The sequence below is a fragment of the Akebia trifoliata genome, chromosome 9 (genome assembly GCF_017979445.1).
Source record: "Akebia trifoliata isolate Shusen 1 chromosome 9, ASM1797944v1, whole genome shotgun sequence".
In the NCBI taxonomy this organism is placed as follows: domain Eukaryota; kingdom Viridiplantae; phylum Streptophyta; class Magnoliopsida; order Ranunculales; family Lardizabalaceae; genus Akebia; species Akebia trifoliata.
The window spans coordinates 5,112,381-5,184,469 of NC_141383.1; the positions used below are offsets into that span (position 1 = coordinate 5,112,381).

General features: G+C 36.2%; 2 protein-coding genes and 1 long non-coding RNA gene across 6 annotated transcripts; all 3 read right to left on the bottom strand.

Moving 5' to 3' along the window:
* Positions 1-6,081: 6,081 nt before the first annotated feature.
* LOC147394178 (uncharacterized) lies at positions 6,082-10,701 on the bottom strand. Of its 3 annotated transcripts, XR_015181650.1 has the most exons (4): positions 10,127-10,701; positions 8,410-8,914; positions 7,395-7,453; positions 6,082-6,335 (listed from the first exon to the last, which is right to left on the bottom strand). It is a non-coding gene; the product is annotated as an uncharacterized LOC147394178 (long non-coding RNA). The 3 variants fall into 3 exon arrangements; XR_015181651.1 differs by lacking the exons at positions 6,082-6,335; positions 7,395-7,453 and adding an exon at positions 7,613-7,672; XR_015181649.1 differs by lacking the exons at positions 6,082-6,335; positions 7,395-7,453 and adding an exon at positions 7,613-7,679 and having other exon boundaries at positions 10,127-10,699.
* Positions 10,702-29,714: 19,013 nt separating this feature from the next.
* LOC147394179 (uncharacterized) lies at positions 29,715-30,047 on the bottom strand. The gene has a single exon (XM_086454578.1). The coding sequence runs from the start codon at positions 30,045-30,047 to the stop codon at positions 29,715-29,717; it is 333 nt and encodes a 110-aa protein (XP_086310704.1).
* A 13,580-nt stretch (positions 30,048-43,627) lies between these two features.
* Positions 43,628-48,204, bottom strand: LOC147394180 (myosin-binding protein 3-like). 2 transcript variants are annotated; one of them, XM_086453682.1, is made up of 4 exons: positions 46,606-48,204; positions 46,283-46,498; positions 44,776-46,194; positions 43,628-44,287 (listed from the first exon to the last, which is right to left on the bottom strand). In XM_086453682.1, exons 1-3 carry the CDS (start codon positions 47,927-47,929, stop codon positions 44,804-44,806), a joined length of 2,931 nt encoding a protein of 976 aa, XP_086309808.1. In that variant the 5' UTR covers positions 47,930-48,204; the 3' UTR covers positions 43,628-44,287; positions 44,776-44,803. The 2 variants fall into 2 exon arrangements, with proteins under 2 accessions (XP_086309808.1, XP_086309807.1); XM_086453681.1 differs by having other exon boundaries at positions 43,628-44,293; positions 46,606-48,203.
* Between the last annotated feature and the right edge of the window lie 23,885 nt (positions 48,205-72,089).

The window sequence follows — 72,089 nt, forward strand, 5'->3', positions numbered from 1 at the left end:
AAATGGGGGGGGGGGCAATCCTTTCTAATTGTTAGTGGCATCTTACAAGAGTCTAAGAAAATGGGAGAGATGTATGCCTTAGTAGTGAAAAGTGAAGAAGATAAGGTTCTGGAAGTCCCTGAAAGGATGAGACCTTTGTTGATTGAATTTGAGATGATTGTACTTAAAGACCTTTTAAATGGACTTCTTTTTATGAGAGATGTTTAATACCATATTGATTTGGTTCTTGATGCAAGTTTGTCTCAACTGCCACATTATAGGATGAGCTCAAAATAGTTTGAAATCCTGCAAAATCAAGTTGAAGAGTTGATTTGTAAGGGATTGATCAGGGAAAGTATGAACACATGTGTTGTCCCACCTTTGTTGACTCCAAAGAAAGATGGGAGTTGGAGGATGTGCATAAATAGCAGAGCCATCAATAAAATAATCGTAAAGTACAGGTTTCCTAAACCACGACTATATGATATACTTTATATGATAGAGGGGTCTGTGGTGTTTTCTTAAATAGATCTAAAATGTGGGTACCACCAAATTCACATTAGATCAGGTGGTGGATGAAAAACAACTTTCAAAATCAAAGAGAGTTTGTATGAATGGTTGGTGATGCCATTCGGGTTGTCCAATGCATCAAGTATGTTTATGAGGGAGATGAATCAGGTACTCAAACCCTTTATTGGATAGTTTGTGGTTGATTATTTTGATGATATATCAATTCATAGTCATAATGAAGAAGAACATGTTCAACACTTATGGGATGTGTTCATTGTACTTCAAAAGAATAGCTTGTACATCAATCTCAAGAAGTGCATATTTATGACTGATAGTCTCATATTTCTTGGGTACATGATAAGTGTTTCGGGAATCAAAGTTGATGAAGATAAATGGCTATCTGGGAATGGCCAACACCAAAATCCATGAGTGAGGTACGCAGTTTCCACAGCTTAACAACATTTTATAGGCGTTTTGTGAAGAACTTTAATAGCATTGCAACACCACTCATAGATTGCATGAAAAAAAATAGTTCCTATAGATGAAAAATGCCGAACAGAGTTTTGCATTGATCAAAGAGAAGTTTACTTCTACTCCTATTTTGGCTTTGCCCAATTTTGAGAAATTGTTTGAGGTGGATTGTGATGCCTCATATGGAGGCATTGGAGCTGTCTTTTCTTAGGAAAGTAAACCAATTGCTTTCTATAGTAAGAAGTTGAGTGATGCTAGAAAGAGGTGGTCCACGTATGAGTTAGAGTTGTATGCTATGGTTCAGTCTGTAAGACATTGAAAACATTACTTAGTGTAGAGAGAGTTATATTACATACCGATAATCAAGCCTTAAAATTCATCAATAATTCGACCACTCCAAATCGCATGCATGCTAGGTGGATTGGAACAACCCAAGAGTTCACGTTCATATTGAAGAACAAGTATGTAGAATAGAATAAGATAGCAGATGTTTTAATTCGACGAATGACCTTACTTAAGATAATTAAAAGTAAGGTGATTAGGTTTGATTATTTGAAAGATTTATATGTTGATGATGAAGACTGTAAGGATGAATAGGCCAAATGCATATCAAAACAACCAAATTTATGAGAATACCAAACTCAAGATGATTTTCTGTTTAAAGGAACTTGATTATGTATTCACAAGAGCTCATTGCAAGAACGCTTCATTCGAGAAAAGCATGGTGGAGGAATTGAAGGTCATATGGGACGTGACAAAAGCATAGCTCTAGTTGAAAAGTGATATTTTTGGCTACAATTGAAGAGACATGTGGGACGGTGTGTACAACGATGTTATACTTGCCAAATATCCAAAGGTCAAACATGGAATACAAGTCTTTATACTCCATTGCTGATACCTAATACATCATGGAAAGATTTTTCTATGGACTTCGTGTTGGGTCTTTTGCGAACTCAACAAGGTATGGATTTTATTTTCGTTGCAGTTGATAGGTTTTCAAAGATGGCACATTTCATTTCATGCAAGAAGACATCGGATTTTATCAGCATTGTTAACTTTTATTTAAAGAAGTTGTGTGTTTACATGACTATCACTTCTAATCATTATAGTAAATTCTTAAGTCACTTTAGACTTATTTTGTAAAAACAATTGGATACATCATTGTAGTTTAGTAGCATGTGTCATCCACAGACAAATGTGGTAAACTGAACCTTGGCTATATTTTGCAGAGTTTGTCTAGTGAAAAACCTAAATAATGGGACTTTGCTCTTGCCAAAGCTGAGTTTGCGTACAACAATGTGGTTAATCACTCTATTGGGAAACCACCATTTGAAATTTTGTACGTTCGACTTCCTACACACATATTGGATTTAGTTCCACTACCAAAGTTACCTAGCATGAGCATTATTGTAGATCACATGATTGAAAAGATGACTTTGATTCATGCTAATGTTAATAAGTAGTTGGAGGAAGTAGCAAACAAATATAAAGCTACCACTAACAAACACCGTCAACTACAAGTTTTCAAAGAGGGTGATATGGTTATGGTTCATCTTTGCAAGGAAATATTTACAGTAGGCACGTAAAACAAATTAAAATAGAAGAAAATTAGACCATTCAAGATCTTGCAAAAAATTAATGATAAGGCTTATGTTATTGATCTTCCTAATGACATGGCTATCTTGAGGACTTTCAATGTACAAGATTTGTTTGAGTATTACATACCAAATTCTCATTGATTACCATTAGTTAACTCGTGTATGAATTCTTTTCAAATGGAGGAGACTGTTGTAGGACATCTACAATTCTAGTTAGAGTTTTAATAGGATTTCTATTTCTATTTCTATTTCTAAATCTAATAAGGTTTTAGTTTTATAGTTATTTAGGAGTACAATTCCTTGCTAATTTCTAATTTGTTTTACAATTAATTTTTATTACTTAGATTCTAATTAGAAGTGCTTAAAAGTATCCAAATTGAATTGCAATAGGATTAAAAAATTGCTATTATGTTATACATAGGTTAGAAATGTAATTTTTAGTATTTTAGTAGGATTCTAAGTTGTTATAATGAAGTTATTTATATAAGGAGTTCCAAATCCCAAAAATTGATAATAATAAATAAATAAATTTTAATTAAAAAAAAAAAAAGATTTCAGACCTTTTCCTCATGTGGATTTAGTAATCCTACCGGTTGAAGACAGTGATCTTCTTCTTTGTTGATAATTATGATTTACTTCATGCTCTGCTATGTCACTCACTTAGAGTGTGTATTGCACGTTCTTGAGACTAGTCCTTGGATAAGAGCATGGTTTATAGACTAGGCAAAGCCCAAATACAGGCCCAGTCCACTATTTACAGTGAAACTCGTTTATCCAAAAAAAATATGAATGTGTACATAATGAGTAAAATATTTAGTTAAATCCCAACCCAGATTTAGTCGTACTATGATCATTTAATGAGTGACTTAAAATTCAAAACAACATACCCTTCAGAAGAAAAAATGAAAATCTTGACATAATATGATGACAGAGAGACTTCTTTTAAAAGCTTGTTTAGTAATGATTGCAACCTTATTTAAATATTTAAATGCAATCTAGGGAGGCTTAAACCCAATGGAAAAATAGTCAAGATTGAAATAAAGTTTAGTTGCAAATAATCACACTTATGGGTATCTCAAAAGTTCAGAAAAGTCTTTTCTTTCACATATAGTTTGAGAGTGATCCCATTCCAAGCTACTCATTGAAAGGAATAATTTTTTTTTAAAGTAACTACAATAAAAATAACTACAAGGAATAAATGTACTTACTAATGAAAATATGACCTTGTTTGAGGAACTCTAGATGTTGTTAGAGGATATTTTGTTTTTTGCTTTGGCGGGCCACACATACCAACCACTCTAACACGTGTTCAACAGTTAAATATACTCATTTTTATGTAAAGGGGTATATAGAGATTCAAAGGTGTGACCTGGTGAGCAAACCTAGTCACCTTACCATCTCAGCTAACCCCTTATGGTAGCTCAGAGGATATATATATACAAATGGTCCAATGGAAAAAAGAACCATTTTCAAGTATTGTTTGATCAATTAGGTAGATGTTTTAAACACCCATAAAGAACAATAACATAAATAAAAATTCTACAAAAAAAAGTATATTAAAATCTTCATCCTAGTTATGTTTATGATCACCCAAATATTCTCATATATTGAACAAAACATGGAGGGGTTCAAAACCTCAAGGGAGTTCAACTATGTTTTGATATTTGAGCAGTGCAAGTGCAATTGCATTTGGCCTCTATACCAATGGCAACATTCCTAGTGGAGTGAAAATAGGCTAAAGGCCTAAAATAAATCCAAATTGCTAGTCCCACAGCCGACTCTCTCTTTGTAAAATCATAATCTAAAATAACTTACTCTCTTGTTGTAAAATGAAATTTAGTTATTGCCAATTTTATCAATCATGTCATGCCTTCTTCACCAATTTCTCTAATATATAATGATATTTGATGGCTAGGTGCTTTGTTTTCTTATGATAAACTGGTTTCATAGCCAAACAAGTACACTTACGTAAAATATTCTACTCGTTTGGAAATCTCTCTCTTGAATTAAAGAGAGTGATTTCTGATTTGTATTTATAGACAAGAGTTTAGAAAATTAAAAATATTATAGAAGAGAATTTTAGTACAAGGAAATATAATCCGATGAAAATACAATTAGAAGTAAAATGCAATTATAATTCTACAACCAATTCTTGCAACGTGAACCAGATGCCGTGTAAACAAAATCTTAACTAGCCGTGTTGCCCAAGTAACTTTAACACTCCCCCTCAAGGTGGAGCATGTATGGAACTAACGCCTAGCTTTGAAATCAAGTTTTCAAAAACAGCCTAGCCCAAGGGTTTTGTAAGTAAATAGGCTAATTGATTAGATGAGGTAACAAAACGTGGTTGGATAAGCTTGGATTGAATCTTTTCACAGATGAAATGATAATCAATTTCGATGTGTTTTGTATGTTCATGAAAAACTGGATTGTGGGCAATGTGTAGAGTCGCTTGGTTATCACAATGAACCGCAATCAGAGAAGGATCAATAAGACCAAGATCATTAAATAGATAGTGTAACCATTGTGATTTCGATGTTAAAATAGCCATAACTTTGTATTTGGATTCAATAGAAGACCTAGAAAAGTGTTTTGTTTCTTAGTCTTCCTAGATATGAGGTTTGGGCCAACGAAGATGTAATGACCAATTGTAAGGATGACATCTTTCCCCAAAAATAAGATGATTTTTTAACAACCAACATTATAGTGTAATGCTAAATATGTCGGATTTTATTTGAAATTGTCATCTTTTATATACAAAAGATGACAATTTTTAATTAAACCATCATCGATTTAAATATATACCATGACAGTTTTTGTAAAAAATGTCATCAAATCTATAAAAGATGACAAGATTTTAGATTATACAAAAGACCATTGTATAAACAATGACATTTTTTTTAAAGAAACCATCACATAATAATGAACATTTTAAAAACTATCAAAATCATGATTTATGTTGATCTTTAGATGACAATTTTTTCAATAAACCATCATCTTTTGGTGACAAAGTTTCTAAAATCGTCATCCAATATTTTAAAATGTGTTTTATACTTAAGATGATGGTGCTTTTAAAAAACTGTCATCTTATCTTTTTTTTTTTTTTTTTAAATCTTTCTGAATGTTATTCGCCACCATGAAACGTGCTTTTTATCACCCCTTCATACCAAATAAGCTTGTTGTGCCACCAACAATATATAATAATGTTATAATATTTAAATTAGAGGGAGTTTATTACTATCCCAACTTTTACTTATACACATTAACTAAATGCAATATCAGCTAAAATTTACATACATATTTAGGTGATCTAAGTAAATTTTGGAGTACCAACTGAAATTGATAACATAAAATATTATGAGTGATATTTATGTTTAATATTTAAAGAAATGCAGCAAACTTTACTTTGTTTTAGGACATTTGAAAATTTTTAATACCTGGTAAGAAATACTAAATATGTTCATTCTACCAAATCCCAAGATATAATTAATTACATTCACAATCTCATACTAAGTCTATCACCTCATCTCAAATCAAAACTTCAAATAATATATAAAAAAATCAAATAATTTATATTAATTTAGACATTTAATTGAACTCTTCAAATGTAAAGTGTAAATATAAAGATAATACGAGTTTCTAACCATAATACTTATACAAACGCTCTCCTTGACATTACATTAATGTAAATTTTCACAAAGTCTCATTGAAGATTTTAATCCACTCAACTCTAATGGCGTCGAGTTCGTCTTGAATATATGAGACTTTCCCAATGAACTGCAAGATATCATATGTAGAAAAAAAAATATGATGGATAAAACATTGATCCTACATCATATTCAAAATATCTTCAATCCTTAGACATTCAAGATTTATCCATTTGGAAGTAAATTTTATAGGTTTCCTGAAATACATCAGTGGTAGAAGAAGGATTATACACAAATCTTTATGTTTGTCTAAAAAAGTAGATAACTAATATTACTTTTCCTACACAGTTGGACATTTAATTTCTTAAGGTTTGTTAATTTTTGACAAATTGTGCACTCTGTCGTAAACAATGTCAATAATTACTTTTAGTATACTTTTATAAATACCCTTATAAATTTTTGATATACTTCTAAAGGCATCCCCAAAAGCACTACACTTATCGAAACCATAAACTGGGCCTGATGAGATAATTAAGTAATTAATTAGAATATAATTAAGTATGAAACTTCATTTTTTTAACGTAATTCTCAATAGAAATCCTATTAAGGCTAAAGTAATCATCAACCACTTTGATCAATGTAAGCATTTCATCAACATGTATTATGTAGGAACGCATGTAGCGCACTCTCTTTCTCTGTGTTAAACTTAGGCATCCAAGAAAAAGAAGGTTTTCTTTCACTCTATGTTTATGTTACTACTCTATTTCATGATTAGGGTTTTCAAGGTTTTCATGATTGCATATGGTAACCAACAAAAGACAGAACCAAGTTCGAGGGTTAGGTGAAATTTGGTCTTTGGTGTGCCTACAAAGCTAAAGCCACTGTCAAAAAAAGAAGAAGAGGAAGCAGGCATATTAGCAAATTTGATTTAAAAAGTCAAACACAGGTGGACTTAACTTCTCATTCTCTATATACTCTGCTTTGACAATTTTCAATATTTTACCTTTCATCAAGGTGATATTGCCGCTTGAAACTTATAGTCATAAAAAGAAAAATAGAAAAAAAGAAAGTGAACACCAAAATAAATTAGTTAGCATGGCATACATGGTCTTTTTCTAAGACACTGGCAACTCATATGAATAGCCATAACAAATGGAAAAAAAATGCCATTTAAAGCTGAGAGACTTACATCCAATAATATTTAAAGTCTTCACTCTTGACAATAGTCAATCAATATACAAGTTCAGCCTGCAAATCATAAGAGCACACAATACTTTAGATGGGTTGGAGAATATATAAAAACTCTATTAGAAGCAAGGTCTTACATTGTTAGGCCTATGTTTAGCATTACATAGTTTAATTCTAAACAGAGAGAGAGAGCAATAAGATACAGTTGGAAGCATAGAGTGTAGCAATATAGTTTGGTTGCCCAAGTATCAGCATGAACACCAGACTACAAACTCTGTCCTGTACTCTATATATAAAGAGTTGGATTAGAGACTTGATTCACAAGTTATATATCACAAAGAAACAAAAGCTTGGATGCACATAGAATAATATGAAAAATAGGAAAGGGATTGGGATTGGGATGGCAAACTATTTCATGCAATAACTAATCAACTAAAAAGTATTACAAGAGGGCTCTAAATATTGCAACATTCTATCGATTATGTGTCCTTTTTAGTAAAGAACAGACTTCCAACTTCATTTTAATATGGAAATAAGTTTTTCTCAAAGAGAATCGACCCCAAAATATAACTTCTAGAAACTATTCTTCCTTTGCTTTTCCCCCCTTTCTGGTGGGAATGGAGATTCGAACTATTGCATGCAATTCGTTCTTAATGGTATCTACCACTCGCAAGAACAATTTCAAGTACCTTAATAAGCATTGTGGAGCCACAAACTTGAATGACTTCCTTTAGTCTTCTTTTTAAAAACAAGCAAATTCAAACACTAAGAAGTTTATGTTCACAGACTTAAAAATCCACTAAACATCCCCATGTAACCTAAGGTATGCATCTGATTTACCTTTGAATAGACCAAGAGGTGAAAAGATAGCGTTATCAACATTCATCTAGTTTCAAAGAACGTGGTATTAACATAAAAATTTATGTCAGATTTTGATACACATATGACATAACCATCATGATGAAACCTCACAAGAGCATTCTTGTTAATAAAATGATACGTTCAAGAGAGTTTACCTCTTTATTCTCTTCCATTAACTCTTTTCCCAGCTTCTTCATCATCAAAACAGGCTTCGGTGGTGATTTCCAAAGGAGCATCTTTTATTGGGTCCTCTCTAATAGTTGTATTACAATTTTGGCCTTCTCTTATGGTTGTTCCATATGTTAAAAATAGGAACTCCGAAGGGAAAAGCAAAACTATCAAGAAGAATAATCTCACGTATGTATACCAAGAGAAATGCAACACATACATAGCACACAAACAATGGTACCAAGATATGGAATTAAACTTGGGTACAAGATTTAAGAAGGTTTGACATTATCTCAACTCTAGAAAAAAAATTTAACTTAGCTGTTTTGTATGAACCTAGTGATTTGGGTATCAAAATTTCTCAAGTTTATAAGCATATATTTATTGATAAAAGACCATGAAATACATAGGTTCAAAATTCAAATGCCTACCATTCCCCATTTGAAAGAAAAAGGTCATCTGGTGCGATAAAAGTTGCTGTTCCTCCAATCACTGCAAACAAAAAAATATTGTAAAATTCATAGTTTTATTTTCATATAATATCTCATTCATTTATTGTTGAGAATAAGTTTTGAACTCAAGACCTTTTGAGTGTTTTATTGTAAAAAGTAGTACTTTCCTTTTTTGGTGAAACATAAAAGAACTCTTTTCTTTTTCCTTTTTTGTTTTACTTTACTTTATTGGTTTTGAAGTTGTAAAAACATCACTACTTTCTTTAGTCCCACATCGGGTAAATACAAGGAAAATTCTCAACTTATTTATGATCCCTCTCTCTTTAATGCTTGAGTGTGAGAGAGATAGAGACTGGGCCTCGCGCGCACATGGGGGCCCAAGGCTCTGTGGGACTGCAGCCCATTGAGTTTGGGGCCAACCCGTCGGAAAACCTTAGTGCGCGTGTGCGCATATGATGCGCGCGCAGGGGGGGTGCAGATTTCGGGATTTAAGCCTCACGTGGGTGCGCGTGATAGGCCCATTTGTGAACAGTTGGGTCTGTTGTGAACCGATGGCTTGCTGTTTATAAAATTAGTTTTTACCCTTTTATTTAATAACAGAATACGAAATACTTTCTGATCTCTCTTACGAAATACTTTCTGATCTCTCTTCTTCTCTGATTTCAAATCTTGCTGCTTGTGAAAAGTTCGATCTAATCGAGTTCGCCGTGGATCTGCTATTTCCGAGTGCACGGTTAGCAGACAGTGACTGTTGAATCTTGGAAACCAAACGCCAGAACCGACTGCACTGAGGATTCAATCCTAAGGAGGTGAAATTGGTTTTAAGGACAGTGGCTTCTCCGTGCCTCAGTCACCAATAAGTTCTTCCAATTTCATCGATTACATATTGCTTATAATTCATTGTTTCAATAAATCAGATTCATGTTTACTTCCAACAAAAAATTCATCTATCACATTGATAAATCGATTTAGATTCTCCTTCTTAAACTAGAAATGTATCAATGCTTTAAGTTTCATCAATAGCTAGGGTTTCCAAAGATTCAAGGGTTTAGTATACATCAATTAGGGTAATTGTTTGATCTGTGAAGATTAAGGTTTCGAATATATCAACCTTGAAGGTTGAGTAGATATCAGTAAGAAAAGTGTAAAGAAACTCATGGAAAAATAAATAGGAAAATTAGAACAATAGTTTTATTCAAGCATTTTTACAAACATATAATAGGCAAAAAAGAAAAAAAAAAAAAAAGCTAACCTTCGTATTTTTCTTCTTCCCTCAATCTCGCAGTCTTCACAACCTTTCCCTACACATTCAAAGACAGTGTTCCTTTGAACAAAAACAAGTGAAAATTTGGATAAGAAATTCTCTCAAAACCACATATACACAATCGGCTTCTCCTCAAGTGCTTTGACTCCACAAAATCAGTCGATCCCTTGATTCTCGAAGGAGAATAACAGAGAAAAAGATGAGATCAAGAAATACATCAAATCGAGAGGGAGATGAGATCGAGAAGGGAGAGAAGAGATCGAAATAGGGAAAGAAGAGATCGAGAGAGCTAGGGTTCTGAACTTCTTGGCCAAACCCTTCTCCTTCATGAAACCGCACGTATTATATTCTATTGAAGAATAAATCGTACCAAAAAAAAAAAAAAGCTTCAAACAAAAATGACGGTTTTTAAAAAATTCGTCATCTAACATACATTATAACAGATGAGGAAATTATCCAAAACCCGATATCTAAGTTTAAATTTTTAATTCATGCGGTAAACATAAAGTGACGACTTTTAATGGCAGGTTTTTCTAAAGCTCTCATCTTAAGTTTTAAAAAAATTTAGAAAAGAATTTTATAAGAGATTTTATATTAAACTTTTCCTAAAAATTAAGGATTTTAGATAACATTCTTTTAAACAATGTCATCTACTTTGTAGTATCTAGATGATGGTTTTTTGTTAAAATGTCATCTTATTTAACCAATATTAGGTGATGATTTTTATAAAACAGTCATCATATTTATATTAATTATCAAATTAGATGACCTTTTTTTTTTTTTCCTTTTTTTTTTTTTTTTTTTTAAAAAAAAAAAAAAATTTAAAATGCCATCTTCTTTATATCACATTAGTTGACGGTTTTTATAAAATTGTCATTGTGTTTGTATTAGTTATTGGAGTCAAATCTTGGCACCAAGATTGGATACAATTGATGACAGTTTCTTGTTAAACTACTATCTTATTTTTTGATTATAAGATGATGGCTTGTATGAAAAATGTCATCAATAGCCTTCTACTAGGACTTTAGATGACGAACTTTATGAGAATTGACAATAAAGGTTTAGAGCATGTTTAAATTAACTTCTCTAAGTGCTTCTGACTCTAACGGGGAGTCAGAAATACTTACTCTATCGTTTGGATATTCAATGCTTTGAAAGAGCAATTTTTGAAAAGAGTCAAAATAGTATTTTTATAAGAAGTATCGAAATTGGTACTTCTCAATTTCGTTTTGAAGAATAGTTTTTTCGTCAAATATTTTCGTGTGATTCCAATTTTACCCTCAATTTTTATCATTTTTTTTTACCCTAACCATACGAAACAGAAATAGATCGAAGAGCCTCCATACGAAACGCAAAACATAATACAACAACTCTGTTCCAACATAGAGAGAAAAAAAGAGATAGATTCTCTTCTCTTCTGAGCTCTCCGGACTTTAAAATTCTAACTAAATCTCGTTAATTAAATTCAGCAACTTTTGAAGATGAAAATTGTCTTCTAAAGTTTTCCATAAATTTTACCTCCAAATAACGAGAGTTTATATGTTGATTTTTTAAAAAATCTTTCATCTATTTCTTGTTTGCAAGAGACATTAAAGGTCATTTTTGTAGTAGTTAAAGTGCAGTAGAAGTAGAATAAAAACGGCCTTTGCTGACAGAACCCTTAAAATAATGTACCAAATAGTGAGTAGTATAGGGAGCACTCATAAATTGGCTAAATACATGGACCATATAATTAATTTCCAGTTGAGTAACAATAAGATAAATGAGGTGATGAACAAGCCGTCAATAAGGGATAGGATCTAGTAATAGAGTGCCCATCTTCTGGAGATAGATGAAGATGTTGCTCCATAGGAAATGGAGAAATACGACCACCAAGGAAACCAATGTCATGAAGTATATCAAGGATATATTTTTGTTGAGAAAGAAAAATACCCTTTGAGGAACGAGCAACTTCAATGCCTAAAAAATATTTGAGTTTGATCATTGATAAAATAAATTTGTCTCTAAGAAGCGCTTGACACGCTTAATTTTAGACTTATCATTACCAGAAATGATAGTATCATCGACATAAATGAGAACAAAAGTAGTGGCAATATTCATAAAGAATAAATGAGGAGTAATCTACCTAGATTATGGTAATCCAACTTCTAAAAGAATTAAAGATAATTTAGCAAACCATTGATGAGAGGCTTGTTTCAAGCCATAAATGAACTTGTGTAATTAACATAAGCGTTTCTCCCCATGTGGAGGAAAGCCGGGAGGTAATTCCATATGAACTTCTATATCAAAATCACTTTGCAAAAAAGCATTATTGACATCCATTTGGTGGAGAAACCATTCATGAACGGAAGTGAGAGATAGGAGAGTGTAGACACCCCATTTTTGCATTCCCCTAATTAATCAACTTGTCAACCCGATCGCAACGATTCCCAATGATGAATGTTTATTCCATTACTTTATTTTGTTACCAGATGTGTTTCAAAAATCCGGATGAGGTATCTCGAACTGACAAAACTGTAGAAATCACGCTACGCTAGGAAAACACGACCCTAGAAACATAGAAATCATCATCTTGCAGACGAAAAGAAGCTTTACGATAAAAATCACTAAAAAATGATCAAATTACCAAAATACCCCTAACCTTAAAACATCCCTAGAACCTACGTTACGCTTAGGAAAATTCATTCAAACTCATAAAACAACAAATCGAAACTAAATTAATCATTTCGCCAATTTTCATAAAATTCGACAAAATTATGAAAATACTCCTCATAAAGTTTACGACCATTCCATACAAAAAATTTCATAAATGACACAAACCAATATTTTCATTGAATTCCTTACGAAAAATAGATTCTAAAACATCCTAGAACATTGAAAAACGACTTAAAATGCAAAAAAGTCCTCTCCGAGGGTAAAACAGTAATTTTACAATTTTAATAATTAAAAATTTTGAAATTAATAAATAAAATATTAAATAATGTAAAGTGAAACATTAATAAAATTAATTTAAAATTTTAAATAAAAAAATCGATTAATAAGGCTTTCAGGCAAAATTGTTGATGGTTGCCAGAATATTTATTTAAGGATCCCTCTATCTGGGGGCCCAAAGAATTAAAGATATAATAAAAGGGGGTTCTCCAAAAATTAAAGTCAATCAAGTAAGACTAAAGTCAATCTTAAAGTCAATTAAGTAAGACTAAAAGTCAATCAAGAAAGACTAAAGTCAATCTCATACAACTAAAGTCAAAACCATAATCTAAACTAATCAAGTTAATCTCATAAGACTAAAGTCAAAACCCTAATCTAAACTAATCAAGTCAATCTCATAAGATTAAAGTCAAAATCCTATTTAAAACCCTAATCAAACCCTAATTCTTCTTAAAAACTTTATAAATAGGAGCCTCCACACCCTATTTTCGTATCAAATAATAAACCCTAAGAGAAGTAGGTCAAAAAGCTTTCCTAACCTCCCATAAATCCTAATTTTGAAGCCCTAACTCCTTACCTAACACCCATACTTCGATTTTAGCTTGAAAAACACTTAGAAATCCTTCAAAAACACCCCAAAATCTATAACAAATTCGAAGAATCCAGATCTAAGAAAGAGATAACTTGCCTCAGAGCTCAGAGATTAGATCCGGAGACAAAACAAAACAATGAATACTATACGGGGAGCTATTCTATCATATCTGAGGGGATAAAATCGTTGCGTTCAAAAAATGTCAGTATTTTTATTTTTTTTATTATTATTTAGGTCTTGTTAACAATGTAGTTTTATTTGAGAATTAGTAAAGACCGGCGTTTGTCGGGCGAGGTTGGTGCCTAACACCTTCCAACCCTGTAACGTGATCTCCGGACCCGTATTTTTCTATCGTAGATTAGTTTATTTATCTTTTAAAGTTAAAATTCGATTCCTAGATCGTAATAACTAGGTGGCGACTCTCAAACCTCAAAGGTCAGAAGTGGATCCGCGCACCCTACGGATCGAGGGCGCTTTCAGTGGCGACTCCACTGAGGACCATTGAGGATCAGACTTGAAAAACCCCAAGTATGGGAACATTGCCAATAACCTAGTTTTCTTTGTTTTAGTTTATTTTATTTAATTTTTAGTTAGTTTCCTTTTATTGTTTGTTTATTGTTTTTATTCTTGTTGATACATCATTAATTGTTTGATTCTACTTGGAGCACTTTGATTTAACATATCAGTCTCTATGGTTTAATCAAGGGCCATTCGGAATGATCCTAAATAGTGCGATATTTCAAGATGGATGGTTTTGTTGAGGATGGGATATTGATGGTTGGACATGAATGTTTTTTTTTAGATACGTATGTAGATTTGTTTTAAAAAGGAAAATTTTTTAAGTGTGTACAATCTGTCTTTCGACAATATATTTTTCTAAATTTTTTTTCTTTTAGGTGTGCCGATTTGCCCTTTAGGCAGTGTTATTTTTCTTTTTCAAATTTTCATTTTTTTACTTATGTTTTCTTTTAGTTTATTAGGTATCGATCTATCTTTTAATAGATTTCTTTAGGAGTGTCAAATTGTCCATTGACGGTAGTCATTTTTTAAAATTTTTTACTTTATTATTTTGGGTGTGTGACAACAAGTAATTAAAAAAAAAGTGTGTGTGATTAGTCTATTTTTTTTTTTTTAATAATTTCTTAGGCAAGTCGTGCTGGCAGTAAGGAGGAAAGAAAAAAAAAATAAAAAAAATGACTTTTAGGTTCTGTTAGCAAGCATCATCATTTTCATGGGTTTTAGGGGTGGTGTGCCCTAGTGAAATTCGATTTTGATCGTTAAACATTTAATGAGTTTAAAGGTAGGGTGGTGTGCCATTAGTGAGAAGAGGAAATTCTTTTTCTTATCTTCTTCTCCCACAGAAAGAACAACAAAAAGAAGAAGGAACGCCTCTCCTTCTGATCTCTCTCTCTCTCTCTCTCCCCTATCAGTCGATCGCAATATTGATGGATGTAGATCCATTGAATTTTTTTTATCTCTTTTTATTTTTGAGAGGAGTTGTGCTCCTTCTCCAGATCGAGGTCAAAATTTTCTCTGTTCATCTCTTTGTTGCAATTTTTGCTCTTCAAATCATTGGTCTACATCAATTCGTGGGATGAATTCATGCAGAGATCTGTGCAGTTATTTCGTGTGGACCACCAATCAACACGGTATATGATGATATATAGACATTGTGATAGGAAATTGGTTCTCAAAGTATCTGAAGTAAGAGATGATTGATCATAATAACGGCATCGTTGGATCGACAACGGGATTGAATCACTTTGTGAGGATTCTCAGTACTGTTAATATGATGATATATACACGGTAAATTCTTTTGTAGATGTTTTGCCTCCTGAGGTGGACTCAAGTATGTCGTTTTTCAGCCAATCAATGAAGTTGGCAAAAGCTGCTGCTTTAGGAATAGTTTTAAACACTGGGAGGTGAGGTGTGTTTCAAACAATTTGACTTCCTGGGCAATGGATTTTATTCTGTTTTCAATGGTTTAGGGACAAAGAGAAGAAAAATTGAATGAAGGATTTGAGTTGATGTTGCTGGTAGCAACAAATATTGGAAAAGAAAAAAAGATTTTTTTTGTTGTGAGTAGTGCATTGGTGTTGTGTGTGCTGGCAGTCATATAGTAAAAAAATAAAAAAGGAAAGTTGAGGTGTTGGTATTGGCAGCCTGTTTGCTAACAACAATCAAAGAAAATTTTGTTTTTTTTAAATAATAAAATGAATATGTGAATGTTGCTGCCAGCAACATGAATATTTTTATTTTATAATTTTTTGTTTGAAAAAAAAATGTTTGTGCTAGTGTTACTAGCTTAGTAAGGTTTCTTCCTTACTAAGGGTCATTGACCTCTCCACGTGACATCCAAGAGTAATCCGATACCACTACGCGTGGCAGGTGAAATTTTGAGAATCCTTTTTATAATTTTTTTTAATTTCATTTTGAATTTTTGATTTTAAATTGGATTTCGTAATCGCTCATGTTTCAAAAACATTGGATCAAAGCTATAAAAAAAAAATTAAAGTGAATTTTATTTTCGGATCCAAATTTTCCATCAAAATCTTGAAGGTTGTGACATTGGATTGTCGACATGATGAACCATGTGGCCTAATGACCCTTAGTAAAATTTGAAACCCTATGAGTTGGTCATGTTAGCCTATGTTCTCAAAAGATTTGCCAAGCATGTTTTTCAAAAAAAAAAAAAAAAATTTCGATTACTCCTTACCTCAACAACTATCACTCTATTTTCGATTCAATATTCATCGAAGTGTCAATTTATTTTGGATCACCCACAATAACCCTTGATTGGACCATATAAAGAAATATTTTTGGAATTGTATGCTTGCTTCAACTATCGAACCCGTTTATTGATTTTTGTGTTAATTGCTTATCTAACATTGCCATGATCTTGATTGAGATGTATGATGTATTTGTTTTGATTTTAATTGCGATCTAATAGACTTTGAATATCTTGATTAATATTCATGTGGTATCAATATATGATGATATGATTAGGCCCATGGGCCCACTTGTTTGAAAAAGTCCCAGGCACACCCCATCCTGTATTGCACACACCACAAGCACGTTTATTGTTTTGCACGCTTGTATGTCCTAATATAGTCAACGTGGTACTAGTGCGTGGCCCGATCTCTTCGGAGAAGCGGCATCATTCATGAAAATCATAACTCCAGTCACGTACCTTAGGATATATTAAACTGGGGCATCAGTACCGTCTGATCAGGTGACTCTGAAAGGTATATCGATGCACCCAGGCTGGAGCGACCTGAACCTTTGACCTATTATAAGCCGTATAGTTACATGTCCTGTTTGCCAACATAGTACTAGTACATGGTCGGTCCCCTCGTGGGATGACAAACTATTTATGAAAACTACAACTCTTGACTCGTACCCATAGGTATATCAAAGATAATCCAAGTATATCAATTGCACTTCTTGGTCAAAATCGATGCCTAAGCGAGATCCTGCCCCGTTGTATCCTACTATACGAGGGGGATAGACTACGTCTATTCTAGACGAGAGGTATTTAAGTTAGCCCTTGCTCAGCATCGTGCGCCACCTCTCAACTGGGGATCAAACTGATTATTTTTGGCTTCAGAGAAATGAGTTGAGGTTTTAGATTATCACCTATATGGTATATCAAACCAAGTCACCACGTATCGAGAGGTATATAGGTATGCTTGGGCAAGGGTGGTCAGATAAACATGCATTGCACGTAGTAAGCTTAGAGTCTAGAAACCTTCCCTGTAGGTTACGACTCGAACTTATCGTAGGTGTTCCCAGGTTGTTTATTGAATGTGACCTTGTGAATGGTGAATGCATGTGAATTATGAAATCAAGAATGTGCGGATTTGTCCTCAAGGATAAATTTTTTGTTATTTAACTTGATTTGAAATTACAGTATCACTGGGTACACCAACCCAATAAAAAATCCATTTTAAACTTGACCCAGTCCATCTCGATCCAATGATCATTATGGGCCGAGTCATTTGAATCAAATTTTTTTCTAATTTGAATTTTTAACCTATTTTAAAAGAAGAAAAATATTTTTCAGAAGAGAAATGCTTTCCAAAAGTAAAATATTTTCTAGAAGAATAAGATTTTCCAAAGGAAAATGCTTTCCCAAAAAAGTTTTCTAAAAGAAAATGTTTTCCAAAAAAAAGAAAAGGAAGACAAATATTTTTTAAAGAAAAAATGATTGAAATATGTTTGTGAAAATTATTATTCTAGAGTGCAATAAAATTATTTTCCTTTTATGGATGGATTATTTAATGGATTGGTGTACATAATTCAATAAAATCTCAAGGTTCATTTAAATTATTATCAAGGGGGTAACACTGGAATTGATAATCCATATTTGATGGGGTTACTAGGTTATCATTGTATCTAAGCTCAATCGTCCATCGTCTAGCTAGGGTTGTAAATCAGGTCAGTTAGAGTAAACGTCAATATCAAGTCAACAGTTAAAAATGACCTCAAAATTTCTCAACATCGCCCAGTTGTTCTTTGAAGATCACAGTACCTCAATCATGTCGATTATAAGCAATGTCTCACTCCTCAGTCCTAATCAAGCCTGTTGTGGGTAGTCTTGAGTTTTCATGAGTCATTTGGGTTAGTTCGAGTCCTTTTTTTTCAGCAAGGTCATATCTTCTTTTCAAGTCGACTCTTTTTTCTGTTGAGTCGAGTTAGTTTGTCCAGTCATAGAGGTATTTGTCGCCCCCATCTGAATTTGATTGGATAAAGGAAATTTCTGAATACCTCGAGCGCATTAACTACTAATCTGACTTCAAGGATAGATTTCTTTCCTGAGCAAGAAGATAAGAGTCAGGCTTAACATTTAATCGAGAAAATAAGGGTCATTGACCTCGGAACAGAAATTAATTCCTAAAGAGATTCAAATAGAAATCATCATATCCCTAGAGGAATATAAGGGGATAATGAATTTTCTTAGAAATTTCAAAAATCTTATTCGCATGGGCTTATGAGGATATGTTAGATGCAAGCTTGGGTGTTGTCTGACACAGATTAGATATTGACTTGATAAAATGAGATCAAGGAAGATGTTACAAAATGTATCAGTGCTAGACTTCTCAACATGGTAGCACTCCTAGAATAGATTACATTCTCAGATTAATGAAATGGTTGAAAAGAAATTGATATCTGATCTATGTTCAAAGTTCAAGATTTGGTATCATCTCCCTATCGTCCTCAGATTAATAGAGCAGTTGAAGCAAGCAACTAATAAAAGTCTTAAAATAACCATTGTGAAAATGTGTCAATCGCACCAGGATTAGTCAAAAAAGCTACCATTCATACTATGGGGGTACAGAAACAGTTTTACCAGTTGAAAGGGAATCCTGTATCTCAAGGTCTTGATAGAAAGTCAATTGCTAGAAACAGACTAGACTCGCCATTGGGTACGAAGAGCTAAACTTGATTGAAGAAAAACAACTTAGGGTACAAATTTATCAAAGAAAAATTACTCGTATGTTTGACAAGAAGGTTAAAGTTCGTTACTTACAAGTCAAGGATTTAACCATCAGACTTCAAAGAAAACTAAGTACTCCTCCTCGACCATAGGAGGAAGTCTGAACTTAATTGGAGAAATTCATCTATCAGCAAGAAAATACTACTTTGAAAAATCATCAGATTTCAAAGAGAATTGAGTACTTATTTTTGACCCTAGAGGGAAGTTCAAACCTAATTGGGGAGGTCCGTTCATCATAAAAGAAATATTACCCAAAAAAACTGTCAGACTTCAAGATCATGATGGAATCGAATTACTAGAACCAACCAACCTTGACCAGATCAAACGGTACTACATTTAAGGATGCCATCTTTGACCGAATCAATTTCCTGTTACCTAGTTCAAAAGTACAATATCTCATTTCTCAGCCTTTTGCAGCATTTTTTCAAAAAAATAAAGTAAAAAAAAAAACTTTTTATTCCTCAGCCCGATCACCTAACCCAAGGGAGAGAAAAATTCGAACTACGTTTTGGTCTGATCCTAAAATTTGGAGGTACGTAGGCAACCTGAGAAGTTACTTTAGGCCTGACCACATCAAAATAAAAAATAGATTCCCCGACAAAGAAAAAATCTAAAAGGAAAAAAAAATATATCATCCAAAATGGGGAAGAAAATTCAAGGAAAAAAGAAAATAATTTAAAAAGAAATGCCACACAAGGGGCATTCGGGTTTTGAACCTCAAAATTCCTTTATTTTTATACCCAATCCTAAGCCTACCTATAAAAGTCCTCCTGAGTGCTGTGCGAAAAAGTCAAGGAAGATAACAAGGCATGATCAGACAGTAACTCTAAAAGTTCAAAATGGAAGAAAAAAAAAATAAAGCCTGCTAGATTGAAAATCCAAAAGGGCAACTTAGGCAAAAATTAAGACAAGCTCGCAAGGTTGAAAATCTGAAATGACGATTTTGGCAACAATCAGAGTAAAGAAAAAAGAAAAAATTGTAAACTCGCTAGATCAAAAATCTAAAAAGGCGATCTAGGCAAAAGCTAGAGCATGCTCGCTAGATTGAAAACCTGAAAAGGCAATCTAGGCAAAACTTAGAACAACCAAAAAAATAAAAGAAAATCTTCGTTGAGTTGAGAGTTGAAAAGGCAGTTTGAACCGAAACATCAGAAGTTCGAATGATCATGTTTTAATACCCAGTTTGAATAAAATATAGACTCAGTGGATACAAGTATCTCGTCTATGATTAATCTAAAGAGTTTCATATCCCTAAGCAAACCGACAGGGAGAAAGAACAAATTCTATGATGAATTTCAGAAAGAAATATTTTGTTCAAATTTCTTTGAGTTTGACTCAAAATCTTCAATATAATTAATCAAAATTAAAAGTTGGATCTTTATTGCGCTTGTGGTAATCAAATATTTTAAACCTTCATACAAGAGGCGTTTTCTTTTTCCTCTAAATATGTAGTTTCCCCCTTATACTAGGGGCATTTTTTTAATTGTTTACATGATGTATTTAATTATCTCCAATGCCATGTTTATTGTCAAACTAGGGACATTTTGTTTTTGAGCAAGGTTAATCCTAAAAGATAATGGGAACTCCAAACTTAAGGTTACCCTCTTGATAACAGTTTTTCGAAAAATTCTTGAGGTTCAAAAGAAATAAAAACTCAGGTTTTAAATTCATAAAATTTTTGAAAAAAAAAAACCCTTAAGGGTCAAACAAAAGTGTTCTTGATCTCATATTTTGGTTATCAGATTCATTAATCCTTTTCCAGATCTATTCATTCCTAAATTCGATCATTCTCTTCTAGATTCATTATCTTCCAGACTTATTCATTCATTCTTTGATTCAATTATTATTATCTAGATTCATTTTCAATCTCATCCAGATTCATTTTAATCATTCTTCTCTAGATTCATTCATTTTTTCTTAAAATTCATTCATTCCTCTACCAGTTTAGCTCAATTGACACCAAGGGTTATCTTGGATTTTGCTCAGTTGCTGCCAAGGGTTAACTTGGATTTTACTCAGATGTCGCCAAGGGTTATCTTGGATTTTACTCAGTTGCCACTAAGGGTTATCTTGGATTTTGCTCAGTTGCCGCCAAGGGTTATCTTGGATTTTACTTTGCTCAGTTGCCGCCAAGGGTTAACTTGGATTTTGCTCAGTTGCCGCCAAGGGTTATCTTGAATTTTGCTTAGTTGCCACCAAGGGTTATCTTGGATTTTGCTCAGATGCCGCCAAGGATTATCTTGGATTTTGCTAAGTTGCCTCCAAGGGTTAATTGGGATTTTGCTCAGTTGCCGCCAAGGGTTATCTTGGATTTTGCTTAGTTGCTGTCAAGGGTTAACTTGGATTTCGCTCAGTTGCCGCCAAGGGTTAACTTGGATTATGCTCAGCCAGTTGCCACCGAGGACTTTATCGGATTATGCTCAGCCAGATACCACCTGTTTTGCTCAGATTTTACTTAGATAGTTCTTTACTCTTTTACCTCGAGTAAGTAGAGTAGGACTTCCAGAAAAATAGTTCATTACTCTTTCACTCTGAGTAGGTAGAGTAGAACTTCCAAAAAAAAAAAATTTCATTACTCTTTCAACCTTGGCAGGTAGAGTAGGACTCCCAAAAAGCTTAGTTCATTACTCTTTCACTCCGAGTAGGTAGAGTAGAACTTCCCTAAAAAAATTAGTTTATTGCTCTTTCACCCTGGGCAAGTAGAGTAAGACTCCTAAAAAATTAGTTCATTACTCTTTCACTCCGAGTAGGTAGAATAAAACTTTCCAAAAAAAAATTAGTTTATTACTCTTTCACCTTAGATAGGTAGAGTAGGACTCCCAAAAAGCTTAGTTCATTACTCTTTCACCCCGAGTAGGTAGAATAGGACTCCCTAAAAAAAAATTTGTTCATTACTCTTTCACCCAGGGTAGGTAAAGTAAGACATTCAACTTTTTTATGCTCAGATTTTGCTCAAACCCTCTCAAATTTCAAGTGTATACACTTGCACATATTAGTCAAGGAGAATTTTTTTAAATTCAAGAATATGACACTGTCAGTGAGAATTCTCGCTCGATGACCTGACAACGTTTTAGTTTGGGGAGAGTTTTATGCTTAAGGATCTGAACATCCCAATGAATTGCTAAATCAGGCTGCAAAATGAATTGTCACTTGCTTTGGCATTCGGATATCGCACCATCTACCAAAATATATTTGCTATCTTGTATGCTTCAACCCTCTGCCAAAGAAGGGCATCTGTAGACACCCCATTTTTGCATTCGCCTGATTAATCATCTAGTCAACCCAATCGCAACGATTCCCAATGATGGATGTTTATTACATTACTTTATTTTATTATCAGATGTATTTCAAAAATTCAGATGAGGTATCTCGAACTGACAAAACTGTAGAAATCATGCTATGCTAGGAAAACACGACCCTAGAAACATAGAAATCATCATCTTGTAGACAAAAAGAAACTTTACGATAAAAATCACTAAAAATGACCAAATTACCAAAATACCCCTAACCTTAAAATATCCTTAGAGCCTACGTTACACTTAGGAAAATACATTCAAACACGTAAAATAACAAATCGAAACTAAATAAATCATTTCGTCAATTTTCATAAAATTCGATAAAATTTTGAAAATGTGCCTCATAAAGTTCACGATCATTCCATACAAAAAAATTTCATAAATGACACAAACCAATATTTTCATTGAATTCCTTACAAAAAATAGATTCTAAAACATCGTGAAACGTTGAAAAATGACTTAAAACACAAAAAGTCCTCTCCGAGGGCAAAACCGTAATTTTATAATTTTAATAATTAAAAATTTTGAAATTAATAAATAAAATATTAAATAATATAAAGTGAAACATTAATAAAATTAATTTAAAATTTTAAACAAAAATTTGATTAATCAGGCTTTCAAGTAAAATTGTTGATGGTTGCTAGGATATTTATTCAAGGACCCCTCCATCTGGGGGACCAAAGAATTAAAGATATAATAAAAGGGGGCTCTCCAAAAATTAAAGTCAATCAAGTAAGACTAAAAGTCAATCAAGAAAAACTAAAGTCAAAGTATTAAAGTCAATCTCATACGACTAAAGTCAAAACCCTAATCTAAACTAATCAAGTCAATCTCATAAGACTAAAGTCAAAACCCTAATTAAAACCCTAAAAGAAACCCTAATCAAATCCTAATTCTTCTAAAAAACTTTATAAATATGAGCCTCCACACCTTATTTTCGTATCAAATTATAAACCCTAAGAGAAGTAGGTCAAAAAGCTTCCCTAGCCTCCCATAAACCCTAATTTTAAATCCCCAACTCCTTACCTAACACCCATACTTCGATTTTAGCTTGAAAAAACACTTAGAAATCCTTCAAAAACACCTCAAAATCCATAATAAATTCAAAGAATCCAGATCTAAGAAAGAGATATCTTGCCTCGGAGCTCAGAGATTAGATCCGGAGACAGAACAAAACGAAGAATACTATACGAGGAGCTATGCTATCAGATCTGAGGGGATAAAATCGCTGCGCTCGGAAAATGTCATTATTTTTATTTTTTTATTATTATTTAGGTCTTGTTAGCAATGTAGTTTTATTTGGGAATTAGTAAAGACCAGCGTTTGTCGAGCGAGGTTAGTGCCTAACACCTTCCAACCCTGTAACGTGATCTCCGGACCCGTATTTTTCTATCGTAGATTAGTTTATTTACCTTTTAAAGTCAAAATTCGGTTCCTAGACCGTAATAACTAGGTGGCGACTCTCAGACCTTAAAGGTCAAAAGTGAATCCGCGCACCCTATGAATCGAGGGTGCTTTTAGAGAGTTCGAATAGTTACAAGCTTTATAATTGGGGCGAATGTATCATGATAATCAAGTCCTTCAATTTGACAAAAGTCCTTAGCAACCAATTGCACCTTACGATGCTCCACTATACCATCCGAATGAAATTATGTTTTGTAAACCCATTTGCAACCAATGGGGTTTTTGCGTAACGAAAAGGGCACAAGACTCCATGTATTATTGTTTTCAAGAGCAACAAGTTCGGTTGCCATGGCATCCTGTCAATGTGGAAATTTGACAGCTTGAGAAAATGTGCAAGGTTCATCTGTAAAAACAATAGTAGAAAGAAAACCTCTATGTGCAAAAGAATAATTAGAAGTGTTAATGTAATCATGATGATGGTAGGGCAGTCACTTCAGAATGCGATGGCGAAGGTGAGGAACCATGAGTAATAACTGAATATAATCGTTCAAGTAGGCTAGACGTTGATGTTGATGTTTTCAAGGTGGTGAAGGAATAGAGGTTGAATCGTTAACAGGGACATGGGACATTAGGGGAGGATAATGGAGGGATGTGAGCGTTAGACGGATTGGGTTGCGAAGCATCAGTGATGGGAAATGAATATGAAGGGGCATCGTGTGTGCTCAGTGGAAAGGTAAAGGTCCCTGTATCTTCAATGAGTAGGGGAATAATAAGGGGGTGGAATAGAATGTGTTGGTATACTAAAAAAAGGAAAAATGCCTTCATGAAAAATAACATCACGAGAAGTATAGATAGAATGGGATCAATATTAAAAATGCGATACCCTTTTCGACCATATGGGTATCCAACAAAAATGCCAGGATTGGCACGTAGATCAAATTATGTTTAATGTTGGCATTATGGGCATAACTTAAACATCCAAATATGCGGAGGTGGTCATAAGTAGGTGGTGATGAGATTTTCCCAAAAGCAAAAGGGAAGGCATTTTATTTATGAGGTAAGCCTCGGTTAAAACACATTCAACCCAAAAATTTAATGGTAGATGTGCTTGAAAAAGGAGATCACGAGTTATTTCAAGAAGATGGTGGTGTTTTGTTTTGAAGACACCATTTTGTTGAGGAGTTCCAACATATCTCCTATGATGAATGAAAATATTTTCAGAAAAGAAAACTTGCCTTTTTTTGGATGCGAATTCAGAACTATTGTCCATTTGAACTCTTTGAATAAAAAAAATCAGCATTACCGAATGAAAGAGTATGCATTTGAGAATTAAATTGAGTTTTGACCATAGGAAAAAATAATTTCAATATGCTTTGAGTTTGAGATTTAATGGGCATAAGATAAATCCAAGTGCATTGAGTGAAATCATCAACAATGGTTAAAAATAATAATGAGAACCATCAAAAGAATTTTACACAAAAGGTCTCAAAAAATGATTTATTAGAAGTACTAGATTGAAAAGGCAAGGGCCCTTGTTTAGCTTTGGGACAAATGTCACAAAAGTCATTTTTGGAGCATTAAATAGAAGCAAACTTATCTAATAAAGGTGCTAATGAACGAAAAGAAATATGTCCTAAATGACAATGCCAAAGGTCTGTGGTGGGAAGTGTAGTAACTGTCAACTCCGTGGGGGATGATTGATAGTAATAAAAGCCCTCATAGATGCCCCCCTGTTCAATCATCTTCTTTGTTGATTGGTCCTGAAAAACACATGAATCTGCAAAAATGTTAGGGAATACAAAAACTTGTTGTCTAAATTTACGCACGCAAGTATACGTATCGAAACAAGTAATAAAGTGATAAGAAAATATCGTTCCCACGGAGACTAAATACCAATATATTACTAATTACCAATTTATCTCACTTTAATTTTATCCAAACAAAAGTAAAAATAGAAATTAAAAATAAATAAGGAAAATAACGCAGATAATAAATTTGTAGATTTAAAATCAATGAGTGATGAAACCTAGGTTTATAATTTCTCCTAAACAATCATTTGATTAAATTCTCCTTCCCTCTATGATAAATTAATCTACTATGATTTTCATCCAAGAGTATTAAGTTCTCTACAAGCCTCTGTCGATGGTCATGTAAAAATACCTTCCTAGATTAACTCCATATATGTCTATAAGAATTAAATCAAGAAGAATTCATGAAAACTAGACTCTCATAATGGATGCACATGTAACGTGAGTATATGTCTATATTAAATTAGCGTATATTATTCTATCTAGGCCATGAACACAAAACAACTCCGTCGATATTATTAAGGTTCACTGATTCAATTCAATCAATGGCCAATTAATTAGATCGCATTAAACATCGGATAGAATAAACAATCACATGTAGAAATAATCATAGAAGAAAGATAAAAAATTAATCAAGCATCATGAATGGGTTCCATTATAATCCTAGAATGAAAATTCGTTTATCATTGAAAATAAAACACAATCACAAAAGTATTCAACCATTATTAGAGATTACAAAGATTAAGAGAAGAGATAAAGTTCAGGAACATAAAACTCAAAAGTCGAATCTCCAGCTCTTGTCCTCCTTCTCGATGTTGCGCCTCTAAGAAAAACTCAGAACTTCTGTCTCCCTAAAAAGACTTAATCTTTTCTATTTATAGCTATGGAGTCATTAGGGTTTAAAAATCCCATAATTCGCCTCTAATTCGGTCCCAAAAAATTAACGAGTAATGCTGGAAAAGTAAGTGGGCCATAGCCTCAAAACATGTCATGCAACGGCTTGTATTTTTATATTTCTGTTGTGCAATTCTTGAATTCCCACTACGGCCTTGTTTTCTATCAAGTTACGGCTTGAAGACTTTTTAACTTGTATGCTTAGCTTCATTCTTCCGAGAGTGAACCAATTTGGAGCTAGAATTTTCTCCTAAATGTTGACAAATATCCTAATGTTCCATATTGTTCCTAAACTGAAAAATAAGAATAAAAATCAAATAAAAACATAGAATCACACAAAAAGTATAAAACAAATTAAACTTAAATAAGAATAACTAAAAGACTCTAAAATTAATAAAATATTATATTTAAAAGTGGTTAATTCGCAGGTATAAAATCCATTCATCAAACATCCCCAAACTTAACATTTTGCTAGTCCTTGAGCAAAATAAAAATAAAGAAAAACCTAACTAAAAGAAAGAAATCTAAAATACAAATAAAACACAAGTCATGATACTAGCCTGATTCTCCATACTTGCCTCAAAGAGTCTAGAATTTCAACCCAAATGTCATTCAACCTTACCTTGAACCCTCCACATATGTGTAAACAACACCTTATCACTTAATTAGTTTTCAACCCAAATCTGTTCATGCAATCAAGAGTAAACACAAGTGATCTCTAGATATTGACATTAATGAACTCCATAGGCCTATTTTCATGTTATTCTCCACTAATGTAAGTCGTCACTCAATCAAGAATCAATAGGACTTTTATTCAACTTGTAATGTGTGGCTGGGTTAAAGGTAGGATAAAAAAAATTTGTGGCTCAGATCACCCCTTAAACACATCAATCTCTTAGGATTCTCACAAAGTGCAAACTTACATTTCAATATCAACTCACTCCGCATTCTTAATCTCGTTTCACTTCATTCTTTTCACAACCCTTTATTCACTATTTTTTTCATCATTTTTTTTGTACTTTTTTTTTCTCTTTTCAAAATAGCCCATTGCACCCCCAAACTTATCTGATTCAATGCATTCTTTAACATGAAGGGATGTAGTAATAAGCCAAAAAAAAAATTTCAACATAAGTATTTTTCGAAACCTCAACTGAATATTCTCGAAACTTCACCTTCAACCCTTATTTACATAGTTCAAAATTATCCAGTAGCAATCAATATGCTTAAGAGGTGATGGGTTAAATTTTAGAAAAATTAGACAAAAAGGCTTAGTTAGTACTGTGGGTGCCAAAGAAAATGGGAAACAAGGCTCAATGGGGAAGACTAGTGATAAAATCAACATAGGTAAACTTAAAAGGCTCAATCGATCCAATTATGGCCTAAATCATATCCCTAATCAAGTGCAACCTAGAGTTCATTGAGATCATGGATAACACTTAAAGGCATAAACATTCTCCAAGTATATCAAACAACCAAGTGCATCAAGATTATAAGCTCAATGTAAAAGAGTTCAAAACATGATTGAATTTCATCAGGGTCAAGCACACAAACAAGTTCAACCTCAATCATTTTCCAAGAACCATGTATATATTCAATCAAAATCATTATCATTGGCTATAGATTATTAGGTAAAAATCATCACAAAACACAAATTTTTTTATTTATTTTTAAACACTAACTTAAACACACCAAAACCTAAGCTTAAACACATTAAAGCAAACATAAAAATAAAAAAAAAGTTTTCAGAAAAATATTACTCCCACCCCAAACTTAGTTATTGCATTGTCCTCAATGTAATCAATTAGAACCAAAGGTAGGTAAAAGAACTTCCTTGAAATTTTTATTGGCGGCCAGGAGTCATTAGCATCATCCGCGCCATCTTCAGTGCTATTGTCATTCAGTCCTGGCGATAGTGATGAAATGGTGATGCTCGTGTTTTGTTACTTTTCACAACCAGTAACCAAATATCAAGACTCCACAACAAGTAATCGTAACCTAATCACTAACAGTCGAAATGACAAGTATAGCAATTGCACTCAATTATATCTAGCAAACACCATGTATATCCAACAGCCCCCAAAATTTACAGCAAATTGACCTTCTCAGCCTCTTTCATTGTCATTGAACTTTTCACAAACACCTGGTATGCACAAAAAAATAATGATATCCCAAAATCAAGTAATACCAGTCACTTTCACAAAAGTTCGTACATGTCACAGTACATAGTACTCCACCAATCAAATAATCCAAACGCCCATTCCAACATCAATCAATCCACTCAATCACTCAGCATCAATCACCAATGAAATCCATCAAACACTTCCAAATAGTCATAATTGCAATCAAAGGTCAAATTTCCCAATCCAAATAGTCAATTTTTTTTGTTATCAATATGCAATATAGGCTAATTGAATGTAACACTTACGAACAAAACCTGATGGTACCCTAATTGATTTGGTGAAATCGACAAAGAAAATACTCGGAAGATCCGTTGAAATTTGGTGAAATTGTGTTCACGAATTTGATCTCGCTTTAACCACCTTTGAATATTGAGAGGGAGATATAGGAATAATGCTAGAGAAGAGGGAGAAGGGTGAAAAATTTTATGTCATTGAGACACGAAGAGAAGATTAGTTGTGAAATTGTGTAACATTAGAAATATTAGGGTAAATGTAACCCTTTTCTATTTGGGTATAATTTTGGGTTGAGGCCTGGTAGAATATTATGCCATGGCCCAAATTTTTATATTTCTGATCAGTTTTGTCACGAACTAGTGCTTTGACCTGAGAAAAGTTAAGTCACGACCTCTTTGCACTGTGAGATCAGGACCTGTTGTCTGTTCTAGATGCCACGGCTATAAATGAGTAGAGGCCACAACTTCTTCAACCTGTACTTCCACAGTCTTGTGTCTGTTACCAATGCTTTTGATTTACTTAGATACTCCCAACATATTTCAACAAAACATAATTAAATAGAATTAAGAAGAATTCTAAACATTATAATAAAAGCAAACTAAATAACTTTTTTTTTTAAATTAAAAAGAAAATAATGAAGAGTAATGAAATTCAAAATAAACGAAGTGAGAGTTTAGAACACTTGGGTTGCCTCCCAAGAAGCGCTTGTTTTAAAATCTTTAGCCTGACTTTCTCTGAAGTCATTCCGGATTTGTTAGAGTGATGGTGGATTTCTGACGATCAGTTTCACCACCCCAGTAATGCTTGAGACGTTGTCCATTTACCTTGAAGATGTCCTTTGTGATTTCATCTTGGACCTCAATAGCTCCATGTGGATATGCTTTAATCACAGTAAATGGTCCTGACCATCTAGATTTGAGCTTGCTGGGAAAAAATTTCAAACGGGAATTGAATAATAGGACAAGTTTTCCTGGCTCAAAATGTCTCTCCAATATCTTCTTATCATGCCATCTTTTGATTTGATCTTTGTAAAGCTCGGCATTCTCGTAGGCGTGGAGATGAAACTCATCCATCTCATTGAGCTGTAGACAACGTTTTTCACCGACGGCTCTTAAATCAAAATTCAAGTTCTTTATTGCTCAAAACGCCTTGTGCTCTAGTTCGATAGGGAGATGACATGCCTTGCCAAAAACCAACCGGTAAGATGACATTCCAATTGGTGTTTTGTAGGCAGTCCGATAAACTCATAATGCGTCATCTAATCGTTTTGACCAATTCTTGCGAGATGGGCTCACAGTCTTCTCCAGAATCCGCTTAATTTTCCTATTAGAAATCTCTACTTGACCACTAGTTTGTGGATGGTAAGCCGTAGTGATCTTACGAGTTACCCCATATCTAGTTAGAAGGGTTTCAAAATATTTATTACAGAAGTGAATACCTTCATCACTAATTATTGCCCGAGGAGTGCCATAACGGGTAAAGATGTTATTCCTCAAAAAATTCAGCACCACTTTAACATCATTGGTGGGCAATGCAGTCGCTTCCACCCATTTTGAGACATAATCGACTGCCATTAGAATGTAGAGATTATTATAGGAAGAGATGAAGGGGCCCATAAAATCAATTTCCCACACATCAAAGATCTCCACCTCCAGAATGTTATTGAGTGGCATCTCATGTCTATTTGAAATATTACCAACCCTTTGGCATCGATCACACCTTGAGACAAATAAATAAGCATCTTTAAATAATGTAGGCCAATAGAAACCTGATTGTAGCACCTTGGCTGCAATTCTCTCTCCCCCAAAATGGCCTCCATATTCAAACAAATGACAATGTCCAAGTGTGTCTTCAACTTCTTCTTTAGAAACACACCTCCTTATAATCTGATCCGCACATTGCTTGAACAAGAAAGGCTCGTCCCAAACATAATACTTGACATCATACAAGAATTTTTTCTTCTGTTGAGAGCTTAACTCAGGAGGGAATACTTTGCTGATGATGAATTTACATAATCTGCATACCAAGACAAGTTCTTTTGATCATAAGCAAATAATTGTTCATTTGGGAATGACTCATTGATCAGAGTCTCATCATTAACTTTTCCCCCATTATCTAGTCTTGAGAGATGATTCGCCACTTGGTTTTCAGTCTCATTTTTATCCCTGAATCTCTAAGTTAAACTCTTGTAACAAGAGAACCCGTTGGATAAGTCGAGGTTTTGCATCTTTCTTAGCAATTAAATACTTGATAGCAGCATGATCAGTAAAAATAATCACCTTTGTCCCGATGAAATATGCACGAAAATTTTCAAATGCAAACACAATTGCTAGCAACTCCTTCTCAGTGGTAGCATAATTCAATTGTGCATCATTTAATGTCTTGCTAGCATAATATATAGTATGAAAATTTAATTTTTTTCGTTGGCCTAGAACCGTGCCAACAGCAAAATCACTAGCATCACACATAAACTCAAACGGGAGATTCCAATCTGGGGCAACAATGATGGGTGCTGACACTAATTTAGATTTCAAGATCTGAAATGCCTCAAGACACTTTTCATTAAATTTGAAAACCACTTCTTTTTCCAACAAACTACAAAGCGGTTTAAAGATTTTCAAGAAGTTCTTAATAAAACGCTGGTAGAATTCAGCGTGGCCAAGAAAACTTCGAACACCCTTGACAGAAGATGGTGGTGGTAGTTTTTCAATAGTCTCAATCTTTGCCCCATCCACCTCAATTCCCTTAATTGATACTCGATGGCCGAGAATAATTCTTTCTTGCACCATGAAATGGCATTTCTCCTAATTCAACACAAGATTCGTTTCTTCACATCTTTTGAGAACTAATGCCAAGTTATCCAAGAAAATATTGAAAGAATCACCAAATACCGAGAAGTCATCCATGAATACCTCTATGAAGTACTCTACTAAATCAGAAAAAATTGACATCATACACCTTTGAAATGTCATTGGTGCATTGCAAAGTCCGAAGGGCATCCTTCGAAATGCAAAAGTTTCGTAGGGACAGGTGAACGTTGTCGTCTCTTGATCTTTAGGTGCTATAGCAATCTAATTGTATCTTGAATATTCATCCAAGAAATAATAATAAAAATGCCCCACTAGTCTATCAAGCATCTGATCAATGAACAGTAAGGGAAAATGATATTTTCAAGTAGCTTTATTTAACTTCCGATAATCCATACAAACACGCCACGCAGTTACTGTCCTTGTTGGGATAAGCTCATTATTATCGTTCATCACAACAGTCATTCCTCCCTTTTTCGGTACACATTGTACCGGACTAACCCATGAGCTATTAGAAATAGGATAAATTATGCCCGCATCAAACCACTTTATAATCTCCTTTTTCACCACTTCTTTCATAATTGGGTTAAGTCGACGTTGGTGCTCAATAGAGGGCTTATAATCATCCTCCATAAGGATTTTGTGTATGCAAATAGAAGGACTAATCCCCTTAATATCCGCTATGGACCATCCCAACGCTTTCTTGTACTCTCGCAACACCCTTTCCTAGTCAGGCTCAAGAAAGGTCGAAATAATAACTGGCACAGATGATGATTCACCAAGGAAAGCAAACCTCAAATGATTAGGAAGAAGCTTAATCTCTAGTGATGGTAGTTCTGGAATTAAAGGCTTCAAATGATAACCTAACGATGGTACTTTTAATAGAACAAGTGAATTTTAGCGTAGCCTCCAAGTAATTCACCAACTCCAAACATTCCTCATTGTATGCATTGATGATTGCTAATTCAAACTGGTCAAATGAAAGTGTTTCGTCATGGTCATGTCGAACATATGTGTCCACTGCATCAATTCTATAGCAATATTCAGACTCATCAGTAGGAAACTTTATGGCTTTGAAAACATTAAACTTTACCTCTTGATCTTGAACTCTCATAATAAGCTTGCCCTTTTGCACATCAATAAGAGTTCTACTTGTGGGCTAAGAATGGTCTACCAAGAATGATTGGAACATCCCTATCCTTCTCCATATCAAGAACAATAAAATCCACAGGAAATATAAATTTGTCAATCTTAATAAGCACATCTTCAATTACCCATCTCGGATACTTCAATGATCTATCAACTAACTGGAGTGTCACAATAGTAGGCCTAGCTTCTCCCAATCCTAATTTTTGAAATATAGACAATGACATCAGATTAATACTAGTTCCCAAATCATACAAAGCACTACTAGAGAATTGATTACCTATAGTGCATTGTATAGTGAAGCTCCCTAGATCCTTAAGCTTTGCTGGAAGTTTCCTTTGAATGATAACACTACATTCTTCAATCAAACCCACTGTTTCAAATTCAGTCAATCGCCTCTTTTTAGTCAAGATATCTTTTATAAACTTGGCATAACTTGGCATTTGCTCTAAAGCTTCAGCGAATAGAATATTAATATGCAACTTCTTGAAGACATTCAGAAACTTTGCAAACTACTTGTCATGTTTTTGTTTCATGAAACGTTGAGGAAATGGTAGGGACTTCTACAATGTTCAAGACTATCCATAAAATAGTCTAATTTCTTTTACCATTGTTGTGCTGTTTGCTTGAGCCCATACAATGACTTCTTTAACATACATACAAGATTCCCTTGCCTTTCTCAACAAAATCTTAAGGTTGTTTCATGTATACCTTTCCTCAAGATCACCATGTAAAAATGTAATTTTTACATCTATTTGTTCAAGTTCAATATCAAACATTGCAATAAGTGAAAATACAAATGGAATGGAAATAAATTTAACAATTGATACAAAAATTTCAAGAAAGGCGTCATCTTGTAAAAATCTCTTGACAACTAACCTTGTTCTATATATTTCAACTTTCCCATCAATCCCTTTCTTGATTTTATATATCGATTTGCACTTAACCTACTACCTTTTCACAACCTCACCAAATCTCATGTTTGATTCTTGTGAAGAGCTTTCATCTCCCCACCTATTAGTTCCTTCCAATTAGTCATTGAATGAAGTCGGTTCTCCATATCCCATTATTAATGCTTCTAATATGCTAGGATCCACACTATCTCTAAGACATTTTGGCAAATCAATTAGCTGTCTTGGGCAATCTAACAATACTACTTGCAACATCCTCCATGATAGTTTTATTTTTCAAAAGTTAACACATTGGTACAACTTCAAAATGCGCATATCTTCTTCATGTTGCTCATCAAGTTGATCATCTTCCAAATATTTTTTGTTTATGTTACTAGTAACTACATAAACTTAAGGTCCAATTTTCTCCTTAAACAATTTTAAACTATTGCATAAGCATCAAAATCAAATATTTTTAAATTAAAATATTCACAAGGATTTCTATAACATACCTCTTGTGCCATTGTTTTTATAAAACCTTTGATGGATAATGATCAGTAAGATAACAAGCTGTAGCTACTACTTTTGCGTGTGCACAACTTCTTGCCTAAATCGGCCTTTTGCAACATACATTGAACATTTTCTATCAAAGTCCAATTCATCTATTTGGCCACACCATTTTGTTGGGGATTGCATAAAACTGTGTTATGCCTAATGATTCATTTATCCTTGCAAATTTTAATAAACTCCTTCAACTTTTACTCAATGGATTTGTCCGTTCTAATAATTTTGATAGAGCGTCTTGATTGTTTCTCAGCTTAGATCTTAAAATGCTTGAATAACGTAAACATCTCATGCTTAGGTTTTAATAATGTTACTCATACCTTTCTTAAATAGTCATCTATAATTAAGACAAAGTAAGATATACCTCTACATGATGTAACCTTGAAAGTCCCCATACATCCAAGTGAATGTAGTCATGTATAATTGTATACCCTTGCTTGTATGTTTTTCGACCTTGATATTTCATTTATGATGCTTCCCTAGATAAAATACTTAGAAAATTCTTTTCACTAAAATTAATTCTAGAGATGAGATCCCTCTTCATTCAAATTTCTATGTATTTTTCACTTATGTGACCTAACCTCTAATGCCATAATTGAATTAAAAAATCTTCATTCCCCCCCCACCACGTGTTACATCTTAACCACTGTTTCTCTAAATTGCCAAACCGGAGTGCTTTCATGACAATCAAATGCTCATTCGAAAATCTTGAGACCCCCATTTTGCCTGGTGAATTTATAGCCATTCAAGTCTAATTTGAAAGGATAAATTAAACTTGTCTTTAAGCCTGACACATATTTAACCCTTTCTAGTGTTTTCACTGTACTATCAAACATTCTCAACCTTATTGTGCCAACTCCAATTGTTTTGCTAGTTGTGTTGTTTCCTATCAAAGCCCAACCATATTCACATGGTTCATTTAAAGTAAACCAAGATCGATTGGGCACATGTGATGCGTAACACCACTATCAAGAATCTAATTTTGAAAAAATGTGGGATTGCATCTATCCATGAATATTTCATCTTCAACAAACCGGATGTGAACTCCTCAATTTTATTGGCTTCTTCTTTTTCTTTGAAACCTTTATTCTCATTACCCATCTCTTTATTTTTTTCATCGATCTTTATCTGATACCTTTTTTTCAACAATCTTTTTTCATGTGTCATACTTTTCTCCAATACCAACAACCTTCCTTGTAAAACTGACCATCTGATTTAGATTTATATTAGGATTATGAAAATAGTTGGACACTTTCGCAAAAATAAAAAAATAAAAATATTGACAATGAAGGGGTTTCTTGGAATTGGGAGTCGCCACCTAGTTTAGGTCTAAAAACCAAGAATAACTCTAAAAAGATTCAAATCGGTCCATGGGTAAGATAAATGGGTAATGGGTCGAGTTAGGATTTCAGAAAGTGTTAGGAACCAAACCCATCCGAACAAGGTAATTAGTCACAATTACGATTCAAATTTTTTTTATGGTCAACTAGGGAGGACTGAAGTCAAAATTAAGGTTAAAAATCTTCTAAGGAGCTTACATGGCCATCATCATAATTTTTTTTTTGCACTCGTGGCCGATCAAATCCATTAAATATTAGGCCTCAAGATTGAAATCAACCCCAAAATATGGATTTTGGTGACATAGAACTAGTCTGAAACCTTTTATGATACTCAGACAAACTCATTCCATAGAAAATTGGTATTGTATAGAACTATTAACTTGCAAGCAACAAGTCAATTCTAATCTACCCTTCTTGATTGGGCTCATGGCCTCCCTGAAAATATCTGAAGAAGTTAATCAAAATCCATAATCGTGCATGTAGGCCAATGTCCAGCACCTTGAAGATTTTTAAACAAATCTCAAACTCATAAGAGAATGCACACATTGATAAATGGGACAGACAAAAACATGATATAATGGTAAGCCTAGGACCTACCCAATCAATGGTGTGCTGTCATGATTTTCAAAAATCTAATGAAGATTATTGAAACACAAAGTAGATAACATGAGGATTAAGATCAAAAGTTCCAATTTAAAATTGTAGTCAGACTAATACAAGTATTTCACTCAGAATACCCATAAATAGGTTAAAATAAGATAAATAATTCAGCGATTTGAATGATAGAGTAAAAAAAAAAGTCGACCACTTAAAAATCAATTAATTTGGATTTAACCTAACATTTGAATGAAAAACATGAATTCAATTTTAGATTTATGTTAAACTGACAAATAACAGGGAACAACCAATCCAAGTTGATCTCATTAATTTTTTTATAGAAAAAATCAAAATGAACTAAAACTTGGATGATTTCAGAATCGAACTTCAGACTGATGTAAATCCCAATAGGAGTCAATTTGGGCATTATTTCATGATAGAACTTGAACAGAAACGGTTTCCAATTGTGTCAATTCCCAATCCTAAGCCTTAGTGTACCCAAAAATTACAAAAAAGAATACTAACAAAAAGATTTAATCCTAACATGCACAAGACAAATATATTAAGTCACACAGAGGTCATCCCTGATTCACGAAGATCACTTCCAAGGTCTAGGGAATATATAAATAAGAAAAATGTGATGCTCGTGAATGTTCCTTCATAGAGATGAGAATGAGATTATCTTTTTCCACGAATGAAGAGGGCTGGCATGTGTTTAATGGCTAAGAGCATGAATGTTGTGAGGTGGTGTTAATGGCATGAGGTGGTGCTACTGGTGTGACGAGGCCTGCTTTAATGGCTTGAAGAAGGAAAAAATGGTGAGGACGATGGACAAGAAGGAGATGATTTGTTGTGCGAGTGGTTGAGGGAAATGGTGAAGACGATGGAGGGAAAGTTTCTGTAAGTTGTTGTAATGGAAAAATGAGGTGGATGGTGAAGGTGATGATGAGAATAATGAAAGGGGTGTTGGTCAGAGAGAGAGAGAGGTCAAAAGAGATGGTTGTTGTAGGTGTGAGAAGCATGAAAGAAAAAGAAATGAATGTATCAGGGGGGTTGAGATGGAGAGAAAGAGATTAAGAGAGAGCTTGAAGATCTTCCACAAAAAAAAAATCCTTCAAATGAATTCTCTTCCTTTTATAGTATTTTTTCTTTTTAAACTGCTTCTTCCCTTTATTATTAGAACTCTGAGCGAGTGGGATATTTCTCAAAATCTTCTCTTCTCATGCTTTTTTTTTTTTTTTTTTTAATTTTTAATTTTTTTGCAAAGTAGAACTATCCAGCTGTGACCATGAATGGGACAAACCCCATGTTTCTTTATTCCTCTACTTTTGGATCTTACAAATTGCCCTTCTAAAAAATTCTCTCCATCCGGCCTTCTAGTATCCATCTTTCTTCACCTTCCTTTTTTCTCTCTTTTTCTATTTCCTTTCTTGTATGTCCAACGAATCCATGAGAGACCACTCATGAAAAGAGTCCTGATAATATGACTCGCCAAGTGGCATACTCAAATGACTCCGTGACATGGACAAGTTCGAAATTATACATCTGTACGCCTCAGGATGCACTTTTTTATGGGGAAGTGCAATCATGTATCCCAATGCATTTAGATCTACGATACCCGAACTTGTCACGTCATGGAGTCATTTGAGTATGCCACTTGGCGAGTCATATTATCACAACTCCTCCCGAAAATCTCTTCTAAAGACTCTTTTTTGTTTCCTTTTTTTTTTTTTTTTTTTTTTTTTTTCAGTTTCTCTTCGCTGAATCATGGGGTTTCCTATATTTTTTGTTTCTATATATTTTTTTCATTTAAGAATCATGTGCCCATTAAGGGTATGATCCTATGTATCTTCATGATTTTGATGGTCCTTTGATTTGTTATTCGATAATTGATTTTGATAGCTGGATGGATTTAATTTTAATTAACATGAGTTGTCGATTGATTAAGATTTCTCGGATAAAATTCATGGGTTAACGATTAGCTTGATTTTCTATTGGTTGGTTGAATTTGTGATCAACTAGTTGTCGATTGATGAAGATTTCTCAGTGTGATTGCTCTTTGAATATCTTAATTTTTGGATGCTGTTAATTTTGGATTAAGAACCCATTTTAAGGTTTCAATGTTCGGATCAATGTTTCAATTTCTCAGATTTGGTTATTTCACGTTGTTGAAGGTCCTCATTTTATGTGGCAAAAATTTTCATTTCATATTATGAAAATTGTTATTTTACATAAAGAGAGTTGTCATTTCCTAAGGAAATTTGTCATTTCATGTTGAAAAATTCTTATTTTGAGTATTCCTAAACGTAGTGGTTTCTAAATTTTGCCCATTCTTATAAATGTTGTCTGAAAGTTTATTTTGGTGTCGAATTTTTCATTTTTGTGTCTTGAAATCATATTTTCCTAGTGAAGCAAGATTTCTAAGTATGAGTCAAATGTCAAGGGTATTTTTATCATTCTATCGATTTGTGTGAATTTCGATTATTTCCAAGTCTTGAAATCTCATTTTCCTAGTATTGCGAGATCTCTAGATTATCGAAAGGCATAGTGATCCTAAACGTACGTACTTACTAAATTGAATGTAGAGGGGGTGACGATCATAAGCATCTATAACTTCTATTTTAAGTGTGCCAAGAAAGGAGAAGATAGAATTATTGAGAACATTAGGAATTTTGAAGACTTGGAGAAAATTTAAGATAGTCGGGAGAGGACCTCTCACAAATTTTTAACTCTTTGATGGTTCTTCGTGCTCATCATTATGAATCCACAACAATTGGGTGATGGGTTGTCATATTAGGTAGATGCAAAATGGGTTGTTTACAAATGCCCCTCTTTGGCAAGGGGTATAAGCAGACTAGATAACAAATCCACTTTTGTGGATAATGCGACATTTGAATGCAAAAGCAAGTGATATTTTATTTTGCATCATGATTCGGCAATTCATCAAGGCATCTGGATTCTTGAGGGTAAAGCTCTCCTTGAACTAAGAAGTGTCAGGTCCTAGAATGTGAGCTCTCGTTAATAATAAGAGTGTCAGATCCTTGAATCCTAAAAGATTCTCTGTGACTAATGCAAATGCAATGAGTATCCATGTACATGTACTAATGTAATGATGGAAGGATGATTTTGAAATGGTGCACCTTTATTCTTTGCACTTACGATGGGAGGATGATGAACTAAATGTCAAGTGAAAACTGAGCAAAATAACTTAGCAAATTTTGAAAAAAATATCTTAGTAAAGCTGAGAAAATTTTGAGTAAAACTAAGCAAAATCTGAGAAAAATCTAAGCAAAAAAGTCTTAGCATAATCTAAGTAAAGTCCAAGCAAAAATCTGAGTAAAATCTAAGCAAAAAATCAAAGAAAACATCTAAGTTTTCAACTGTAGTTACCTTTTCTTTCTACGGTTCCCTCTATAGTTGATATCGCTCCCAATCTCCTGTTGGTGCTTACTTTCTTTTTTTTTTCTTTTTTTTCTGATCCCAACTCTACAACTCGTCCAACCTTGAGTGCTGGTGTAAAACATCTCTGCAACATCTCCTAATCCCATCTAATCTCCATCAACCTATTTTTACTTGGAAACCACACCACTTGATGATATCTTAACGGGACTACCTTTATGATATGTATCCACTTTTTTCTTAAGATTGCTTTATAAACCGAGATGGAATCAATCACAATGAATATTGGCATGACAACCTTGATAAATTTGGGGGTTCAATTCAAAATCAATTGGCAATGAATGGAAAAGCCCAAGAGCTTTTAAGGAGAGAAACAAGGCAATTTGTGTTCGATGTGGGACTAAACTCAACATGCCCCTCACACATGTGGGGCAGACTTGGTCAATGCATGTAGAGATATGAATTGGGTGACGTAGAGGAATGAAAGGCCTACTCTGATACCATAATAAATTTAGGGGTCCAACTCAAAACCAATTGGCAATGAGTAAAGAGGCCTAAGAGCTTATAAGGAGATAAACAAGGCAATTTATGTCCGATGTGGGACTAAACTCAACAGACCTCTGGCCCGATAAAAATTGAAAGCATAATCTCTCCAACAGAGATAGTCGGAGCATAGTTGAATCCAAACATGATTGCTCTAGCCGACTCGAGGCTTTCTGATAGTCGTCTTGTGTGAAAATCATTTCCTTGTCTCCCCACATGGACTCTGGCAGTCGTGCTACGCCTACCCCCATTGTCACTTGGTACACCTTGACCTCATACCGAATCTTCCTCGCCATGGACCTAGCAGTATTTCTGATCTGAGCTTCTGAGCTGTATACCCCCGCTATCAGTTGTATTACCCTTCGCTCTTTATCCCTTTCCTCCCTCGAAGGCGAGGGTGGTGGCATCTACTCTTTCCCTTATTGAGGTCTCCATTCCTCCTTGGTGATTTCCACAAATCTCTTGAGCTTATCTTCATCTATCATATCCTGAATGATATGTCTTAGCCTATAACAGTCATCGGTCGGATGATCCTCCATACCTTGGTTGTCACAGTATGGTTTTCTAGGCTTTCCTCGGTAGTCTTGGGGCGGCAGCACAAACCCTAGATCATTTCGTATGTCTCAAGATATCAAACATTCTCATGTTTAATGGGGTGTAGTTCCGTCCTATCCTCTATCTTGACTTTCCTTTTGCCACCATCCGCATCTTCTTCCTATCTGTGTCCTCCCTCGCTCGTTCAGGCTTCTTGAGAGCTTTAAATTCTACCACACTGACAATGGTTGCTTGTGTTGGCTGCTCTCTATGCTTCATTGATTCATCTACCAAGATGAACTTCTCCACCTTTGCATACAAGTTCTCTAGTCGTGATGGATCAGTCTTGATTAGTAATTTATGCAACCATGTCCCAAGAACTATTGTTACGACATAAGCTGCATATACAGTTGCTTCATCCAGATTTTCCACTGCCAACATTCTAATCTAGAACTATGACATGAAGGCTCGGATGCTCTCTCCATCTTTTTGTCGTAGATGAAAGAGTATCTTCACTCCGACCTTCCTCTTCCTCAAATGTAAGAATTGCCAAATGAAAATTTCTTTCAGCCCGAAGAAGCTTCTTACTGATTCCGAAGGCAGTCCTTGAAACCAGGATATAGCTCCATGCCTTAATGTCATTAGGAAGAGTTTGCAGAGCAGCGAGTCATCGTTTTGGTACAGCACCATCTGATTCTTGTAGTGAAGGATATGCTCCATTGGGTCCTTTGTCCCATCAAACGTCTCGAACTTCAGGGAATTGAATACTCTTGAAGGGTCGAATGTCATTATTGCCGATGAAAATGGCAACCCTCTAAGCTTCCAGATAATATTTTGAGCTTGTCTCCCCGAATCTCTTCCCCTAACCTATTCCCCATCCTTCCTCCACAATAACTCTTCCACCTCCTCCCGAGTCATAGGATTCTGAGTTCCTGAACTCCTCTATTGAGTTCCAGTTCCTGCCAAATTTAATGTTTGATCTATCTCTGTTTGATCGACTGCGAAGGGTAGGGGTTCTTGTCCCACTCCTATTTCTCCTCCAATTTCAGTTCCTTCGCCCAACCTTTGCTTAAGTTCTTCACTTTCCCTTCTTATCGCTTGAATTTCATCATTCTGGAGCTCGAGCCCTTGTCGCATTTCTGCTTTCATTTCCATTAGCAAGCGGTGCACCGCCTGTAGAGGGTCTTGTAGTGTTTGTGGCGTATTTACTGGTTCCTCGGGTCCTTCTCGTCTTGTTCTCACTGTTCTGGTCATTCTTCCTTATAACATTTCCCACGATCAACGCCAAATCGTATATGCAAAAACGTGCACTACCTTGGGATCTATTCCAATGCCTCACGACCTCCACTCCTTGTGCCCTTGGGTGTGCCTACAACACCACCTCTCTGACACCCAAGTTAGGAATCTTAGTACCAAAAATATAATGTAGGTTTTTTTAAGATAAAATTACTACCTTTCAGTGCCTTGCACCTACATATTTATAGAGGTTTCCTCCCTTAGATCTTCCCAGATTTTTTGCTTGATTTTCGTTTAAACGGTTCCATCCTTTCAAGGGCTTCCCTTTATTTCCGTGAATATGCTCCCGATTTTAAGGGATTTGATCTTTCCGAGCTTTCATCCTAGACCCTCAGAACTTGATTGAACGTAATGACCGACCATTCTTTTTCCTTCGCTGATTCGGACACTCGGCTAGGTCGTCACATGATTGTCACTGTGTCATTTTCCAAAAAATGTCTTCCACAATGCTTCATTTCGTCTTTATAATCAAACACCCCTAATGTTACAGCAGATATATTTACCTAGAGTTGTCAATGGGCCGGATTGGGCTTGGGTAGTGTTACTGGGCTAATTTAGGTATCAGGCCGAACTGAAAACAGCCCAATTTATGTTTAGTTCAGGCTCGGGCTAGGGAGCTAGGCCCGTAGAGTGGCCCAGGCCGACCTAGACATTTTTATTCGTCCTAGTCCAACCATTAGATGGGCCAGGTTTAGAGGTCAGCATTTTATGGTCCGATTAGGGATGGCACATTTATGGTTCAGCCCACTCACTATATAATTTCAAATTTGCTAGAAATTGGGACTAATTCCCTTTTCAACAACAGAAACTTCAACCCATGTATTCAAAGATGCCTTTGACAATGTTATTTAGGAATTATTTATGAAAGCGTAACTTTCAACTTACTTCAGTTGTTTATTTATACTAACTGAGACATTGCTTTACGCAAAGTACACCCTGAAAGTGATATTTTATTGGCAAACAGTCTATATCATGAACTGAGGGTTGGGTTTTAATGCCAAGAAAATGCATTTTTTGAAAAATCAATTTCTCAAAGTAACGATTTTTGAGAATTGGATTTCTTAGATAATGTTCCTTGGTGTTACAGGGAAAGATCAAAAGATAATTGATTTTTAGTTTCAGAATTGTGGGTAGTCATTAGAAAAAAAAAATGGTTAAATAATCTTAGAGAGAGAAGTAATCAAAAAATCAGCTTACAATAAAATATATTCTAATTTTCGTCGGATTCCCATTTTTGAAATTGTACTAAACTGAGACATCACTTAAGCCAGCCTTTATATATACTTAAGAGTATCCATATGGAATGCATTTGCGTCATTTTCCCATCCAAACGAGAGAAGTTGGGAAAATATTTCTCCGCCTTCAAGAGAAAATTAAATCTGTTTAAAAGTGGTTTCTTTTCAAAATGTGCAATCAAATGAGTAGTGAAATGCATTTTTCCAGAAAAACAATTTCCTTCTGTTTTTCTCATTTCAATCATTCATAAACCCTAAGCAACAAAGGTTAAAAAGATGAATATCAACAACTCTAAAACCAATGAAAACAAACACACTTATATAGACATATACAAATGGCTACATTTAGTGTACAAAATAAATCCAACTTAAACCCTCAAAAACCAAAACCCATGTTCATGCAAGGATGCAAGAGAGGAAGGATTTACTCCTCTTTCCCCTTCCCATAAAAAAAATAAAATAAAAAAATTAAAGAAGAAAAGAAAAGGAAAAGAAAAACTGTACTATAATCCTAACTTCCTATAAAACTAATGCTTCATGCCTGGCAAAGGAATCTTGGTTGGATTTCACAAGATTTGCAATCCAGGATTTCTCTCACACTTACAATAGACAGGGTGGCCTGACCCACTAACCTACCAACATACACACATACACACACACATGGTTACCTCCCTGTCTTCTCATCATCTACCTTTCCCTTTAAAAGGCTTTGATGGGTACAACCCACAAAAACTTGGGCTCACTTGACACCAAAAGAAGAAAGAAAAAAAAAAAAAACTTACAAATGCAGACTCCACCATTTTTAGTCTGCTTTTCATGCATCAACTTCATCAAACATACCAAGCCAGAAGCTTCCCTATCCTTCAAGGGGTCTTCCAATATTTAATAGTAATTGAATATGATTTTAAGTCTTCCCACGTAAATCCAACCATCCATCGATCAATCAACTTTGCCAAAGAAATCTGCATCTATTACAGAAAATGTAGAGATTCAGTAATTCAGATTTACATGGATCACAAGAAGTTTAAACCATGAATTCAAGTTAAACTTCATCATATAAACCTGAACTCTAAATTTTGACTAGAGAACATGATTGATCACTTATACTTTTCATACACATACGTGGGTTGGGATCCGTTGAATTGGGAAGAATGATTATGTGTTTCCTCATGAGTCATTATTCCTGAGTCAGTGGAACCCAATGCTATATATATATATATAACTATTTGTTGCAAAAGAAATTTACTCCACCACCTGGATGCTGTCCATTTTTTCATTGTTTTCTTCAACACGGCCAAATGCTGTTGGATCTTTTAAAATGGATGGCATCCGAGCAATGTAAAAAAAAAATTAACAAATAGTGTCCCCCCATCGCGTCCCATGCATATATGGGGGACTCTGACCCATAAATATATATATTTGGTAATATAGGGAATAATCAGAAATTCACCTCTTGTAATCGTGTGCAATTAGCAGAATTATGGAAGTGAAGCATCGCCAATGTTCCTTACACGGAGTTCCACACTCCTGAGATCCCGAAGGTGTTGTAATATCTCCTGAAGAAGATCCATACCCTTGTCTCCTTTCTTCAATGAGCTTATACAATGTTTCAGAAACTCTCTATCTGCCTCAAGAGCTTGTAACCTCTCGTAAACATGATCCACCTCCTCTTCTATAGCAAACTTCTTGTCATCGGGTGTAAATTTGGAAATCGAAGAGTTTTGTGACGTAACAGAATTAGCCCCTCCATGCCCATTACTTGGTTCCTCGTCCTCATTCACTATGTCAACGGAATCGAAGAGAGGGAGAAGCCTTTTCGCTTTGGCACTCATGTTTCTTCTTTCTTGATATTGTTTCTCACCCAAGTCATCGGAGAAACCATTAACAACCCCATTGATATCTTGGCCATGAAATTCATAATTCTCATGAAAATCCTCAATTGGTTTTATATCCTCGAATCGCTCATCATCATCAACATCATCACCCAATGTGAAAAGCTTCTCTTCCAAAGCCTTAAGTTGCTCTAGAATAGAGTTCCTCTCTTCCTCAAAGTCCGCCAATGATTCATCAAGCGTGCTCAAATGCTTGGAACTTTCTAGCACGATATCCTCCAAATTAAGAACTGCATCTGTAGGAGTGTTGTGGTTGCCATAGAAGCCATCTTCGTCAACTCCTTCATGATTAAGATCGATCGATTGCTCGTCGCTATCCACATTACTAGAAGAAGTAGAAGCACTTCTGCTTCTCTCACTACTATTCTTCCTTCTCATCATTTTCTTCTCTCTCATTTCATAATGAAGCACTTTCTTTCGGACTATGTCCAACTCTTTCTCTAACTCTTGCTTCTCTTTCTCTCTCTTGACCATAAGTTCATTCAAAAGCTGCAGAGCTTCTTGATCATACTCACATTGTTCTTCCATCATCCTCTGATACTGCAATGCTTCCATTTGCATCGCCGCCTTCTCTTCTTGAAGCCTAGTTATCATCGCCATAGTTTGGTTAGCAGCTATGGAAGAAGCACTCCTCTCTTCTTCTAATTCAGCATATAAAGCATTCAAAGCCTTACGTTCGGATTTAAGCGCTGTTTTTAGGTGTTCGATGGTAAGAATTCCCTCTCCACTTTCTATCTCACTTACAACACTTCCATCCAACGATTCCTCCGCTCCCAACTCTTTCTTCTCAAATAGTAGTAATTTCTTGTGAAGGTGATGAAGACCTTCAACAAAAGTAAGTGTTTCTGGGGCTTTGTCTTCTTCTTCCACCTCATTAGGCTCCAAACTTATAGACAAATGATGGTTTATTCCTCGTTCAACCCTTTCAATCGACATTGTTCTGCCTTCTACCGTCACTTCATCGACTTGCGTTGATCCTAATATAGTAAGACTTGGCATTAGAAACTAAATTATCTATCAAGTAACACTCGGTGACTTTTAGCTAAAAATTTATAAATATCTTACCTTGATCACTCTCGGCTATAAATGCATCGGAATTGATACAATTTTCAATGTCATTGTTGTCCAAGGAAGAGCGATCTGCTTCCGGGCAAGGAATTGATGAAATGGGTTCATGATCTAGAGGATGACTAGTTGATTCGTGATCAGGAATCTTTCCCTCAATTAGACTATCAGATTGGGTTTCATCGCCCAACATTATCAAGTTCTCTTCTTCAAATGCTGCATATATTAAACAATTTGTAAATTATTCAAACATTTAGAAATAAATTTAACAGGGCTTAGCTTCTAATGGAGAATTCTCATCAGAGTAGTAAATAAAAATTTACCTTGAGATCTATCAGACTCCATCACTGCTACCAATTCAACGTTATCGCCATTGTAAGACAAGGTTGGAGTTTCTTCGGCTTCAGTAATAGTAACTCGATCACATATTTCAATATATGAATCCGCATCATGTTCTTCAGCAGGAAGAACTATAGAGATTTCATTCTCACCCACATCCTCAGATTCAATATTTTCAAGATTTGATTTATTGTCACTCTTGTCGGCCATTTTCCATTCTAAATCACTCCCCTCATCTAAAATCTGTTCAATTTGATTCTGGGTTTGTGATTCTGAATCAAAATTTCCTTCCAAATCTCCATCTTTCCCATGTTCAACTTCTCTAATTTCTGATAATCTCTGATTCTCCAAAGTCGTAAAATCAACCAATTCGACTGGAACCGGCTGATAATCATTGAAATCAGAGCAATTCTCCAAACCCACATGGATAATTTCAAGAGATGTATCTTCTTTACAAGTAATTTCATAAGATCCAAGAAGAACATCTTTACCTTCAAAAGGAATATTTGAATCCTCCAACTCAATAGGCTTGATTTCTCGAAATCCTGATGGAGACCTCAAGCAATCGTTCTCCTCCTCCACTTCATCAAAATCAGAAAGAATCTGATTATCTTCTGAAACCCCATTTTCATCTTCTCTGTTTCTTTTGATCTCATATTCATCGTCATCGAAATGGTCTGTTGGGCAATCAGATTTACATGGATCAGAGGACTCACCACCACCTCCATTGTTGTCCTCACCAAGAACTTCTGTAATCAAATTTCCTTTTTGGGTATAATTCAGAACTCCCCATGAAGGCTTAAACAACAAATAAGGTGAGTAGAATTCATTGTTCAAGCTAACATCACAGCAAGAACACCTCAAATTCTTCTCACCATCACTTGAGATCATGCCCATCTCTTTATTAACCCATGAAAATAAAGAGATCTTACCTCCAATATCAATAGATTTTCCATTAGAATTCGGTCGAGAGGACGAGCAATCCTCGCACATATCTTTGGATTCGACCAACTTTCGATGGTTAGAACAGTAACCCAATTTAGAAATCTCAGTGGCATGGTTTTCACAGAGAAGATCTTTATAGGAATTCTTAGTCTTTGAAGAATCAAAGATGTGATCAAGTCTTGAACACCATAAACAAGGTGGTTTAAGGCCGAAATATTCTGCAAATTTGAGGATCAGATAAGAGAATAAGGAGTTGAGTAGAAGAAGAATTATTAAAATCCATTCAAGAAGTGCGTAGATGAGGATTAAAGTGATTTTATGGGTGTTTCTATGCAACATGGTTGCAAATTTGTTGGCTGCCATGGATGCTCTGCTCTGGTTCTTGTTATTTACAGTTTAGAGAGAGAGAGATGTATATAGAACAAATGTAGATGAGAAAGAGATTGGGTTTTTGAGATATGAGAGAGAGGAGAAGTATAGAAGAAATGTAGAAGAGAGAAAGAGAAGTTTGAATGGAGAGAGAGGTTTTACTGATGTGGAGAAAAGGCGGTTTGAATGGAGAGACAGCCAAAGAAGACTCAAGAAAGAAGAATTGGAGAGAGAGAGAGAATCTTTAAAGCTTTCTCGAGTATTTGCCAAGGCAACGGCGCGGTTAGAAAGAGAGAGAATGTTGGAAAAAGAAAGTAGTTTAAAATTTTGGGTAATTTAGGCATACCCCTCTACTTTTGCTGAATGTTTGATTTACCCCTTTGTTTTTGCTATTATACTACTAGAAAATGATTTAAATATATTCATCTTCAACTTGTAATAAATAAAATAATAATTAAAAAAAAAAAAGAGAGAGAGAGAGAGAGAGATTCAATTGCCAACCAACTTTTGCTAACGCCACTCCAATTTATATATAAATCACTGAGAATTAGCAAGCATCTTGGGGTGGCGTTTATAAAAGTTGGGGTGGCAATAGAAGTTCTCAATTAAAAATATTTAATTTTTCTTCCCAAAAACATTCAATCTATTGGATTAATTTTGGACAATATATCAAAATGCTAGTTGAAAATTGCAAATTTTCTAGTTTTGAAATAATAGTTTTTCGTTTTTAGAATAAATTTCTTTCTTTGTTTATTAAAATTAATGTGGGGAAAAAATTGTTGTTTTCTAAAGTAGAAAATTTTAAATCCATTACTAAAACTAAAATGGGAAAACATTGTAAAATGAATTTTTTTAATTCTTTCCTGAAATAGATGGTATATTTTTTTTGTTTTATCATTATTATAGAAAAAATTTTGCTTTTCGAATTAAGAGCTGTAAGTTTTCAATTTTTCATTATCATGTTGGTAAATCTTTCTAAATTATTTACTCTACTCTTCAAAAAAATTTGTCGTCATCTTAACATTAAGTTTTTTCTACTTACAACAACTATCAAATCCAAATAACAATATAAGATTTTTTAAGTAGAAAATGATAGAATTTTGGATTGAAAAATGAAAGATTTTTTATAAGAATTAAGACGACGATGATGGAAACAATGTATTGAAGTTGAGGATCAATAGGTCATAAATAATTTACCATAGATGTTAAGAGATTGAAGATTTGAGAAGAAAATAAAAGATATTTTGTTACATGTTGAAGATGAGAATATTTAGGTTATTTTCTCTTTAGTCTATAAGAGAAGAGGTAGATTAGGAGGGCATGTAATTAATTCAAACAATGGGTATCTAAAAAAAATTTATGGAAACTTGAAGGATTGTGTCTAAATCATCATAAAATTTTAGATTCTCTGTAATTAGTATTAAAAGACTTAAGAAAGAATTAAAGGTAAAGCAAGTGATATTCTTTGTATCCAACTACTAGGTAATACTATTATAGTGGTATTGAGTGATGGGTCCTCCATTCCTGATGTTGGGTACCATTTACCAACCCCACATATATTTTTGCCAGATGTTCATCTTTACCATCTTTAAGTGGCTCCCATCTGATCATTTCCTTGATCAAAAATCAATTAAATTTTATTGGTTGCGATCCTTTGATTTCGTGGATTCATTTTAATATGCCTTGAACATAGGTTTCATTATACGACAAATTTTCACGATTGTCACTGATGCATCGAGGTACATTCCAATGATCTCAATCTTCGAGCGGACAAGAGAATTTATCGACGAAGTTAATCATATAAATCGATCACCATATCACTAGTTTCCATGGGCCCATTCTACCACTCATATTGGTTGTATAATTTAGGCTCTTCTTGGTACATTCTTTTTCCCTACTTTACCTCTCCCTTCTCACAAGAGTAGGATTGGTTCGATTTTTTAATTTTACTCTTTCCTTCTAGATGGGTACAATGACCAGTTTTCATTCGTTAGAGGGCCAATGAGATATGAAACATCGTCAAATTTTCTCAATGTTTTCGAAAGATTAATTTTTAAAAGAAAAATCATTATATCTATACATAGTTTTGTAAAATTATTTGACAATATTTCTCAAATATTTCAATAGACTATCAAAGAGCCCCAATGAATTTCATATAGGCTATAGGTTAGGTGATATATTGAAAATCTAAAATGTTTATATATGGGTACTGTATTATGGCAAGACCAGGGGTGGATTTAGAGTGGGATCTGTGACATTAAGAATTTTCAAAGTCTATGGATTAGTGAGTTATTGTGACAAATTTTAGTGTCGGATAAAAAAGTCTTCTACTATTAACTCTATAAAAAAATAAAATAAAATAAAAAATTTCCCTCTTAATTGCCCTAAAACTATTTTTTTCACTCTTGGTTGTCCTCATAAAAAAAATGTCTACTCTTACTTGTCCTTACATGGGCAAAATCCTAACTCCGCCCATGGTAAAGACCTTATCGATCTTGCGTTTGTGGAAGGAACTCATAGTGGTTAAATATTGCATTTTACAGATGCAATTGCATTTTGAAAAAACAAGTCCTGGCCAAAATTGAAAAGAGAGAATTCATCCAAAGATTAGTTGATAAGTTAATCTTCAGATAGTCATTTTTCACATTAAAAAACAAATTAATAAGTATATTTCAAGTGCATAATCGTTCAAAATGATATTTCAAATGCATTTTCAAAAAATCAAAGTTGTAGAAGATGTTAATACCCCCATGACGTCTTGGATGTCAACATATATAATAAAATAGGACAGATGTGCCTCTGTCTAAATCTTGATCCCCCCCCCCTCCCATAGAGAGAACGTATCTCAATGAAAATTTTCAATTTTATTGCACTTCTCTTTACTCCTTTTCAATGAGACCCCCGACTTTATTGTCTTTCCTCTTTTCCCCTTTGTCTCAAAATTTATATAACATAACGAAAGTATCTCGAGGATGTTTGTCCTTCCTCTCTTTTTCCCCTTCCTAAGAATACTCTCAACTTTATTGTCTTTCTCTTCTTACCCTTAAAAAAAATAAACCCTACAACTTTCTATATTATTTTTTCTATTTCCCTTTTTCCATAATATACTTCCAAATTTATTATTTATACTTTTTCACCCCCTAAACCCCAAAGAGGGTGTTTGTGCTGTAAACATGAGAAAACTCTAATATCTATATATTTTGATGACCGAGATTCTGAACCCATAGGCCTGACTAGTAGGCGTGAGGCAACTAGCTTCTTAGACACCATATCTCATCCAAATCCTCAAGTACATGCAATACTCCCACAAACCACACACACACTTACATATTTTGACTTGTAAGCTTATTTTTAATGAGTTAAGTAACTCAATGCTGACGGGATTTGAACTCAGGTCTCTGATATCATCACCCAAAGACTTTACCAATTAAGTTAGCTGGCACCCCCCCCCCCCCCCCACACACAACCCCAAGGTTTCCTTCCTTGATGTTGTCAATTTCTCATCATATCAAGGAACAATTTCAACTTTATACAATTTATCTCTCCGTCTCCCCTTCCAAAAATACCTTTTAACTTTATTGCATTTTCTCTTCTACCCCTTTAAACTTCAACTTTATTTTATTTCCTCTTTTCCTTTTTTTCAATAATATTTCTCTAACTTTATTGCTTTTACTCGTCTACTCCTTTTTTAATAATACCCCTACAATTTGATTACATTTCCTTTTTTACCCCCTTAAACTCAAAAAGAATTATTGTATCTTGGGATCAGGTGACAATCCCTATTTAAACATCCAATTGACAAATCACTTGTTTAAAAGTTTTAGAATGGACTGATCTTTTGTAAAGATGATCTCTATGGTAAGAAGATCACCCTCACAAAAAAAAATCTACTCATTTTGAAACTTTTAATCTCATAAAAAATTGTTAATAAGTTGTCAATAAAAATTGATGATCGATAATTCTTAAACTCGTAAATTAGTTTTGATGGGAATAGAAGTTTCAGAATAGGCTTATCTTTTGTGAGAATGATCTCTATGATGAGATCGTCAAGGGCAGACCAGGATTTTATCGTATTGAGGGTAATCTATAATTAATGGTACAATTGAAAAACTTGAAGATGCATGGTTTGGGTAGAAATTCAGAGTTTTTTGTTTGGAAGTTTAATAAAATGATATTTAGGTCTTTTCCAATTAGTTTATTCGAGAAGGCCTAGTCAAGAGGAATGTCATCTTCAAAAACTAAAAGGAAGGGGGGTCAAAAATTGGAGGGAAGAAAGGGGGTGAGGGCAAATAGGGAGGGAGGTGAGTAAGTGGGGGCCAGTAGAACATGTAGTTAGTTGAAAATACAGGGATTGTCTCAAAGTTTTGAGGGGGCAATTGCCCACACAAGCTCCTTACTAGCTCCGCCCCTAGAGATCACCCTAAAAAAATCAACTCATTTCAAAACTTCGAACCCCATAGAACAAGTGGTTGTCAACTAGATTGTCATCGGATCCCAACCTTTTATATATATATATATATATATATATATAAGATTTTTAAATTAAATTAAAAGATATTTTTAAACTATGGATTATATATTTAACTTTGAGAATTCACTTATTGTCCCTTACTCATTTTTGAAGTCTTTTAATCATACAAAATGAGCTCTAAAGGATTTAAGTGTCATTTGGGCCAAAGTGATAGGCCCCGTGATCCAAATGATGACATACATATGTATATGTCTATATACATTTAGAAGAACCTTCATTGCTTTCTTTTATAATTTTTTACATTTTTTAATATAACAAATGAGTAGAAGATTGGAATAAAAATTGATTTAAGGGATTGCAATGTAGAATTGGATCTTTCGTCATCAATCCGTAGTTAGATTGCTTTGACACTCCCAAACTGAAGATACAAAATAAATTCCAAATTCCAGATTTAGTACAAGCCAACACATTAGAATAGAATTATGGCTACAGCCAAACACCACGTTATATACTGTTGTCCTACTGGACCACACAACAGGCGCACGTGGTGGCCCACCATCAATGTAAGTGAGTGGGTGGTCCCATTCGTAAAGTATGGTGTAGGGCCAAGTAGGGATGAAAGGCACACGAGTTCATCATATCTGTCTGCTTTCCATCACTAGATTCTATTACTAAAATACCTATTACTTTTATGAGAAATAACAACAATGCCATTTACTTTTTTTGTTTATTTAGGGTACTTTCGGAAAATGAAAATTTATTCCTAGTTAACCAATATTGTTTAACCACATGGCACTATGTCATTGGTTCGATGTACATAGAGTGTCCAACGATGTTGGACTATAGAAGAACCTGTTCGTTTATTCTGTATTCTCATTGAGGATTCAATGGATCGATGACCGAATAATTGACTCACATGCTTATGTTTTCAAGTTCGCTAATTTACTCAGCTCACCCTTCAAAGTCTTTATTTCCTTTGGCACCCACTCTCTCAATGAGTTCCTAAGCATAATATGGATCTCCTACTAAATTTTGTAAAAAGACATTTCTTGGAAACAGAATCGTAGCCGTCGAAAATTCTATTTAAATTTCTCAGGAATTGATCTCTATCGATTGGTTCTCAATCATTTTGGATTTCAAATCCATTGTAGTCGGTTCCAATAAAAAAAGATCCAAAACCTAGGTTTTGATTCTAGCTCGATCCTGCTGTGGGAATGAATAAAGATTTAAAGATTTAAAGATTTAAAGATAGATTTTTTAGTTGGGTTAGACTTGTTATTCTTTATCACATGTTTTGAATAGTTTTGCCTCTATTTTTTTTTTTTGAAAGATCAACAGGGTCAAGGCAGGCCCCAGACCAGCTACAACCGAAGAATCGGCACACCACAGACATCTTGAAAAATAACAGAGACAAGGTCACTAGAGAGCGACTCACAATCTAATTCAGTACAACCTATACTAGTCTGGTAGGAAGCAAGCATGTCGATAACCCTATTTGCCTCAATGTTACTACAAGTTCCACCATAATTGAAATACTAAAGATATAGAAATGAGAAACTGATGACCACACATACTATGGTCACATCCTCAACTCATTAGTAGACCCTCCCATCGAAGTCTACCAATGTATGTTGGAGATATTTTAATAAATAAATTAAAAGATAAAGTAAATAATTATATATCTCTACAAATCCTATTTCTATACTTTCTGTCTTCTACAACTTATTGTCTCTTGTAACCTTCTATTTTTTATTTTTACTATAGTTTGATTTTTTTTTCTAGGCAAAGAATTTGGGTGCGTGTTTGGTTGCTTGATACTTGTCTAAGGTATAGTAGTAGATAAACGATTCTTAATTGATATTGAGTCGTTGTACCTTGGGGCCATCGTGCTAGTATTATGTTTGCACTTCTAAAAATTTTACAGAGGCTCGAACACCTTAAAGAGAACGACCGAGTTTGTGTCTCTATTCAATTCAATTATTTCCTCATTGTAGGTCAGATCAAAGCTTATTAACACTCCAATTTCAAAGCAGCAAATTAGGTATTTTGACAGTAATTAGTATTATTTCTACTAATATTTCTATTGTACTTCAACAATTTCAAGGTGAATGGTTAAATACTACAGACATGGACACAAACAATCTGAATATTTCTATCTCCTTTGATAACAACAAGCCCTTTTCGTTTTGAAAAGTTACACTATAAGAGGTGGAAACAAAAAAAATTATATTTAACTACCATGAGGGTAGCATATGTTCTGGAGGATGAACCTATTAAGGATGGGGAATATGAACCAGCCAGAACTTTGATCTCTCGACAATAGAAAAAGGTTGATTTATGGTGTAAGAACTATCTCTTAAACATGCTAGCTGATGATATTTTGCAATTATTATGCTTCCTATAGAACATTTAGGGAGATTTGGGATGCTTTACAAAAGAAATATGGCACTAAAAAAATTGGATTGAAAAAATATGTAGTAAGTCACTATCTAAAATTTTAGATAGAAATAGGAAGCCTAGCCATGAAAACCAAGAAGGTTCAAAACAAAAAATCTAGCCAAACTTATTATAAAAATAAGAATCATTCAAGATAGGCCATGGACTATAGTGATATTGTTTGTTATGCATGTAACAAGCCTAGATATTTGGCGAGAAATTGTCGAAGTCGTAAAATTGGTAAACAAGTGAACATGGTTGAAGAACCACTTGTGGCTATGATAAATGAGGTACACGTGCTCAGTGGATCCGAAAGGTGGTAGGCAAACATTGGTGTTTCTCAACATGTATGTTTTGAAAGAAATTGGTTCAAAACTTATTCCCCAGTCGATGACAAGAAAGTTCTCTTGGGAGATTCTCATACTACCAAAGTTCATAGTATTGGGAATGTCAAGATGAAGTTTACCTTGGGGAAGACTATTATTTTGAAGGATGTTCTTCACACCCCAAAAATGAGGAAGAACTTAATTTCAGGTTTTCTTTTGAACAAGGCTGATTTTGAACAAACCACGGGGGTAAATCAACTTCTAATCAACCAAAATGGGGGTCTTTGTGAGGAAGGGTTATGCTTGTAATGGAATGTTTAAGTTAAATATATCTAATCCTAATATAGCATCTTCTTCTGTATATATTGTGTAGACACCCAAATTTGACCGGGCCCTCGACGCAAAATGCCCAAAAATCGAAAAAAAATTGGAATGGGCTCCAAGGCCCAAACCTACAAAAATCCAATGAATTTTGTAATTCATTTTTTGATAAATGGCTCAAGGCCTCTCACGTGGCCCACGAACCAAATCCCTTACCATCCTTCTAAACCCAACTCAACCCAAGTCCAAGCCTATTCAACCCAATCCAAACTAAACCCATCACCTAAGCCCATCTAAATTAACCCTACCCATCAAAACACTAAAGCCCAACCTACAACCTAAAATCAAACCATTCTTTAATCCAACACATTACCACAAGCCCAATTTTCTACCCAAGCCCAACATCACAACCAATCACCCAACATGACACATGTCATTACCCCCTTCCACCTCCCTCATCCAATCAACCAACCAACTCCATTACTTCCTTCCAAAAATTAATTCAACCCATAACCCTACCCTAACCTATCCTATCCATTCTCTCAAATCAAACACTTATAACCTATCACCCTCCCCTAATCTACTCCCATCATTCCCTACAAAACCTATCTCTACAATCTACACCTATACCCATCCTCTCAAATCAAACACCCATCCTTTCATATCAATTCATCTCAACCCTTCATTTCCACCAACTTGACACATGTCATCATCTCCCTCACCCTCTCAAAATATCATCAACCACCCCATTAAATCCTCCATTCTCTTAACCAAACACCACTTAATCACAACCACCAATTAATTACCCCCTTTAAAACAATCTCATCCTCTCAACCATTCTCATCAATTCTCCTCCATCTAACACTCAACCCAAATGGGTTGAAAGATCCAACCCATTTGGGTTGTAAACAACCCATTTAACCCCCCTCCCTAAATACCCTCCAACCTCCATCAAATTACACCCACCCTTCTCTTAAACCCCATACCATTCTATCACTTCTCAATCCTTACCCCACCCCTATATAAAAACTAAAAAACCCTCCAACTCTATAAAAACCCACCCATTCTCCCCTTACAACAACTAATAAAAATTTGACAAAAAAACTCTAAAAAATCACAACTCACCTCAACTCTCTACTCTTACTCTACTCTCAATACCCAACTCTCAACTCTCAACTCTCAACCTTCTCTCAAACAAGTCAAGCAAGGAAAAAGAAATCAAAGAAAGTCAAAGGAAGTCAAGGAAGGAACAAGGTGGGTTTGGACCAAGAACACCCCCCTCAACTTTCCTCCTCTACTCTCACCTTTCTCTACACTTTTGCACACACCACTATGGTCTAAATCACCCAAGGGCCCCTTCTTCATAAGGGTACCCTCAATGATTTGACCCGATATCAAAAGCCCCTCACACTTGAGGGCACACATCGATTTTCTTTCATTTTTATTTTCTTTTATTTCAAAAAAATCGAATCCGAGGTTACCACATTACGTGGATGGAGTAGGGTGCCTAACACCTTCCCTACTCCATAAATGGACCCCCTTACCTTTGAATCAAGGTTGGACCAAACGTGCTCTATCCATACGAGAGTCATCAAAAAACGTCTAAATGACATGCTTTTCAAAGAAAAATAATTTCGGGTGACCATTCACACCCCTTTCCGAAAATGAATGGTGGCGACTCCAAAACACCCCAAAGTGGAGGGATGTTTTAAAAATATTGAAAATCCCGTGTCCACAGCTTGGCGACTCCACTGGGGATTATACTAGTGGGTCCGACCCTCTTCCTTGATTCGGTTATTTCAAAAAAAAAATGATGTTTGTTTTCTTTTTGTTTGTTTTCTTTTGGTTTATCTACTAACGTTGCCTTGTTTCTTCTTTCCTTTTTTTTTTTTTTTTTTTTTACAAGTTTCATATGGGAATGTTTGTAATATTTATTTACATGTATATTTTGCTTTATTTTTATTTTTGGACAAGGAATGTAAGGATGGATACGATTAAAAAAAATGCACGCACATGCACATGCGATTCACACCCCTATGCATAAGCCACCCCCCTCCTCTTTAAATTTCTAACCCCTGATGCCGGTACTCTCAAGCCCCCGAGATCGCTATTTTGGGTGGCTGGGAGGAGAACATCCACCCCATTCACCAACTTAAGATGTGTGCACTTTGGTGTCCATCAAGGTTTGAAGAATGGGTAGCCGGAAAACTACCTACAATCGCATACATCGAAGCGTAACTAATAGACAAAGGACACTAAGGTTTTCAAAGTTTAATTCCGTATCCATCCCACGTGTGTGTGTTGTTTATTTTTTTTTTATTGCTTTTCTTGTAGCCCACGATGGCAAGTTGTATAGACGTTAGGATTTTTATTTTGTTCTTGTTTATATGTCCCCCTCGGTAAAAGGGGGAAATCTGTTTTTTTATGTTATCATGTGCATCATCAAAAAAAAAAGTGACATTTTTTGTGGCCCAAGCCAAAAAACAGAGGCTATGTGCCTCAAAACCCAGAAATTCTGGGTTAAAATGGGATGAGGACCAAAAACAGAGGAAGTTTGGAAAGCTAGAAAAGGTTCTGGTCCGTGCTTGAAGCACGGACTCAAGAAATATTGTTAAGTCCGTGCTTAGAAAACGGACTGGGCAAAATTTCTTAGGTCCGTGCATGAAGCACGGACCAGTGCAAAAAAAAAAAAAAAATTTAAAGTTCTGGTTCGTATTTGAAGCACGGACCAGCCAAAAAATGTTAGGTCCGTACTTGAAAAACGGACCCAAAAAAAAAAAAAAAAAATTTTGATGTTCTGGTCCGTATTTGAAGCACGGACCAGCCAAGAAATGTTAGGTCCGTACTTGAAAAACGGACCCAAAAAAAAAAAAAAAAAAATTTTGATGTTCTGGTCCGTATTTGAAGCACGGACCAGCCAAAAAGTGTTGGGTCTGTACTTGAAAAACGGACCCAAAAAAAAAAAAAAATTCTTTGCTCATTCTGTTCCTTGCGTCAGTCTTGACAACTTTCCTTCTTGGAGTTTTTTTTGTTTTGAGTTTTAAATCTTGAAAATGGTTAAATGAATCACATTTTGTAAAACTCAGGGCCTACCACTCATAATCGATCCCGCTCCAAATGGATTTTGCCCAACGCGGCTCACTATCGATCTAGGTCACAATCAAACTTATCCCTCACCGAGTATTCCTATCAAAGTAGGCCAACAACCCAGATCTATTTCAAACTGGGTCCACGACCTAGATCCACTCAACTGGGTCCACGACCCAGATCCATTCCAAACTGGGTCCACGACCCAGATCCATGTCAAACCGGGTCTACGACCCGGATCCATTTCAACTGGACCTACGACCCAAATCCATTTCGTTTGGGTCCACGACCCAGGTCCATTTCAAACTGGGTCCACGACCCAGATCCATTTCCAACTGAGTCCACGACCCAGACCCATGTCCAACTGGGTCCACGACCCAGATCCAACCAAACTAGGTCCACAACCCAGATCCACTTCAATTGGTCCACGACCCAGATCCAATCCAACTGGGTCCACGACCCAGATCCATTTCAGCTGGGCACGACCCGGATCCACATCAACTGGGTCCACGACCCAGATCCATGTCAATTAGGCACGACCCAGATCCAATCCAACTGGGTCCACGACCCAGATCCATTTCAACTAGTTCCGACCCAAATCTATTTCAACCAGATCTATGACCCGTATCGAATTAACAAAGATAACAACCGATCAATCAATTCAAATACATGCAACTTTCTCAAAAAAAAAAAAAAAAAAGGATTTCGGAAAGTACCAATTGCAGTCCTTGATCAAAGTCGGTGCCTAGAAAGATCTTACCCTGTTGATACGAGGGGGATAGACTACGTCTATTCAGGGAACAAGGTGATTTAAGAGTGCCATTGTGCGCCGCCTCTTCCTTGGAGATCGGCCTGGCCGGCGATGATTTCATAGAACTGAATTGGAGGCTACCACAAACATGGGTTTTTCCAACTCGATCTATTTCAGAAACTACCATTTTAAAATACTCTCCCGACTCCGTGTCGATGCCGGCTCCGTGCTGATGTAATTTCTTTTCAACTGTTTTACCGACTCCGTGCTGATGTAATTTCTTTTAAAATGTTTTACCGACTCCGTGTCGATGCCAACTCCGTGCTGAGGTAATTTCTTTTAAAATACTTTACCGACTCCGTGTCGATGCCAGCTCTGTGCTGATGTAATTTCTTTCAACTGTTTTACCGACTCCGTGTCGATGCCAGCTCCGTGCTGATGTAATTTCTTTTAAAAATACTTTATCGACTCCGTGTCGATGCCAGCTCTGTGCTGGTGTAATTTCTTTTAAAAATGTTTTACCGACTCCGTGTCGATGCCAGCTCCGTGCTGAGTAATTTCTTTTAAAAATATTTTAACCGACTCCGTGTCGATGCCAGCTCCGTGCTGATGTAATTTCTTTTCAAAATGTTTACTGACTCCGTGTCAATGCCAGCTCCGTGCTGATGTAATTTCTTTTCAAAATGTTTGTCGACTCCGTGTCGATGTCAGCTCCGTGCTGATGTAATTTCTTTTAAAAACGTTTTACCGACTCTGTGTCGATGCCAGCTCCGTGCTGATGTAATTTCTTTTTAAAATGTTTTACCGACTCCGTGTCGATGCCAGCTCCGTGCTGATGTAATCTCTTTTTCCAAACTGTTTTCCCGACTCCGTGTCGATGCCAGCTCCGTGTTGATGTAATTTCTTTTAAACAGTTTTACCGACTCCGTGTCGATGCCAGCTCCGTGCTGATGTAACTTTCTTTTAAAGTGCTTTACCGACTCCGTGTCGATGCCAGCTCCGTGCTGATGTAACTTTCAAAATACTTTACCAACTCCGTGTCGATGCTAGCTCTGGCTGATGTAATTCCTTTTTCTTCCAAACGATCCTGCTCTGCGCTGACAAACCACGTTTTTAAGTTCACCTAACTAAATTTCTCTTTTGAGCAGCATCCCTAATAATTACCGGACTTAATAAAACATCATGCAATTTCCCTTTTTGTAAGTAAGATGGTAATGCTTGGTCTTCTGTACTCATAGGTGGCCAAACGAAAGAAGTACAAACATCCTGAGAGGCCTCCATATTTCCTTCGATCTTCATTAAGTATGAGTAACTCAGAAGACCCACAACCTGCCATGAATGAACTAGCTGAGGCTAATGCGATGATAGCAAAGCTGTTAGAAACAACGAAGAGGCAGGAACAAATCTTGACGGCTGTTTTGAGTAGCACTAATTTTCTGCAAGCACAGGCAGCTCAGCACCAAGCATCTGGATCAAACCCTGAACTCCCTGAACAAACACGACTAGATCAACAGACCACCCCACCTCCTGCTGTACCAGTATACCAGGGCCCTCCACTCTACATCCCACAAAATCAACCACCTCCAGTGGTGATCCCAGACGATGAGTGTAACTTCAGGGTTCTTGAAACCAAAAGTTCTACCGATGACAAAATGGCCCAACAAATCGAGTCTCTCCAGGAAGAAATGAGACGAATGAAGGGTACAAATACTTTAGGAGGGACAAGATTTAGGGACCTTTGCTTTTACCCTAACGCACAACTGCCGGCTAAGTTCAAATGCCCGGAATTTGAAAAGTATAACGGGGTTGGGTGTCCTTTGTCGCACCTCAAATTGTATTGTGGATCGATGTGCCAATATGGCGAGGACGACAGATTGCTAGTACAGTTATTTCAGAGAAGTTTAACAGGGCCGGCACTCAAATGGTTCTCGGGGTTGGACCACTCACTTATCAAGAACTGGCAGGACTTGGCTGAAATGTTCTGGCACAACTACAGGTTTAATACAGATGTTGGTTTGGATAGAAATGACATGGCACGAATGACGAGGAAACACAAAGAAACAGTGAAAGAATATGCCCAGAGGTGGCGAGAGTCAGCTTCCCAAGTACGACCAGCCATGACAGAACAAGAGATGAACACCACATTTATCTCTACATTGGGGCATTCCTTCTACGCCCATCTGGTAGGTCATACTACGGGCACTTTCTCTAATTTGGTTCAAGTGGCAGACCGGGTCGAGGACGGGATTCGAACCGGTCTAATATTTGACTTCACAGCCCTAAGCGCAGCAGTAGGGACATCGGCACTGAAGAAACCAATGTCATTAGTCAAGAAAAAAGATGAGCCTCAAGTCAACAATGTACAACCCAGCCAACCTATCTTTATTCAAGCACCAGTTCAAAGGCCGCAAGCACCACAAGTCCCTTGGACACCAGTTCCTCGAGCCGCCTGGGCTCCGGCGCCGCAAAATCCATTTCGGATGGTTCCTCCACAAGCCATGCCAGCACAGCCAGCGCAACAGTATGGGCATAATCAACAAGCAAGACCGAACAGGGTTAATAGAGTGTTCACAAAGTTACCGATGACGTTGTCAGAACTACTTCCCACATTATTACAGGGAGAGTATCTTACTAAGAGACCACCGAACCCAGAAGCTTCTAAAGGAATGGGGTACAATCCCAACCTCTTCTGTGAGTTTCATATGGGTGCACCAGGGCACTCCACTGATCAGTGTTGGCAGCTCAAGCACCAAGTGCAGAATCTGATTGATCGAAAAGCCATCATATTGGGTGGGCCTGCCAACCCGCCCCAACAACAAAATATTAATCAAAACCCCCTGCCTACTAATAATGGGGAGGGGAGTAGGCACAGGGTAAATGTCATTTGTGGAGAACTCGACTTCAATCCCTCTAATCTGATAGCACCTATCGGGACAAAAATCAGGGTACGCTTCACAAACGAATCAAGGACGTCAACGGTTAACACAGTCAACCACTATGCAGATTCATCGCAGAATTCGCAGCTACCCTCTCGAATGGCCAACCTCACCATCCATCCCACTCATCAAAATACTACCACCCGACCACCTTTAGTCATACCTTACGGATTATCCCATCATCAAAATTCAACCCGGCCTCCCCTTGTTATACCCTACACACCACCATATTCCCAAGGATCAACTCGACCCCCCCTCCATATACCGTACATTTCATCTCCACGTCCACCACTCGTCATTCCATACACTCCATCGACTCCTCACATAACTCCCCCTACCATCACTACATCCAAATCATTACCACCACCTCTCATTCTCAATATGAAGCCCGACCCACCTCCCATAACCATACTCTCACCTAAATCATTCCCCTATAGTTCCGATCAAGCAATTCCTTGGAGCTATGAAACCATTATCACCACAAACAATGGGGTTGAAACAATGAAGAAAGCAATGGTGGCTGATATCGGCCGTATAACCAGGGCAGGAAAATGTCAGAAAATATCAGAAAATGAGATAAAAATCAGGGAAGAAAGCAAAGAGACTACAAAATAGGTGACCGACGAAGAAAAAAGGGAAGCAAAGGGAAAGGGTAAACTGTACAAGGAGGAGAAGACGGAAGAAAAAGTGAAAGTGACAAACCAAGAAGCTGCCGACTTCATTAAGCTTGTCCTCAAGAGAGAGCACAATATTGTGGACCAGCTGAACAAGCAGCCAGACCAAGTCAGCATCCTAGGACTAATACAAAAATCAGAAGAGCACCAAGAAGCATTGTTGAAAGTCCTAGGGGGATCACATGTACCTTCAACCACGACGCCGGCGCAGTTAGAGCAAACGGTCAGCCAGATCATGGCCTCCAATCCTATTATCTTCACAGAAAATGAGTTTACACCTAAAGGAACGGGGCACGTCGAGCCACTAAACATTATGGTCATATGCAAGGGCATGATGGTCGTCAGGGTGCTGATTGACAACGGCTCAGCGCTTAATGTTTGTCCACTTGAGACCTTTCGAAAGCTGAACGCAGATTGGTCGCATGTGAAGCCCAACAACAAGGTTGTTCGAGGGTACGATAGTTCGAAAAGGGACTCGCTGGGCGAAGTAGAACTACCAATCACAATAGGACCTTGCACCTTTGAATTGACGTTTGAAGTCATGGAAATACCAACGACCTTCAATTTGTTACTAGGCAGACCTTGGATCCATACTGCCGGGGCTGTACCCTCTTCGCTACACCAAAGAGTCAAATTTATCATGGGGCAGAGGATGATATCAGTATTGGCAGAGAACCTCATTCCAGCTGGGAGAGCCCCAGACGTGCCATTCATTGATATCGAAATGACAAAGGACAAGGCACTCTACCATTCGTACCAATTCCGCGGCTGTCAACCACATCGAGAAGGGAAAGGAGAAGGTAAAGGCAAAGCTATCGAGAGCGAACTTATGGTTGGTCGGGTCATGAAAAGGGAGGTTACCGGCCCAAGCAAGGGTTGGGACCAAGGGGAAGAGAAAGAGCTACACCAATCGAAGCAAGTAAATATACTCCTTATTTTGGTCTAGGGTTCAGGCCCACAAAGAAGGATATAGCAGAAATGAAAGAAAAGAAGAAAGAACTTCGATTAGCAAGAAAGCAAAATCGGGAATCAAATGTCTGGAACCCGGGCCGAGTCCCTCACATTAGTGTTAGTTTCTCAAAATCCCATATCAGACCGGACAACTTATCAGAACCACCACGGGCAAAAAGGCCAAAAAAGGTAAATATCGCACCAATGCACAAAGACCCAATCGTCGAGTCCCAATCATCCTTCGTAGAAGGCATTGACGTTTTGTTCAATGGGGATTCCGAGGAAAGTCCATCGGAGACCGCTCCAACATCCACCAAAGTGGAAATCATTACCAGCCAAGGGAACGAATCACCTTTTCCCACCGGCATTGACTGGGCATCAGTCGTCATCCCACCGAGTTTGGGAGGGACTGTGCCCCAACCTGACAACAACAAAGATCAATCGGAGATCATGGTTATCTCCGAACCACCAACCAAATCACCCAACAAATCACTCTCACATCTCATCCGTTCCCTCAGAGAAGGGGAAATTCTGAACAATTGGGAAGAGTTCCCTCTAACCCTTGAGGCTACCATAGCCTCCAAAAAAAACGTCGTTAGGCGACATCAGTTTGCCCGAGGATCATAACGAGCCCTCGTCCTCGGGTAAAGACTGTTTTGAGGGCTCCCTATCTTTACTAATGCATGATTGTTCTTCTTATTTCAGATGTCCGGAAAATAGCACTCAAAAATCAAAAAAATCAAAATTTCTTCAAAAATCAAAAAAATTAAAAAGTCTGCAAAAAACAAAAAATCAAAAAGCTTTCAAAATCTCAAAAAATAGATATATTTCAAAAACCAAAAATGAGTTTTCTCATAATCTAAGGGATTTGTCTCAATCGAATGGACCTTTGGACAGAACAAAATATGAAAAGGACGAGTATGACTTCGATCTCGAACTCGACTTCGATCTCATGGGAATTGAGGAAGAGTCTGAGGACGAAGTGGAATACCTTCCTAAAGAAATCAAGGACCTGTTAGAACGACATGAAAAAGGTGTTCAGCCAAACATTAAGGATACAGACTCGGTCAATCTCGGCACTGAAGATGACCCACGTGTTGTAAAAATCGGAGCCTTGTTAACCCCTCAGCAAAAAGAAGAAATGATTGAACTATTGCGTAACTATCAAGACATCTTCGCCTGGTCCTACAAAGATATGCCTGGTTTGGACACAGATCTCGTTGTTCACAAACTGCCGATCGCTCCTGGGAGCAAGCCGATCAAGCAAAAGTTAAGAAGACTTAAGCCAGAATGGACACTCAAAGTCAAAGACGAAGTGATGAAACAGTTCCAAGCAGGATTTCTCGTGGTCTCCACGTACCCTGAATGGCTAGCCAATGTCGTTCCGGTACCAAAGAAGGACGGGAAAGTAAGAATGTGTGTCGACTATCGGGATTTGAACAAAGCCAGTCCTAAGGACGATTTTCCATTACCTCACATCGACACTCTAGTCGATAGCACAGCGGGGCATGGTATGTTCTCATTCATGGATGGTTTCTCCGGATATAATCAGATAAAAATGGCAGAAGAAGACCAAGAGAAGACAGCATTCATTACACCTTGGGGTACTTTTCATTACAAAGTCATGCCATTCGGGCTTAAAAATGCAGGGGCAACCTATCAACGTGCAATGACGGCTTTATTCCACGATATGATCCACAAAGAAATGGAAGTCTACGTAGATGATATGATCGCTAAATCAGGCATAGAAGAAGATCATCTGATAATCTCAAGAACTGTTCGACAGGCTAAGAAAGTACAGCTTAAGGCTCAATCCAGCAAAGTGTGTCTTTGGGGCAACATCAGGCAAACTATTGGGCTTCATCGTTAGTAGAAGAGGCATTGAGATAGATCCAGCAAAGACCAAGTACATTCTTGAAATGAAAGCACCGGTATCAGAAAAGGATGTCCGAGCATTTCTGGGTAGAATACAATATATCAGCAGATTCATCGCACAACTCACGCCTATCTGTGAACCAGTATTTAAGCTACTCAGAAAAGATATGCCAAAAGCGTGGAACCAGGATTGTCAAGAGGCTTTCGACAAGATAAAGAAATATCTGCTCAATCCACCAGTTTTGGTTCCTCCTACGCCAGGACGACCCTTACTGATGTACATCTCGGTGCAAGAAACGTCTATGGGCTGTGTACTGGGGCAACACGATGAGTCAGGTAGAAAAGAGCAAGCCATTTACTATCTCAGCAAGAAATTTACTAATTATGAGGCAAAGTATTCGGCACTCGAGAAGACTTGCTGCGCATTGGTCTGGGCATCCCAACGACTACGCCACTATCTCCTCAGCTACTCGACCATGCTCATTGCTCGAATGGACCCGCTTAAGTATCTCTTCAAAAAACCAGCACTGACAGGTCGTACTGCGAAATGGCAATTACTATTATCTGAGTTTGACATCACCTATGTCACTCAAAAGGCCATCAAGGGGCAAGCCATCGTCGACCACTTAGCCGAGCACCCATTGCCTGATTACGAACCATTGAAGACAAACTTTCCTGACGAAGCCATATTGCTCACTGAGATTGAGGACGATGATGAAGAACCAGGCTGGAAAATGTACTTTGACGGAGTAGCAAATCAGAAAGGGAATGGAATAGGGGCAGTCTTGATCAAACCAGATGGGTCCCACGTGTCAATTGCAATCAGACTAAAGTTCCAATGTTCTAATAACGAGGCTGAATACGAAGCATGCATAGCAGGGTTGAAAGCAGCATTGGATCTCAAGGTAGATGAGATCGATGTTTTCGGAGACTCGAGCCTAGTAGTCTATCAGACAATTGGAGAATGGAAGACCCGAGAACAGAGATTGATCCCTTATCATGAGTATCTCGAAGAGCTAAGCTCATGCTTCGATAGAATCTCATTCACTTATATGCCGAGAGCTAAGAATCAGTTTGCTGATGCACTAGCAACGCTCGCTTCCATGATCAGTATCTCAGAAGATTTAATCATTGACCCTATTGAGATTGGACTTCAAGATGAGCCAGCTTACTGCCTACCCGTCGAAGTTAAAGAATCTGAAGAAAAGCCTTGGTATTCAGACATCAAAGTCTCTCTCGAAGACCGAACTCTCCCATCAGACGCAACGTCTAATGATCGAAGGACTATCCAGAAGTTAGTAGGCCAATTCTTCCTAAGCAATGGCATTCTGTACAAGAAATCACACCATGAAGTCTTACTCCGATGTGTGGCAGAAATAGAAGCAAAACGACTGATCGAAACCGTGCATGGTGGATTCTGCGGACCTCACATGAATGGTCACATGCTTGCTAAGAAGATCATGAGAATGGGATATTACTGGACAACAATGGAAAGTGATTGCTATCAACACGTCCGTAAATGCCATCTCTGCTAGATTTATGCCAATAAGATCAACGCGCCACCTTCAGAGTTGTACAATATGACTACTCCTTGGCCCTTCTCACTTTGGGGCATGGACGTTATTGGACAGATTTCGCCAAAAGCTTCAAATGGGCATCGCTTCATCCTAGTCGCTATCGATTACTTTACGAAATGGGTAGAAGCAGCTTCTTATGCCAATGTCACAAAGAGCAGTGTTCTGAAGTTTGTCAAGAACAATATTATCTGCAGATACGGACTTCCTAGTGGGTTGGTAACGACAACGCCAAGAACTTCAAAAACAAGGATATGATCAAGATGTGCGAAGATTTTCAGATCACTCATCACAACTCTGTACCTTACAGGCCCAAAATGAACGGAGCAGTTGAGGCTACCAACAAAAACATCAAAAGAATCATCGAGAAAATGGCAGTCACTTATAAGGATTGGCATGACATGTTGCATTTCGCCCTTCATGCTTACCGGACTTCATTTCGAACCTCAACTAGGGCAACTCCGTATTCATTGGTATATGGAATGGAAGCAGTCTTACCTGTCGAGGTTGAGATTCCCTCCCTCCGAATCTTAAAAGAAGCAGAGTTGGATGAAACAGAATGGGTTCAAGCTCGATTTGATCAACTAAATCTGATTGAAGAAAAACGCCTTGCAGCTATTTGCCACGGACAGATCTATCAGAGACGAATAGCTCGAGCCTATAACAAGAAAGTCAAACCTCGGAATTTCTCACCAGGAGACCTTGTCTTGAAAAAGATTTTACCAATACAAGAAGATGCTAGAGGAAAATTCAGACCAAACTACGAGGGACCATTCATTGTGCAGAAGGTGATGACGGGAGGAGCTTTGATCCTTACAGAGATGGACGGACAAGTCTTCCCTCAACCGATCAATGCTGACACCGTTAAGAAATACTACGCCTGAGATCTGACCCTAAGATGACGAAAGGCCATCTTTGCTATCCTGAAAATAACTATTTAACCCTAGTCAACCCTTTTGAGCCATCACGTTCATTTCTTAACCTAAGACTGGGGCAAGTCAATACAAAAAAAAAAAAAAAAAAAACGAAAAAAAAGGGGAAACAAAAGAAAAGAAAATCAGAAAGTCAAAGCATTAACTACTCCTGGCCCGCATGAGGATAAACTGTGAACGGCTAAAAATACAAAAAAATCAAAAACTCAGACTCTTGATCTGAGCTCGACCCAAATCTCCAGCCTAAACAAGTTCGAGAGACGTTGGGAGGAGACATAGATCACCTTTTCGAAACAAAAATAGACGAACCCCAAGTCTAACCCACTCTAGACGAACCTACTTTAACCTTTTTGTACCTTTCCACTACACTCAGCCTTAGCCAACACTTCGTCCCATTAAAAGTCCTTTCGGATCAGGGAATGTTCTAAGGCATCATAATGACGGTGGTAGCACCAATGATCTGGCAGCTTGATCCGGACCTCAAGTCTTATTAGTCGTTGGAAGACGCGAGAAGGGAGTCCAGGTCGGAAATTCGAAAAAAAAAGTACTCGAAGTATAGAGTAATCGATCTTGCGGCTCAACTTGAGTTGCTGAGCCACGAACAGTCGTCAGCAAACTCGAGAGGGGAATCTAGATCTGTTACTCAAGAAAGAGTGCCACTACAAGAGTAGAGTCGCCGATCTCGCAGCTCAACTTGAGTCACCAAGCCACAAAGACACAGAGGCTCCAAACAAGATCTGTAATGAAAAAATCTAAAAAAATACAAGCATAGTCTGAAAGGGCATAGTGAAAACCCGAGAGGGCGCTATGAGTAAAAAAATCAGACTATGGCAAGATCAAAGCCACCGGCACGATGAAAACCCAAAAAGGCATCGATGCGCAAAAATGTGGAAACCGGGTCTGGTGAAAACCGTAACTGGCACCAGGGGCAATAAGGGGACAAAAAAAAGAACTCCTGGCCCGCATGAGTATAAACTGTAAACGGCGAAAAATTTCCCAAAATCCTAAGTCCCATTGCTCAATCGATATTCACCCAATACTGGGCCACTGGGGATGACTCTAAAAAGAGCCTGAGAACTGCTGACATCTACATCCTCAGTAGTTGGCAAAAACACAAATATCATCGAGATAACAAAGGCCTTTCGAAAATCTTCATATTTTGGATCTACCATATCTATTCGACAAGGACAAATCACCAAAAATTCAAATGTTTTCAAAACTACTATTTTGGCCAGTGATGAAAAATCTAGAACTTACTCAAACTTCATGTTTTTCAAAGCAATAGATACACCTGAGGCCAAGCAAGTAAAAAACCTATTTTCTAAAATAAAATTAAAAAATTAAAAATTAAAAATTACAAGTGTATCTTCCAAGGCATGGATTCGGTCAGCTTGCCTCATCACTACCACCTCAGTATCCGAAACATCATGACTCACCAGGGAAGACGTGAAGGCATCAGAACAGAGACCATGAGCAATCCTCCCCCTGAGATCAATCTCCAGGCCTACTGAGGGGAACTATTGTGGGTACATAACCTTAATCATGAGATGAGTACATTAAAACATTCCTGAAGGGGATTGAGTCAAAACCATTTGGATTGAAGTCAGAAGCTTCTCGAGAAACTGCCGTTGTTATCATGAATCACATTAACTTTGTTGAGATCCTTATAGACGTGAATCAGTGACCCACCGTGTTTTCTAGCACTGTTTCAAGAGCAATGACTCTGGAGGTCGTACCAACAGGCTAGCAGAAAACTATAATGGAATCCTTCAAGTGATGACAGCAGAATTTCAAGTCCCTTCACCTTTGATTTCGACTTGAGAGAGTTTCTTTGTAAGGTATTGTAAACAACACGCCGAAGGGATTAACATGTGGTCCAACAGCAAAACTCTATCTTGGATCAGTGACAGCTGTTAACAACCATATTGCAAGTCCAACAACAGCAAAACTCTATCTTGGATCAGTGACAGCTTTTAACAACCATATTGCTTGTGGTCCAACAGCAAAACTCTATCTTGGATTAGTAACAGCTGTTAACAACCATATTGCAAATCCAACAACAGCAAAACTCTATCTCGGATCAGTAACAACTGTTAACAACCATATTGCTTGTGCAACAACAACAAAACTCTCTCTTGGACCAGTGACAGCTGTTAATAACCATATTGCTTGTGCACCAACAGCAAAACTCTCTCTTGGATCAGTGACAGCTGTTAATAATCATATTGCTTGTGCACCAACAACAAAACTCTATCTTGGATCAGTGACAGCTGCTAACAATCATATTGCTTGCACCATTGAGAATCAAATGCATCATTACAAAAAAAAAAAAAAAAAAAACAATCAAAAAAAAAAAATCAAAAAAGAAAAAAAAATCAAAAAAAATCAAAGAATAAAAAAAAAATAATAATAAAAAAAAAAAAAAAAAAAAGAAAAATAATAAAATAAAATAAAACCGAAAAACAGCATTTTTGCAAAAGCTCAACTCATTTGTCTAAGACTCGTTAGAAAACTCCCGTTTTAAAGTTTTCTCCAAACTACCACAAATCCGAGACCTCACACGAGCTCCGCGCCACGAGGTCGAGGAAGTCAAAAGGCTCACCCTGTCAGACCCCGTGCTTAGGTAGCCACTTCTTACCATCAAATTTGTCAAATCAAATCAGTGTTTTCAAACTTGTCTGAGCAAAATTCTCGGGCCCGTACAAATCAGGGTTTCGTCTATTCTTTGCAGTTCTTTACACACAAATCCTACAAAGAGGGGCAGCTGTAGACACCCAAATTTGACCGGGTCCTCGACGCAAAATGCCCAAAAATAAAAAAAAAATTGGAATGGACTCCAAGGCCCAAACCTACAAAAATCCAATGAATTTTGTAATTCATTTTTTGATAAATGGCTCAAGGCCTCTCACGTGGCCCACGAACCAAATCCCTTACCATCCTTCTAAACCCAACTCAACCCAAGTCCAAGCCTATTCAACCCAATCCAAACTAAACCCATCACCTAAGCCCATCTAAATTAACCCTACCCACCAAAACACTAAAGCCCAACCTACAACCTAAAATCAAACCATTCTTTAATCCAACACATTATCACAAGCCCAATTTTCTACCCAAGCCCAACATCACAACCAATCACCCAACATGACACATGTCATTACCCCCTTCCACCTCCCTCATCCAATCAACCAACCAACTCCATTACTTCCTTCCAAAAATTAATTCAACCCATAACCCTACCCTAACCTATCCTATCCATTCTCTCAAATCAAACACTTATAACCTATCACCCTCCCCTAATCTACTCCCATCATTCCCTACAAAACCTATCTCTACAATCTACACCTATACCCATCCTCTCAAATCAAACAACCATCCTTTCATATCAATTCATCTCAACCCTTCATTTCCACCAACTTTGACACATGTCATCATCTCCCTCACCCTCTCAAAATATCATCAACCACCCCATTAAATCCTCCATTCTCTTAAACCAAACACCACTTAATCACAACCACCAATTAATTACCCCCTTTAAAACAATCTCATCCTCTCAACCATTCTCATCAATTCTCCTCCATCTAACACTCAACCCAAATGGGTTGAAAGATCCAACCCATTTGGGTTGTAAACAACCCATTTAACCCCCCTTCCCTAAATACCCTCCAACCTCCATCAAATTACACCCACCCTTCTCTTAAACCCCATACCATTCTATCACTTCTCAATCCTTCACCCCATTATACCCCTAAAATAACCCTCCAACTTCTATAAAAACCCACCCATTCTCCCCTTACAACAACTAATGAAAATTTGACAAAAA

What these genes read in the sequence shown, in the direction of transcription:
- LOC147394180 (XM_086453682.1), bottom strand. Translation starts at nt 47,929, where the DNA reads ATGGCAGCCAACAAATTTGCAACCATGTTGCATAGAAACACCCATAAA. An exon ending in GGAGTCTGATAGATCTCAAG is followed by an intron (nt 46,499 to 46,605) that starts GTAAATTTTTAT and finishes TAATATATGCAG; the next exon opens with CATTTGAAGAAGAGAACTTG. An exon ending in TATAGCCGAGAGTGATCAAG is followed by an intron (nt 46,195 to 46,282) that starts GTAAGATATTTA and finishes TTACTATATTAG; the next exon opens with GATCAACGCAAGTCGATGAA.
- LOC147394179 (XM_086454578.1), bottom strand. Translation starts at nt 30,047, where the DNA reads ATGGATGAGTTTCATCTCCACGCCTACGAGAATGCCGAGCTTTACAAA.